At 56.8% G+C, this 58842-nt stretch overlaps 4 protein-coding genes across 7 annotated transcripts; all 4 read left to right on the top strand.

Annotated features, from left to right (window-relative positions):
- Positions 1-1475: 1475 nt before the first annotated feature.
- On the top strand, positions 1476-7346 carry Entpd2 (ectonucleoside triphosphate diphosphohydrolase 2). The gene is made up of 9 exons (XM_006981033.4): positions 1476-1894; positions 3281-3398; positions 3905-4055; positions 4189-4348; positions 4434-4661; positions 5153-5407; positions 5501-5620; positions 6611-6745; positions 6816-7346. Exons 1-9 carry the CDS (start codon positions 1778-1780, stop codon positions 7017-7019), a joined length of 1488 nt encoding a protein of 495 aa, XP_006981095.1. The 5' UTR covers positions 1476-1777; the 3' UTR covers positions 7020-7346.
- A 1819-nt stretch (positions 7347-9165) lies between these two features.
- Npdc1 (neural proliferation, differentiation and control 1) lies at positions 9166-14960 on the top strand. Of its 2 annotated transcripts, none has more exons than XM_006981032.4 (9): positions 9166-9427; positions 11999-12145; positions 13177-13317; positions 13435-13605; positions 13736-13802; positions 13882-13969; positions 14055-14134; positions 14362-14458; positions 14562-14960. In XM_006981032.4, the coding sequence occupies exons 1-9, from the start codon at positions 9316-9318 to the stop codon at positions 14652-14654; spliced, it is 996 nt and encodes a 331-aa protein (XP_006981094.1). In that variant the 5' UTR covers positions 9166-9315; the 3' UTR covers positions 14655-14960. The 2 variants fall into 2 exon arrangements, with proteins under 2 accessions (XP_006981094.1, XP_006981093.1); XM_006981031.4 differs by having other exon boundaries at positions 13432-13605.
- Positions 14961-30383: 15423 nt separating this feature from the next.
- Positions 30384-32676, top strand: Fut7 (fucosyltransferase 7). Its single transcript, XM_042274704.2, has 2 exons — positions 30384-31094; positions 31201-32676. Exons 1-2 carry the CDS (start codon positions 31082-31084, stop codon positions 32214-32216), a joined length of 1029 nt encoding a protein of 342 aa, XP_042130638.2. The 5' UTR covers positions 30384-31081; the 3' UTR covers positions 32217-32676.
- Positions 32677-36187: 3511 nt separating this feature from the next.
- On the top strand, positions 36188-56501 carry Abca2 (ATP binding cassette subfamily A member 2). Of its 3 annotated transcripts, none has more exons than XM_076569247.1 (48): positions 36188-36349; positions 39596-39689; positions 40705-40816; positions 40907-41070; positions 41319-41446; positions 41597-41707; positions 41965-42183; positions 42536-42903; positions 43154-43313; positions 44042-44170; positions 44267-44434; positions 44511-44607; positions 44954-45127; positions 45201-45303; positions 45377-45491; positions 45611-45801; positions 45929-46079; positions 46156-46360; positions 46497-46661; positions 46763-46943; positions 47036-47248; positions 48520-48716; positions 48805-48987; positions 49207-49391; positions 49499-49619; positions 49859-50095; positions 50175-50381; positions 50651-50753; positions 50838-51157; positions 51233-51446; positions 51532-51637; positions 51731-51842; positions 51931-51991; positions 52080-52254; positions 52335-52450; positions 52526-52673; positions 52744-52867; positions 53012-53144; positions 53234-53351; positions 53478-53656; positions 53852-53993; positions 54118-54252; positions 54414-54517; positions 54591-54683; positions 54764-54866; positions 54957-55094; positions 55173-55373; positions 55778-56501. In XM_076569247.1, exons 1-48 carry the CDS (start codon positions 36284-36286, stop codon positions 55811-55813), a joined length of 7305 nt encoding a protein of 2434 aa, XP_076425362.1. In that variant the 5' UTR covers positions 36188-36283; the 3' UTR covers positions 55814-56501. The 3 variants fall into 3 exon arrangements, with proteins under 3 accessions (XP_076425362.1, XP_076425360.1, XP_076425361.1); XM_076569245.1 differs by having other exon boundaries at positions 36191-36349; positions 49859-50038; XM_076569246.1 differs by lacking the exons at positions 36188-36349; positions 39596-39689 and adding an exon at positions 40033-40072.
- Positions 56502-58842: the final 2341 nt, after the last annotated feature.

Raw genomic sequence — 58842 nt, 5'->3', positions numbered from 1 at the left:
TGGAAGAGGCAGGGGCAGCCAAGGTCTCATCAGGTCCAGCGGGAAGCCCCAAGCAGAGGTCCGGGAGGGAGGGAGGGAGGGAGGCTCCAGTTCTAAGCCTCCACATTCCTCCACTTGAGCCTGCGCCAAGCCACACACAGCACATCTGGGGCCTACCCCGCCCAAGGCATGCAGCCATTGCCCCTTCTTCAGCTCCGGCCCGTTTCAGCCTTTGTCCTGACTGTTTCCAACCCCGGGCCTCCCATCCTTCTTGGCTAATCTGGGTACTCGGCCAAGAGTGTCTCCCCAAAGCAGCCCCAGAGGCTTTGCCTCATCTCTGTCTCATCTTTTCAGGTCCTCACTTGCCCATCGGGGTGCCCTGTTTGGCTTGGAAGAGGGGGTGCTGGCAGGCGGGCAGCTCCCCATAACCATAGCCTTTCATGCGCTGTGCCCTCCTTTCCTGGCCTCGGGTGCCTCTGTCTCTGGTCTTTCAGGGGTGGAAAAAAGAACTTGGGGGGAACATGGGATGAGGAGAGCTAGCAGAAAACTGGAGCCTGGTGCCCTTTGCTGACCACACCCAGAGATTCCTTTCTGGAGCCCCACAAGCTGGACTTGGAAGAGATTGAGCCACCTCCCGGGTTCCTCCCCTCTGGGGTCCTGAGCTGGAAGAAAGGCGCCTTTGCTGGGCCTGAAACACCAGACCCTCAGCCAGGGCAGCGATCCCAGCCCTATTGTCTACGCCGGTTCAGCAGCCAAGGCATCGCCCAGATGCCTGCAGCAAAGGCCACTCTTGAGCTCCAGCAGCCCGGCTTCCTGGTGGTCTCACCACATGGCTCCCTGCTGCCCCATGGATGGGATTCTTTGTGTTGCTGGAATTCCCATCTTGTAAGGGCATGAAGTGGCATGGCCTCTGGCCAGGAAGCCCTGAGTACTGGGTCAATGGGAGGGATAGGGTTAGGTCAGAGTCAGCAGAGAGCCTTCCCAGCCCCCAGCCAGTGTCCAGGAACTTCTTGCTGCCCGGCACCAGCACCCAAGCTTGCTTTGGGACACTCTTTTCCTGTAGGACGTCACCTGTGTGCACTGTAGCCTCCTCAGTTTAGGCTTCTGTGCCTCTCTCCCGGGCAAAGAGGGATGGCCAGGGCCCCGAGATAAAACTCAGAAACAGGCTCCCTCTGCCCTCAGTTCCCCTTCTGGGCTTGTGTGATGGCAGGTCATGCCTGCCCTTTTCAGGTCAGAGCCACTTGGTGCTCATTAGCCCCGGGAGTCGTCCCTGCCCCTCGTGCCTGCTCCACAAGCAGATGCTGAGCCCCTAGGACCTTCTGAGCCTCCAGCCAAGACCCAGTAGTTGAAACTTAGTTCTCTCGGCTTGCTTTTCCCAGGCCAGGGACAAATTTGGCTCCGAGGGCGCAGCACTCTCCAAGCGAGGCTGCCTAGCAACCAGTCCAGCCAATCCCCAACACCAGGTATCCTTCTCTCACGACTCCCCAGGACCCCCCAGGACCGAGCTGGCCACACTCTTTGCCCGGGAAGGAGGACCGTGGCTGAGAGCTGTGGGGAGATTCAGCCAAGAGCCTGAGAGAGAAGGGGTGGTGCGGCTGAGTCACCCGCACCTCTTCAGTCACCTGCGCGCCTTCGGAAGGGGCAGGGCCGACTTTGGGCTGGTCCCGCGGTGGGTGGGCCTTCATGTGGGCGGGCCTCCTGCAGCCCCGCCCCGGCACCTAACCCTGGGCCCCGGGCCACCCAGGCCTCCCCGCTGCTCGCTGTCCCGGGTCCCTGCCGTGTTCTCCGGCGCGCTCCCATGGCCGGAAAGTTGCTGTCTCTGCTGCCACCCCTGCTGCTGGCTGCGGTGGGTCTCGCCGGCCTCCTGCTGCTGTGCGTTCCTACCCAAGACGTCCGGGAGCCGCCCGCCCTCAAGGTGCACGCGCCCATCGCGGCGCTCGTCTGGGAAGCAGCTGGCTGGGGACTAGGGGGGCGGGGACGGGGGAGACGGGGACAGGGAGCTGTCGGGGAATCCAGGAGCGCGCCGGCGGAACGCCTAGGGCTCCCGCGTCAGCGCGGGACCAACCCGCGCTGTACCTCCAGCCGGGTCCTAGGTTCCGCGCTTGATTTTTACTGAGTCCGCGGGGTGACAGCGACGCTTCCGGAGCTCCACGGCACTGGAGGCCAAGTTCGTGGGAATTCCTCTGTTGCGGCTTCGCGATGAAGCTGCCAATTCCCCGGAGGAGCTGTCTTCCCGCTCCCTTCATGTGGTTCTCATCTCCCCTAGCTGTGGCAAGAACCCCCGCCCCTAGTCCAGCGCGATTTCCGGGCAACACCCAGAGCGCGCCGTTATAGAAGAGCATTGGTTCTAGATTCAGCTCCAGATAGGGGAGAGCACACACTAGGGGCCTCCAACCCCTCTCAGACCAAGGTCTGAACACTGACACTTGAAGGAAGCTCGCTGGTCTAAAGGGGTCTCCGTCACCAAGCCTCAGGCTAGAAGCTGGCAACTAACCTTTTGTTGATCTTGTGCTGAGTTTGTGTGGAGAGTGGACATCCCAGCCCCAGGGACCCAGGATGGAAGGGGAAGAGCTCTGTAGCTATGCGGGATGGGCTTTGGGGTGTGGGAGTTGGATCATTGTATCTGGCTGGCTCTGGAGGAGTTCCCTGGTGTGCGGGAGGACTGGAGCAGCCCTTTCCCAGGCTAGAACTGGCACTTGCCCCAGGCTGGTGTCCAGCCAGGCTCCCTCAGCTGGAGTCCGGCCCCCTGGAGCAGGCTACCCTGCAAAGAAAGCCCATCCAGCGCCCCGCTCAGCTCTGCAAAACCAGACTCTCCCTGGCGTTTAGGCTCAGGGAGGAGTGTGGATTGGAGACCTACACTCAGCTTCAGCCACATTCTTTCCCAGCAGCCCTTACTTCACATTCTCAGGTCAGGCTAAGGTCTCTGCAGATACAGGTAGAGCGGAGAAAGAAGGAAGAGTAGCTCTTGGGTGTGGCCCCCCTGAACTGAGGACCTTGTGTCCCCAAGGCAAAGTTCCCGATGTGCTCTTGGGACCCTCTGTCCCTGGCCCCTCGGTTGTCCTCGCGAGGAAGTCTACTTTCTGGTGCTCGGCAGTGCCATCCTCAGGCAGTTGGGGGGGGGGGTCACCCCAGGAACTCCTGGTCAGCCTCCTTCTGTTCAGGCTCTATCACTGTGGATGCCCTTGACTGTCTCTGGGCTTCAACGTGTACCTTGATCCACAACTGGTGGGAGTGAGAACTGGAATGCTAAAGGGAGTCCCTACGTCCGTCCCTCGGGCTGACTTAGCACTCCCACCTGCAGTATGGCATCGTTCTGGATGCTGGCTCTTCGCACACATCCATGTTTGTCTACAAGTGGCCGGCGGACAAAGAGAACGACACAGGCATTGTGGGTCAGCACAGCTCTTGTGATGTTCACGGTGAGCACGGTCTTGGGTTATTGTTCAGTCTTAGCTTCACAGGCCCAAACAGTCATTCTCTTCTGCTTGCTGCTAGGTGGGGCTTACTCAATGCAGGAGTTCAAAGAGAGGCTGGGTTCTCTGGACCTGGGAGGGGCTGTGGGTGCCTTATGTTCTGGAATAGAAGTCCTGGGGAGCAGGTGGAATCATTGGGGTTTAATGGCCCAAGACAGGTCTCTACACTATAGACAGGCAGGTGGGGCTCCGAGGATCTAAGCGTGTATCCAGGCAGGTTCTTTGGAGGCTAGGCTAGGCTGACAATGCCTGAGTCTTTCTCCTGGCACCTGTGCCCACACCCACCAGGCAGACGGCAGCTTCAGAGACTCTGGGTGGCACCTGGACCCTTTGTCTCTGAATTGGCTATCTCTGGGATTAAGCTGGGAGGGTATGTCTAAGCAGCCTCATCAGCCTATGTCCCACCTGGAAACCATCTACCAAGCCTGGGTCCAACTCCTTGCTCTCTCTAGGTGGGGGCATCTCCAGCTACGCAAAGGACCCTTCTAGGGCGGGCCAGAGTCTGGTCGAGTGTCTTGAACAGGCACTTCGGGATGTGCCCAAAGACAGACATGCCAGCACACCGCTCTACCTGGGAGCCACAGCAGGCATGCGCCTACTCAAGTGAGTACCTATACCCTGACTTGGCCCAGCGGCCTTCACAGCCCTTCACACCCCCTCCGTGGGCAAGCTCTCAGGAATGCCTGGCAGAGGGCATCTGGGGATGAGTTCCATCAGAGTCCTCCCCATTCCACAGCCTGACCAGCCCAGAGGCCACAGCCAGGGTGCTTGAGGCCGTGACAGAGACGCTCACACAGTACCCCTTTGACTTCCGTGGTGCTCGAATCCTCTCGGGACAGGATGAAGGGGTGTTTGGCTGGGTGACTGCCAATTACCTGCTGGAGAACTTCATCAAGGTGGGCCCTGCAGCTGGCCCAAAGAGCCCGGGGTCCTGCGGGCCTTGCCTGCCCACTGCCTTAACCCAATTTCTGCTCTTCACAGTACGGCTGGGTGGGCCGGTGGGTCCGGCCGCGGAAGGGAACTCTGGGGGCCATGGACCTTGGGGGTGCCTCAACACAGATCACCTTTGAGACAACCAGCCCATCTGAAGATCCAGACAGTGAGGTCCATCTGCGGCTCTATGGCCAGCACTACCGTGTCTACACCCACAGCTTCCTCTGCTATGGCCGAGACCAGGTTCTTCAGAGGCTGCTGGCCAGTGCCCTCCAGGTGCCTCTCCAATCCCAACCACCACACCGCGCCGGTGCCTCCTTGAGGAAGGGAGGAAGAAGGGACCAAAGGCCACAGGGCAGAGCCGGGGAAGCACTAATACTGACCTCAGGGACCGTAAGAGAGGCCTCCTTTCACGTGGATGCACACATGGCTGTGAGGCCCACAGTGGGTCAGACCTCCATGGTGATGTCCCCGTTCAGCCTCAACCACCAGGTCCCCTGACCAGTGCTTCTCCAGCGGGGTGTGCCTCAGCTTGAAGACAGGTGGGGAGGAATTCAATGGGATAAAGGGTCAGGAATAGGGGTCTAGTGTAAGGAGAGCCAAAGGCCATCTCAGCAGGTCATGGTTAGCCATGATGGTTCAGGAACACAAAAGGGGCGTTTCCCCAGTTGGATCTGTGGACAGTTCATCATGCTGCTTCTCTGGGGCGGGGTGGAGGGCAGCGACTCCAGTAGAGAATTCTCTCCGTACTCTGGTTAACTCCCCAGACCCACCACTTCCACCCCTGCTGGCCAAGGGGCTACTCCACGCAAGTGCTGCTCCGGGAAGTCTACCAGTCACCATGCACTGTGGGCCAGCGTCCTCCGACCTTCAATGGCAGTACCCTTGTCAGAGTCGCGGGGACCAGCAGCCCTGCCCTCTGCCGTGACCTGGTCTCTGGGCTCTTCAACTTCTCCTCCTGCCCCTTTTCCCAGTGCTCCTTCAACGGGGTCTTCCAGCCCCCTGTGACTGGGAACTTCATAGTGAGTCTGGGTAGAGGGCTGGGGGGGGGGCGGCAAAGGCATTAAGCATCTGGCGTCTTGTCGGAGTATGACTGCACAATCCGTCTCCCACAGGCCTTTTCTGCTTTCTACTACACGGTGGACTTCCTGAGGACGGTGATGGAGCTGCCTGTGGGAACCCTGCAGCAGCTGGAGGCAGCCACGGAGATCGTCTGCAACCAGACCTGGGCTGAGGTGAGGCCTGTCCCCCATATTCTCCATGGCTGGGTGGGAGACTGGGCCATTCATTTATTTGCTCTACATATAGAGAGACCCAGTCATTTCAGACTGCTGGCTGTCATAGGTAGACTCAAGAAATGTCCAGAGGGGGATCTTGGGACTGGGTAAGGTAGAAATTCAGTGGTCTCCTTGGGGTCTGATCTTTTTTTTTAATTAATGAATTAGTTCATAATTTTTATATGCATTGGTGTTTGACCTGTATGACTTTGTGAGGGTGTCAGATCCACTGGTTCCAGACAGTTGTGAGCTGCCATGTGGGTGCTGGGAATTGAACCTGGGTCCTCTGGAAGAGCAGCCAGTGCTCTTAACCTCTGAGCCATCTCTCCCGCCCTGGGCTGGAGAGCAAGTGGGATTGCCAAGTCTCTGTGGCGACAGGGAGCTCAAAGCAGGCAGGGACGGAAAGGCAGGTGTCGAGGACAGAGTGTGCCAAAGGATGTCTCACCAGTGGGAAAAGACTACTCAGGAGAGACTCAGCAGGGCTTGGGCTTGAAGATGCCACCAGATTTCTGGTTCTGGCCGCGGGCTAAACACTAGTTCCAGGTAAGGAAGAATAGAGAGCTCTGGATAGCTGGAGTGTGAGGTGGCCACCAAATCTGGAGAAATGGGGCCTCCTAGTCTTAGGCACACTTCAAGGTCTCAGAAAAGTGGGGTCCGGTAGTCAGAGAGCAGCATTCGAGGCCGGCCCTCTGTTCCTTTGGTTATGAAGCAAGAGTGCCACTCTCCTGCTCCCAGTGGCTGCGTCCTCTCCATCTGGCTGTTGGAAGGAAGGACACAAGGCCTTCCAGCAGTCATGTGGTTTATCCCAGAGGAGTGTCTGCCTGGGAAGGGCGTCTTGGACTAGGTCTTTCTGTGTATTTCCGGCCTGAGCTGTAGGGAGGGCGCCTTACCCCGCGGGCCGTAGTTCCTCGTGGTTCTTCATCTAACGATGTCTTCCTTTCTTCTTAGCTCCAGGCTCGAGTGCCAGGGCAGCAGGCCCGCCTGGCTGACTACTGCGCCGGAGCCATGTTCATACAACAGCTGCTAAGCCGCGGCTACCGCTTTGATGAGCGCTCCTTCAGCGGAGTGGTCTTCCAAAAGAAGGTGGGTGATGGGTGGGGCCGGAGGATTCGGGGCGGGGCCTCTGGGAAGCTGACGCCACGCCCCCTCTCAGGCCGCAGACACGGCTGTCGGCTGGGCGCTGGGCTACATGCTGAATTTGACCAACCTGATTCCGGCTGACCTTCCGAGACTACGTAAGGGGACTCACTTCAGCTCCTGGGTCGCTCTCCTCCTGCTCTTCGCCGTCCTGCTCTTGGCGGCGCTGGTCCTGGTCCTGCGTCAGGTGCGCTCCGCCAAGTCCCCCGGCGCCCTCTAGGGGTGCACTGGGAGGTGCTCGCAACCCCCAGGACACCTCTGACAGAGTCAGCCTGGGGATCGACATCTACAGTCACCTTGGTAGGCCCCTGCAGGCCTCTCCAGATCTCAAGTATTTCTCCCCCCTCTCTCTCCCTGGGGTGTCAGGTCTCAGCCTGTGACTCAGGGTGAGGTCCGTGCAGAGAGGGACCTTTGTTCTGATCTTCAGGGCCCTGGAACTTCCTGGGCATAGCCTGGGCCTTTAGAAAGGCAGCCACCAGAGCCTACGGGCTAGGAGTCAGTTCAATGCCTACTTGTACAAATTTTGTAATAAAAGATTTTTCCTAAAGCAGTGAAGTGTTCGTAGGGTGGGGCACCCTTCTGATGCTGGTCCTCCTTCCAGCTGTGTTGGTCATTCAGAGCTAGCCTGGTTCCAAGATACTGACTTTTCCTGCTTCCTTCCTTCCTGGACCAGACCTGAGGCTACGAAGGCACACTTCTACACTGGTCTGGGCTGTCCTGAGTCTGAGTCCTCTTTGGCTGACAAAACCCTAACAAACCTCAGGTCCCCCTTGGTGACATAGGTAGGGGTTGAGGATGTACCCCGAGGTTGCTGACCCCCCCACCCCACCCACTGCAGAGGCTCCGGAAGTGTCAAGAGCCCTGCATTCCACACCTAAGTTTCTGTGTTCTCTAAGTAGAGAAGAATGGCCTGGGTATGCTACTTCTCCCTGCCTCCTTTAGGGAAATGAGTTCAGACACAAGTTCTGTTCCGTCAGGGTTTTGAGGGCTGGTTTGGGGGTGCACAGGCACACACAGCGTCATTCTTTGATACATTTTGTAAACCTACAACAGCAAGTCTCCGCTTTGACACTGTGAGCCCGAGGGACTGAGAGAAGTACAGGGCTGGCGAACTCAATCTTCTTGTCTTTCTGTTTTACGTTTTTGTTGTTTTGTTTTTTGAGACAGGATTTCTCTGTGCAGCTTTGGCTGTCCTGGAGCTTGATCTGTAGACCAGCCTGACCTCGAACTCACAGAGATCCGCCTGCCTCTGCCTTCTGAGTGCTGGGACTAAAGGCGTGCGCCACCACTGCCTGCCAAGATTTTTTTTTTCTGTTTTATATTTGGGGGGGGGCTTGAGACAAGGTTTCTCTGTGTAAAAGCTCTGACTATCCTGGAACTTGCTTTGTAGACCAGGCTGGCCTCGAACTCACAGAGATCTGCCTGCCTCTGCTTCCCAAGTGCTGGGATTAAAGGTGTGCGCCACCACCGCCCAGTATCTGTTTTACATTTTTAAGACAGGGTCTCACTGTGTATCCCTGGCTGTCCTGGAACTTGATATGTAGACCAAGCTGGTCTTGAACTCACAGATAACCTCCTACTTCTGCCTCTCGAGTGGTGGGATTAAAGGAGTCCACCACCACAGTTAGCTTCAACCTTGCTTTCTTGACTGAGTCAGTGGGAGGTCTCTGGATGGGATGGGGTGTGTTCTCAGGGGACTGGAAGTGAAAAATGAATACAAGGCACCGTGGATGCTCCATGTTGTGTGACTCAAGGGAACTGAAAACCATCACCTGGGACAGTGACCACCTTGGACAGCTCCCAGACGCCTGTCAGCAGCAACGTCAATTTACTTTTGCCCCCTTGTGGACTCACTCGGAAACTGGCGTCAGGAGAGATCTACTTGTGAGCCTGCTGTGTTTGCTTTATACTTCGCGGCTTAGAAAGCCCGGAGGCGTCTCTGAGTACACCTGTGCGTCTATGTGCACCTGTTTATCCTTTGATACGCTTTGCAAGCCTGCAACAGCTAGCCTGGTCTACATAACAAGTTCCAGGACAGCCAGTGTTTGCTCCTGGTGTTCGCCTAGTCTAAGGCCCTCCGCTCCAATAGGGTCTACGGTCTGGCAGTCGGACCACTAAGAGGAAGGCATGTATCTTGGGACGCCCACTCCTAGTCAATCCTAAACCAGATTTCTGGGTAACGAGAAGGTATCCTGCTGCAGAGGCTGGAGGGCCCGAGGTACTTAGTCGCCTGTAGAATGGGGACCCTCAACAGGTCGCAGAGGGAGGGGGCTCAGTCTGGAGATGTCCCGCCCCCGCAGGTGGAGCGCGCAGGCGCACTCCCTACACGCTCCTCTGGCCGCTGATCCTCCATCGCATCCCGGATCCTTTGCCGCAGCGTCAGCGCCGCCTCCTCCTCTTTTCCTCTTCCTCCTCCGCCCCCTCTCGCTTCCCGGCTTCTCCAGTCACGGTTCCCGGAGCCGGTACTGAGCCCGGGGGCGCGGGGTGCCATGCTGCCCGGGTGGCGGCGCTGAAGCATGGCGACGCCGATCCCTCCGCCTTCCTCGCGGCACCTGCGGCTGCTGCGGCTGCTGCTCTCCGGCCTCATCCTCGGAGCGGCCCTGAACAGTGCCACCGCCCGCCGCCCGGGTGAGCTATCGCTCTGGGCGCAGGCTGCGGGGCGCTCCGGGGCCGGGATCGCCGGGCGGGGAATCCTAACCCCCGGCGCCACCCTCGTCCTCCCTGCCACCGCCCTGGCCTCACCCGGGCCCGCAGGCCAGGCAGGTCCGGTCCGCTGGCCATGGATTGGGTAAACAGGTCAGGCCCGTTGAAGGCCAGGTTGGATGAGTCTTCTCTCAGGTTACTGGAGGCGAACGTAGATTTCATGAGCTTCTGGTCTTTGTTTCTGGGTCCCTGAGCCAATTCGGCGTGTGTCTCCGGATGTCTTTCTGGGCGTCTGCAGCCATCTGGTTCCCGGTGGCCCTCAGAGGGGATCCGGTGTCTTTGTTTCTGTGTCTCTGCCGTTTCCAGTCGGCAAGGTTGTTCCCGGTGACTGTGGGCCTTTGCTGCTGTCAGCCTTGTCTTGGGGTGGGTTCCCATGGCAGAGTCTAAGAGTTCCAGGCCCATTAGGGTCTTGTTCCAACTTAGTGGGGTCAGGCTGCCTCCATCCCCTGCCCTGGAGGGCACAGTGCCACCCAGTCTTCTGGACTGAGGTCTGTATGTTGACCCTTCAGAAGAGTGTGAGCCCAGCCTGGGAAAACATTCTTGCCAGATGGGTCCTGAAGCCACAGGATCCAAATCGTATCTCCCTGAAGGGAGTGAGGTGGGAGAGGGTGCCCGTATATATGCTCGCTGAGTTCTGGAGCTCTGAAGGGGAGGTGCTTTGAGCCCAGCTTACAGATGAGGAAACCGAGGCACTGAGAGGTGACTGGTTTGTGGCACAAATGGGACTCCAACGAGATTGTTCTGCGTGTGGGGCCTTAAGAGCTGGGCAGGCCTCCTCCCCGGCAAACAACCCTGAAGGTTGGCGTGACTGGAAGAGACTCTGGGGGAGGGTGGAGGGCCAGACCAGGCCTTGCCAGAGGTAGTACAGGCCACCTGCTGAAGAGCCTGCCTCCCGGGTGGAGCCCCCTCAGGAGTGGGACTACAGGGCCGGTGCTGGCCTCTGCACGTTGGCCACGGTAGCTGAATACAGAGACCTGGCTTGACCCGTCCGTCCCTAAGCATCTCCTTACCACACCTGGAGGGCCAGTAGCCCAGCATGGGTAGAATACCAGTTACTCTCCAGTTACCGTTGTTCCTGGGACCTCCTCGTCACACCCAGGCTGGAGAGGGTCTTTCTATCCAAGATTAAACAATAGGCCGGTGGGCTAGGGAGGTCCACACCAGCCTTGTGCCACACACCTCTAGTATAGATCTGACTAGGTTATCAGCACCAGGGGCAGGGACTAACTGGCTCCCTGGAGCCTAGCTGGTGGGTGGAGTCCATGTAAGCCTTCTGGCACAGGTTTAATGTTTAACTATTCCAAGCCCCAAGCCCAGATCGCTGTCACTGGAGTCTGGTGATCCAGCCTATGCAGGATAGAAGGGCCTGGCCTGGCCTTCAGTGTCCCACCTGCCCTCGGGGCTGCTGGAACTTCTTTCCAGTAGATGTAGAGTGTCAGATTACAAAAGGAAACTAAGTCAAAGGCTGCAGAATGTCCTCCACATCCCAGGGGGCCCGACTGGCATTGCCTGCCGTGTGCCGTGTGCCGTGTGCCGTGGTGGTGGGGCTGAGGGGAGGAAGGACCCAATTGGCCAGAGACACTCACCAGGCAAGGTTGATGTCCTGCTGGGTAGTCCCTTGGCTCTGCTGGCTTCCTGGGCCAGGGACCAGGGTCCCAGGTTGGAAATATTCCTTAGCTTTGAAGCAACTGAACTTATACACCCCACAGGAGAAACTGAGGCATGAGGGTCACTGTTCTGTCTACCTCCATCAGCATGGTACTAATTGGCATGTGTAAGCAGAACACCATGCTCTGGGCCCCAAATGAAGAAGACAAAAAATGGGACTGGGAACTATGACCTAGACTGGCATCCCCAGTGCTGACCAGCCCAGGCCTCTCAATGCCCTCATTGTATCTAGCTAGCTCCATCTAGCTGGTCTCCCAAATCCCAGTGGCTTTTCTCTGCTCTCAAGACAAAGGCTAGACAGGGAGAGTCTTCTGTCTTCTGGACTGAGCATTTGTTCTGTGGCCTGCTAGACTACACTCTAGGGTTGTAGGATTATGTGATGGTGTCCAGAGAGAACACCCAGTGTTTAGGAGAAATGGCTACCCAGCATCCTTTGCTGCTCCTGAGCCAAAGAGAGAATAGAGCTCTGTCCTCAGTAGCAATCTGGATGAAAGGTCCTGGCTCACTCTGAGCCACACAAAGGTCAAAAGCCAGCCTTGGAGGACTATACAGTCCTTTTCTGGAGGCTGACTGGACAGTTAGGGTCAGTTCTTCTTTAAGGGTAAGGCTTAGGCCTGGTAGCAGGACTGAGAGGAATGGATGGGGCAGGGTAGTTCTCCAAAGACTTGGGACTGTTGGCTTCCTGATTCTGAGACTTGGCAGCCGGAAGGCAGGGCCTGCCCAGAACAATGGCCGGAGACAGGCCTGGCCAGCTCTGTGGAAGGAGGGGTTCCTAAGCAGGGCTGCTGTTGCCGGCTGAGATGGGCCATGCCCCTGCTTCTTCCTCAGATGCTCCCACCTGTCCTGGAAGCCTGGACTGTGCCCTGAAGAGGCGGGCCAGATGCCCACCGGGCGCTCATGCCTGTGGACCATGCCTTCAGTCCTTCCAGGAAGACCAGCAAGGGCTGTGTGTACCCAGGATGCACCAGTCTTCTGGTACGCCAGAGTGTAGATTCAGGGGAAATGGGTGGGTGAGAACCCTTCCCTCCCTTCCTGCCTTGCCCTGCGGGCCCATCCTCCTGATCTTTGTGGAGCACTCAGGTCCAAGACCAGCCTGGAACTCCTGTCACTCTAGGAGCGACAAAGCCCTTTTAACCTTTCAAGATGGTGCTGGCCCAGTGTTGGAACTAGGCTGAGGCCTATGGCAGTTGAGTCCTCCTAGGGTAAAGGATGACCTCAGGAAGAGGAGGGGTCAGAGCGTTAGGGCTTGGAACATAAGTCCGCCAAAAGCTGTTCCAGGTGTCTCCGTCGGCACTCTCCAGGCCACCTGCTCCTTCCTTGGCTCACTTACGCTGTACACTCCACACAGCATGTTTGGAAGTGCCAGGCCCGTGACAGTGACAGCTGTCCTTCAGTCTGTCTGGATGTCCCTTCAGGTGATGGGGGCTTGACCCGAGAGGTGCTGGGGGTGTGGCCAGCCAGGATTCCTGGGAAGACGTGGTAAAGAGGGGCCCTGAGAAAAGGCCAGAGGACTGCTGGAGATTGGGGTCCCACGTGGGAGGTACAGAGTGAGAATCAATGGGGGCCTGGCCCCCTGCCCACCCCCACAGGCTCCCTTTCTGATGGCGGGCACTGGGAGAAGCCTAGACATTTGGGTATACGTTGGCTTCTCTCCGGTCCTTCAGGATTTCCTTTCTCCTCTTGGGCAGAGAAGGTGCCTGGGGGTGGTCAAGGAAGGAAAGGGATTGTCTCAGTGCTCTGCCTAGCTCTTTGGGCACACTGGCTAGGATAAGGGATTCCATTCCTTTCGCCTCTTATGGGCCTCTGCACATCTCTCTAGCCCTTTTCTCCACCTCCCACCCCCCATCCCCTGGTACCTAAAGAAGCTCCCTCAGCTGTCGCCATGGTAACCCAGGATGGTGAAACTTGGGATGGGTCCCTCCATCCATCTCAGGAGACTGCCTGCTGCAGGTGTTGTCTAAGGGGTCTGGGGGCCTCGCTCTATGATGGCCCCTCACACTCCTCAGGGGAGGACCTGCCCCAGCCCAGACTGGAAGAGGAGATCGATTCTCTGGCCCAGGAACTAGCGCTGAAGGAAAAGGAGGCTGGGCACTCAAGGCTTACAGCGCAGCCCTGGCCTGAGGCTGCACAGAAGTTCCTGGAGCCTGGTGAGGACCCCCCACCCCTCATGCCCACCCTCTCTCTGCCCCTTGCTCACGTCCCTGACCCTGCTTCTTTGAGTAAAGGTCAAGGCCCGCTGACTTTATGTGCCTGCCTCTCAGCAGCTACTCTGGGATTCTCACAGTGGGGTCAAGGACTGGAGCCCGGCCTCCCCTCCACTCATGGAACCTCCCAGCCCACGCCCCACGCCTCCCTGGGCTCCCCTGTATCTTCTGGGCCCGTGCACATGTCCCCGCTGGAGCCCCAGGGCGGACATGGAAATGGCCTCACCCTTGGTAGGTCCAGGTTGACAGTAAGGGACAGGCATGTGGCGGGTCGAAGGAGGAGGCACAAAGGGTATGGGACGGGAGGCAGGCTAAGGACCCTCCTCAGACGGCTCCTCACAATGCCCCCTCCCTCCCACAGTGCTGATCCTGGCTTTCTGCTTGGCCAGCACAGCCGCCCTGGCTGTGGCAGCCCTCTGCTGGTGTAGGTGAGTCGCTGGCCCCAGCTGGCGGGTGGGGTCTGACCTTCAGCTCCATAACAACCCTCTCGACCCCAAACCCTTCCAGGCTCCAGCGGGAGATTCGCCTGACTCAGAAGGCCGACTATGCTGCCACATCCAAGGCGCCCACTTCACCTTCAACACCACGAATCTCGGTGCGTAGCTCCTGCCCCCACCAGGCTGGCTCTTTTTATTCCGGGCGCCCCGGCGTTTGCCTGACATTTCCGCCCCCTTCCACAGCCCGGGGATCAGCGGCTGGCGCACAGCGCTGAGATGTATCACTACCAGCACCAGAGACAGCAGATGCTGTGCCTGGAGCGGTGAGCGTCCCTAGCCTGAAAAAAGCAGCCACTTTCCCCCTGCGCCTTCGCCCCACCCCCACCTCACCTGGTAGCCCTTTCCCACCTGCACCCAACCTCTTACCTCTAGCCCCGCCCCTCACCCCTACCCCAGCCCACGCCCAGGGCAACAGCAGATTGAGCACCTACCTCCGGGCCCCTGGGCCCTGGAGAGTGCGCAGGGGACCCAGCTATCTCACCCCCACTAGGCATAAGGAACCTCCGAAGGAACTGGAGTCAGCCTCCTCCGATGAGGAGAATGAAGACGGCGACTTCACGGTGTATGAGTGCCCAGGCCTGGCACCGGTGAGTGCTCTAGGGGTGTGGACGGGCTTACCGGCCCTAGGGCGTCTCCTCACCTGGCTGTCCCAGGCCTTGCTGCCAGGAGCTTGACCCAGTGTCTTCACAGACAGGGGAGATGGAGGTGCGCAACCCGCTGTTTGACCAGTCCTCGCTGGCGGCACCAGTGCCCGGTCCCCATTCCTCACCTCCGCTGCAGTGACTCCTAGGGTGATGCCCACTTGCCTGCAGCCCTCGGCCCGCCGATGAGAGAAGCAAGTCCTGGTGTTCCCCACGGAAAAGAGCAGCATTGTGACCCTCTGCATGCTTCTGGCAGGAGGGAGGCACCAGCCCCTGGGCTTCCTTGCCAGGGAGATTCTCCACCTTATGCGGGAGACCTAGCATCTGCTTGCACATTCTCTGCCTGGTCTGAACCCTCAAACTGGAGGGACTAGTCCAGGACCCCTAGAGCCAGGCATGGGTAGAGAGTTCTGGAGACAAAAGCCAATTAAAGTCTTTTTCAAACCTGTGAGTGGCTTCTGGCCTACCTCCCTGGGAGACGGGGTGGATGGACATGGAGTGTGGCTTCTGGCTTCACTGATGGTGTGATTGGTCCACAGTCACCCACCTCCCTGGGAGCCGTGGGGGATGGAGTGAGGGCCTGGGACCTCCTCTTGCACCTCCAGAGAGAGGTGGTACCTCTATAAGGGACTTGGACTGGAGGAGAATCAAACGCAGGATATCCCTCATCCTCCACAGTGGGGACTCACCCCTGCCACTCACTCTGCTGCCCTAGAGTTTAGGAATAGGAAGGGCAAGAGGATCCCAAAGGTGGTGAGATTCTGAAGACCCATTCTGGGGGATAAAAAGGGTTGGGAGAGGGAGTAGTTGGCATACGCCTCGCTGTGAGTACCCAACGCCATTTCTGCTTGTTATCTACCTAGGACAGAAAGTTAAGGGAATAGCCATATAGGCCTGTGGGATTCTTACAGGGGACAGACTCCTGGACCCCTATAATGAGTTGGTAGGGGAGGGAGACAGGCCAGGCAGAGAGACCTGAGGAACACAATGTACCTACAGCCAGGTACATGAGGCAGGGATTTAAGTAACGGGAGTTATGTTGCTTAGAGCCTTACCTGCCCAAAGCATGTGTAGAGCTGGGATTTGACTGGCACTGTCTTCTATATGGTTTGGAAAATGATCTGTGACTATTACAGCTGCCATACTTTTAGTCCTGAATGTGTGTGTGTGTGTGTGTGTGTGTGTGTGTGTGTGTGTGTGTTTTGTGTGGCTTTGTTTGTTTGTTTGAGGCAGGGTTTCTCTGTGTAATAGCATAACCCTTGGCTGTCCTAGAACTCACTTTGTAGACCAGGCTGGCCTCGAGCTTTCAGAGATGTGCTTGCCTCTGCCTCCTGACTGCTGGGATTAATGGCATGCCCAGCTAAGTGAATGTGTTGAGAGGAGCCTCCTGACTCCTTAGTTTTTTCTCTGAGAGCTGTGCCGTCTGCAGGGATGGGTCAGGATCCTGCTGAGCACACGACTTCCTTTGTCCCTCTCCACTGACTTTCCTTCCTGTAGGATGTGCACTGGCTTCAGTCTATTCTCTGGAGACTCTATGGCCTCTCCAATCAAGAAGATAGGTGAGCTGGGCATGGCGGCCATGCACTTGGGAGGCAGAGGCAGGCAGATCTCTGTGAGCTTGAGATCAACCTGGTCTGAGTAGCAAGCTCCAGGCCAGCCAAGGCTACACAGTCAGACCGTCTCCAAAAATAAACAAACAAACTTAAACAAACAAGTAAATAAAACTAAAAAATAAATAAATAAAAGAAAGAAAGAGAAAGACAGACAGACAGACAGAAAGAAAGAAAGAAAGAAAGAAAGAAAGAAAGAAAGAAAGAAAGAAAGAAAGAAAGAACCCATTAGAAGTGGTCCCAGTGTCCCCTTGTGTCTTAGTTAGGGTTTCTGTTGCTGTGAAGAGACACCATGAACACAGCAACTTTTTGTTTGTTTGTTTGCTTTAAGATTTATTTATTTTATGTACACGAGTGCTTTGTTGACTTTATGACAGAAGAGGGCATCAGATCCCACAATAGATAGTTGTGAGCCACCATGTGGTTGCTGGGAATTGAACTCAGGACCACTGGAAGAGAAGCTAGTGCTCTTAACCACTGAGCCATCTCTCCAGCCCCGACCACAGCAACTCTTCTAAAGGAAAACAGTTAATTGGGGTGACTTACAGTTCAGAGGCTTAGTCCATTATTGTCATGGTGGGAAGCAAGGCGGCATGCAGGCAGACATGGTGCTGGAAAAGGAGCTGAGAGTCCTATATCTGGATCCACAGGCAGCAGGAAGTGGTCTGTCTTACTGGGTGTGGCTTGAGTGTATATGAAACCTCAAAGCCCACCTCCACAGTGACACACTTCCTCCAACAAGGCCACACCTCCTAATAGTGCCACTCCCTATGGTCTTACTGGGGGCCAATTACATTCAAACCACCACACCTGGGTCCTAGCTGACCATGGAGGGCAAGGGCCCAAATCTTGGTTGTCCTTTTTGAGCTTCTTATCCTCATTGGTGTAAGCCTCCAAATTTTGGTAAACACCCCAAAAGACTGCTTTACTAGCTTTGTAATTTATTTTATTTTATTTTTTGGTTTTTTGAGACAGAATGTCTCTATACTGCCCTGGCTGACCTGGAACTCGCTCTGTAGACCAAGCTGGCCTGAAATTCAGAGATCTGCCTGCCTCTGCCTCCAAGTACTGGGATTAAAGATGTGCAGCATCCTACACTTGCCTTTTTTTGTTTTGTTTAGCTTTGTAATTTTAGGTTCTGGGTAACATTTAGATAAAGCTTAGAAAACAAAATTTTAAGTAAGTCTTGATTCTTGCCATGACTCAGTTTCCCCAAGCAGTTATTCCCAACTCCAGTAGTTATCTTGATTAGACTAGACATATATTCTTTTTTTTCTAAAAATTTTTTTCTAAAAGTTACTGTAAATGTTACTATGATATCTAGAGATTTTAATAACCTTTAATCACTAAACATTCATCGTTTTAAAATCCTACCCACAGATCTTGTATTCAACTCACTCAGTCCTTCTGTAATTTAGTGTTAAGGCTTTGGATTTATATTTTGTCCTTATCTTTTATCTTTCAGGACAAAATCTCATTTTATTATATAAAATCCATCCTTATATGAAATATTATTTTCTTTCCTACCAAAAATTATATCCTTCTCAACACCTCCCTTATCTCCTGACTATCTCATATTTTATTTCTTTTTTTTTTTTTTTTTTTTGGTTTTTCGAGACAGGGTTTCTCTGTGTAGCTTTGCGCCTTTCCTGGGACTCACTTGGTAGCCCAGGCTGGCCTCGAACTCACAGAGATCCGCCTGCCTCTGCCTCCTGAGTGCTGGGATTAAAGGCGTGCGCCACCACCGCCCGGCACATATTTTATTTCTATAAGCAAGAGTTCAATCCAAATGGCATACATGGCCTAGGATTGTAAATGAAAATTGCCTGTCCATACATATCATTAAACTCTTAAGTTTTTCCCCTGTTGTAAGTCTCAAGCCAACCTTTATATTGCTTTTTTTTTTCTCACTTGCATCTTATAGAGTTTGAGAATAGAGAAAGTTTTACATTCCATCAAGAGCCTGAGGAATTCTCGGAGACCTTTGTTGTGTGGCACTCACCAGAGAAGACTTCTTGGACATGGGTTTAAAGCCAATAGAAAGTCTTTATTAGCTGGTCAGAGACTACACTGGGTGTTTGGGATCCCAGTGGAGCACTGAGCAGTTCTCAGGATGAACTTTTAAGCACAAAAAACATATCCTGGCTTGACATATTTCAGTTAACAAGGACAGTTATCCAGAACTACAGAAGCTAAAAATCAAGGTTAGTACATTTAGGGACTTCCCCAGAACTATGGATTTTGATGGCATAGGCCTTTGTTTTAGTTTTGGTAGGTGGTACTGTCTTCATGCTGAGTTTTATGGCCTGAATGGTACTCCTATCATGGTGTCATTTGTGCTAAGGTCTGGGGCCTTGTTACATTCCCCACTGGCCTTAGTGGATGAGTCAAATCTTGGACTCATCTTGTTCTAAAGAAGTGTAGTTGGTCCTAAGGACCATTAATTTTACTGAACTGATACATAATTGGCCATATGGTTTAGGATGCAGGGGCCTGCCGAGGCCCAGTCAGTGCTGATAGCGGAGTGTTAGCCAGGGGGACCAAGAGGACAGAAGCTGACATCAATTACCTGATGATGTATGTCTTTGTCTCTTTGAGTTTTTTTTTGTTTGGTTTTTAGTTTTTTGTTTTTGAGACAGGGTTTCTCTGTGTAGCCCTGGCTGCCCTAGACTTGTTCTGTAGACCAGACTGACCTCAGACTCTCAGAAATCCGCCAGCCTCTGCCTCCCAAGTGCTGGGATTAAAGGCGTTCACCACCACCGTCCAGACAAGTTTTGTTTTGTTTTAAATCATGGCAAGATTTTTTTTTAATTACTCTTGATCAACTAGCATAGAAACAATAGGGTTTTTTTGGGGGGGGGGTTGTTTTGTTTTTGCAAAGCCATACAGAGTTTTCTTTATCTCATGAGAAGTAAGTCTTAGCCTCTCCAATTTTGTAGGATCACTCCTGCAAGAGAATCTAAACTGTTGTTTTAATGCATCTGGCCCTGATCAGCCTGTCTGCTTAGTTTGGAAAGCATCAGAAGAGGCACATTTAGTCAAATGAGTCAGAGACCAAGTGGTCTCAGGGGCCCAGTAATGTTGTTGTTATCCATATGAAGTAATCCGTAAGACAGAATAAGGGGCGGTACCTTGTAAGTCCTCTAGTGTTCATTTGGGCTGACAGTGAGTTTTGTCAATGGGCTGACAGTCCGGTTAGTTCCTATGCTATGTATTATGGGGGCTGGGTGTCTAAGCATAACCAGCAGTCCTGGCTAGGATTGATTAATTCTATCCCCAGGGTCCCTTTCTGTGACATAGAGTTTGATTCCCCACATTTTTCCTCTTTTCCAAAGGTCAGAATCTTTTTTTTAAGGAACTTTCCAGGAAGCCTTAGTTTTATACCCCAAGTTTTGCAGTAGAAAAGTCTCTTGTTTCCGCCTACACGGGGCCCAGCTGTAGGGCATACATAGAATTATAAACTGTATCCCCTCTCAGAAGATAAACTCCTGTGTCTTTCCCTTCTCCAGTACACTCCGATATTTAAAGCGGACGTCAGTGAGCAAAGGTCAGAATGAATATTGCCGGTTGCTGGTCTGCAGTCACACTAGCTAATGCCTTCCCTGTATCTGTTTTTCTTAGTTCTCAGGTCCAGGCCTGAGGGCAGTGGGGACTGGACCACAACCCTGTCTTCATATGGAACACAGTTCTGAGGAGGGGGTAGAGGGGCAGGGGGGGGCAAGGCCTGGGGGCCCGTGAAACCCTAATTTCAATGAGTGCATAGTCTGGAGACAGTCCATTTGGCAGCATCCGTGGCCTTCATTTTTTTGACCTGTGTGTGGTGGATTGATGGTGTAATGCCAGCTCCCTTCACAGCCGTAGGGATGGAGATAATCGCAGTGTAGAGTCCATTTAAAGTTGGTTTCAGTGCCCGTTGGGCTACCTGCTTGACCCAGACAGTGTCACTGGACTGGAACATGGAAAGCTGGTGGTGGACTCGGAGGTCAGCTGGGTCTCTAGGGTAGTCCAGTGACTAGCTTTTACGGAGCTGGAGGGCCAGTAGGGACTTGAGGAAGGAATGCTGGGAGAGTTCTGCCAACTGCTGCTCTCTGAGTCTGGAAAGGAGTTGGGGAGCTCTTCTAAACAGAATCTCATGGGAGTAAATCCCTCCCGATATGGGATGGAGTGGGCCAAAGCAGAGGAAGGAGGCTTACCTGTTCATCCCAGGACTCTGAGAGTTTTGTTAAAGTTTGTTTGTCTGTTTAACATCCTGTTTATTCTTTTTTCCTGGCCAGAACTCTGAGGTCTGTATGTACAATGAAGTTTTAAATGTATATCTAAAGCTTTAGCTATTAATTGAATTTTTGGTCATGAAAGCCAGGCTATTGTCTGACCCCATTGCTAGAGGGAGACCAAATCAGTGGACCAGTTCCTGGAAGAACTTTTTTTTTTTTTGTTTTTGAAACAGGGTTTCTCTGTGTAGTTTTGGTGCCTGTCCTGGCTCTCACTCTGTAGACCAGGCCGGCCTCGAACTCACAGAGATCCACCTGGCTCTGCCTCCTGAGTGCTGGGATTAAAGGGGTGCGCCACCATTGCCCAGCACTGGAAGAGCTTTTTAAGATACTGTTGAGCAGTTTTATCAGGGTAGTGTGGGGCGTTTACCCACCAACCCCACAGCTCCCCAGAGTTTTCTTGAGTGCGAGCAGCAGGAAATATTAGAAGGATTTATTGCGGAGATAAACAGAAAATAAAGGATAGCCTTGAGAGGGCCTGGAACCTATTCCAAAAGGCCCTGACTGTCTCTGGCCCAGGGTTTTTATAGAGACGCCAAGGGGTGGAGCAAAAGACCTCCTCCCCCAGCACAGCCAAGTGCAGACCATCTCAGACACCTGCACTCAGGCCCGTGGTCCTGATCATCCTCTATTCAGACCTGCTGGGTAAAGCCACGAGGAACCCCAGAACGGGCTCCCACAGGGTAGGGAACACTTTCACTCACCCTAGAAAGGTATTTATAAAAACTAGCAAGTACTTTTATCCTCCCTCAGCAGGCTGGGTCTTGGGTCAGTTTTCCCAGAGTTCACTGGGGGTATTGGTCTCTCAGTTGAACCCTTGGGCAAGGCTCTCTGTTTTGGATTCACTTGAGCCCAAACCTGGCATCCAGCTGAGACATCCTAAGTTAGGCTGTCTAGTTTAGGTATAGCATACCTTGGTCTGGCTGGGCAGTGGTGGCACATACCTTTAATCCCAGCACTCAGGAGGCAGAGGCAGGCAGATCTCTGAGTTCGAGGCCAGCCTGATCTACAGAGTGAGTTCCAGGACAGCCATGGATACACAGAGAAACCCGGTCTCAAAAACCAACCAACCAACCAACCAACCAACCAACCAAATAAGCAAACAAACAAAATACCTTGGTCTGAGTAACTCAGAAAGTTTTGTGGGCCCCAGATGAATAGCATGGTGAAGGTTGGTTACCAGAGTCCTGGCAATTGTGACCTCTACCAACCTGTGGGATTGAGCCGTCCATTTCTTCTTTACCATGAAGTCTCAGGCACCACCGGGCCATGTCAGGCATCAGAATATCAATCGGCCCCACTGGTTGGTTGTCAGCAGCCAGATTAGCAGCCCAACAATGGAGGACAGCAATGTGGAGGGGCAGCCAAATAGCCTCTCTCAGAACCAAGATTTTTTTTTAATGTCCTTTTTCCCAGCAGCGAGAAGCCTCCTTTCTCTTCAGATAATACCGTGGACATGCCCCATAGTAAAAGTATACCGACTAACTGCCCACAAATATAGTGGTGGACTTTCCTTTTCCCCATCAGAGAGCCTGGGTCAGACCGATCAGTTTTACTCTCTGGGCCGAGGTACCAAGCTTGGGCCCAGTTCGTTTTGGCTAAAGTAACTCTTGCAGCTCCCATGTGCCTGGTTTCATCTTTCCTCTCCTGACGGTTGTGGATGAGCACCTGCGTCATCAGGAATTAGGGTAGCCAAATTGATGGTGGTGGCTTTCTCAAGCCAGACTGAAGAGTGGGCCGGGAATACGGCCTGGTACTGGGTCACACAGTCATTAGCCAGCCAGCGTTCTGGTGCTCCTCAGAGGAGGACCTCAACCCCACGGTGGGGTGCTGTGAGCAGAAGATCTTGACCCAGAGTTAACTTGTTTGTTTTCATCAAACTAGCGGTATCCAAAGGGCAGCGGTGGAGCTTGCCTTTAATCCTAGCACTGGGTGGGGGTGGGGGTGGGGCAGAGCCAGGCTGATCTCTGTGAGTTCAAGGCCAGCCTGGGCTACAGAGTGAGTTCCAGGAAAGGCACAAAGCTACCCTGTCTCAAAAAACCAAAAAAAAAAAAAAAAAAAAGCATGTTATTCATAACAAGTAGATGGTCACTGCTGTACATTTCGGGGGGAGGGGGGGTCACTGAGTCAGGGTTACTGAGAAATTATCTTCCAGGGACTGAAGTCAGAGACAAAGAGCTAGTGGGTACCAAGATGGATGCCCAGTTTTTTGTTTTGTTTATCAAGACAGGGTTTCAGTTCAGATTAGGAGTGTAGGGCCCCCCCTGATGCCTTGCTCCTTCCACTCTGCTGTCCAGAGGCAGCGATTTCCAGCTGCACCTAGGAACTCTTGAACCTGCCTCTGAATCTTTGGAGTTGGGATCTGAAGGACCTACTTATATCTTTAAAAATTTTAAACTTATAATTTTTTTTGTAATATTGGGGCCAACTGGGTGTCAAAGGAAATCTTTTCAGCAGCTGTCTTTCATCTCTCTAAAAAGTGCCTAGTGAAGGGTTGAGAATTTAGCTCAGTGGTAGAACGCTTGCCTAGCAAGTGCGAGGCCCTGGGTTCGGTCCTCAGCTTGGGGGGAGGTACCTAGTGAAAACTGTTTAGAATCTCTTTGGTCAGTGTGGCTTTGCCTGGCAGCGATCTCTCTGCCCAGCCAATGGCAGTTTTGTTACTTTATAATTGTTTTAGAGACTGGTGGGCTTTGAATTTTCCAATTATATGGATCATTGGCTTAAAAAGTGACATAAATTGCCGGGCGGTGGTGGTGGTGGTGGCGGCGGCGGCGGCGGCGGCGGCGGCGGCGAACGCCTTTAATCCCAGCACTCGGGAGGCAGATCCAGGCGGATCTCTGTGATTTCGAGGCCAGCCTGGGCTACAGAGTGAGTTCCAGGAAAGGCGCAAAGCTACACAGAGAAACTCTGTCTCATGGAGGGGAAAAGTGACATAAATCATGAAAGAGAAAGGAATGAAACTTCCCCTTCCCCAGGGCTGCTTAGAGTAGGCAGGAGCAGAGGTACCACTCACCTGGGGAAAATACTCCCCCGTCCCTGTGTGTATCCTCTTAGATGGCAGTCCGCCCTCCATGAGCAGCCTGGCCCTTCCTCACCTCCAGAGGGACCAGCCCTGACAGCCAGCAGGAGTAAGTGCTTCTGCTCCTGGAGTGGGGCAGGTGGAGGGGTTTTCTTTGCTTGTTTTTGTTTTTGTTTTGTTTCTCTGGGGAACCTGGCAGAGCCGAAAGGATTCAGGTTCCCAACAGGAGAGGGCACAGGTCTTAAACTAGGTGAGAGGAGGGTCTGACACCAGAGAGCACCGGTGGTCAATACAGGGAAGCACACCGACAGAAACACCTAACTGTGAACTTGGATGGACCATGTCTTTGTTTTAATTTTAGCGGGTGGTGCTGTCTACATGTTGAGTTTTCCTGCCTGAATGGAACTTCCAACGGAAGTCAGTTGTGCCAAGGTCTGGGGGCCTACTAAGGTCTTGAGTAACGAACTTTCTTTGTAAGCAAAGGAAGGCAGGGAGAGAGAGGCTACAGAGGACTCTCGATCCTTTAACGCTGTGATTGCAGTTTTAGACACGGATGACGTTTATTCCTCTGCTTCTAGCAGGGATGCATGTAGGGTGGAGTGCTCTGGGAGCACCAGCTCCTCTTCGGCTCCGGTCCCCTTGCTCTTTTTATAGCAGTCACTCCTTAAAAACAGAAATGGCATCCTGATGACTATGATGATTATGTTCTATACAATTGGGATCGTGATGTGTCATAAGCATACTCTCTGTTTTGAATGGGTGAGTTTATTACGTATACAACAAGCCACGTAAAAGAATAAATATCAAGTAGCAGGGAGATAGACAGATTACAAGACATCATCAAATTGAGTGCTCAAAACACCCAGCACACACACCAGGTGGTTTGATCCTGGCACTCAGGAGGCAGAGGCAGGTGGATCTCTGAGTTGGAGGCCAGTCTGGTCTACAGAGCGAGTTCCAGGACAGCCAAGGCTACACAGAGAAACCCTGTCTCGAAAAACCAAACCAAACCAAGCCAAGCATCCGGTGCAGATTACTGGGGAAGCCCTGTTGAGGCACTCAGTTGGAGTTTGTGACAAAGTCCTGAGCAGAGCAGATTGAATCCAAATAAAACAACATTAAATACAAGCAGAAAGAGACCTCAAGTCTTGGCTCATAAGCATCCAGCAGACACCAACTAGGGAAGTTGTGACAGTCAGCTGGAGTTCCCAATTGAGCTGTCTCCCATGACTGACCTCTCATGGCCAAACTTCCTGCTTCTTCCTTCTGTAGGTGCTTTAATATCACAGGATAAACCACAGCCCTTCTGTTGTGAACGCTATTTTTATTTTTTTATTTTTCGAGACAGGGTTTCTCTGGGTAGCTTTGCACCTTTCCTGGAACTCGCTTTGTAGACCAGGCTGTCCTCAAACTCACAGAGATCCACCTGGCTCTGCCTCTCGAGTGCTGGGATTAAAGGCGTGCGCCACCACCGCCCAGCTTTACTTTTTTTTTTTTTTCTGTTCTCTTCCCTTCTTGTCACAGAGTCAGGGGAGGGGGCAGACCACCCCTAGACAAGTGTTCTCAAAGGACACTTTAAGACAAATATTCCTGGGTCTGAAATGAGGCAATGGCAACCCCACTTCCAGAGCCAACTTCTCAGGTGAACTCAAACAACACATGGCAATTTACCAATACACTTACCAGTATATTACACACTTGGAATAAAGTAAGTGTGTGTGTGTGTGTGTGTGTGTGTGTGTGTGTGTGTGTGTGTGTGTGAGAGAGAGAGAGAGAGAGAGAGAGAGAGAGAGAGAAAGAGAGAGAGAGAGAGAGAGAGAGAGAGAGAGAGAGAGAGAGAGAGAGAGAGAGAGCGAGCAGTCAGAGGTGCTGAAATCAGGCCATCAGTAGATGGACCTGAAGAACAGGGATGTTAGTCAAACATGACAGGACAAAGGTTGTATTGAAAACCCGTAAGAATGTGTGGGGTGGAGAGGGTGCAGGCTCTAGACAACCCTGCAACAGGGGACAAAGCTGCTTAGGCACAGGCCGGTCCCTGAGGAGTTGGGGGGAGACTAGTTAGAAATGGGGTCAATGGGGGCTGGCGACATGGCTCAGTGGTTAAAAGCACTGGTTGCTCTTCCAGAGGACCCAAGTTCATTTCCCAGCTCCCACATGGCAGCTCACAACTGTCTGTAACTCCAGTTCCAGGGGATCCAACACACAGACACACATGCAGGCAAAACACCAATGCACATAGGAAGAAATAAGTAAAAGAAAAAAGAAATAGGATCAACACTGCGTGAAGCCACTGGTTTATCCAGAGCAGTGTATTCTGGGAGCCAGAGTCCCCCACAGCAGACCCCCCTCTCACTCATTGTGACCCTGGGCTGGCCTTTGTCCTAAGCTTGTTTCCCTCTGGGCTGTGGTGTGGGAGAGGATGGAGGGGCAGCTGAGCACTGGGCATAGCTCTGGGCGTTCACTGTCACTCATCTGCCTGCCTGCAGGGGAGATGACCACAGAGGACTGGGGTGTACAGAGATGTGGCCTCACCCGGGGTAAAGGACCACCTGAGGCTCAGCACATTAGTCTCACTGGGGGCGCCGTAGCCAGAGCTGGGGGCTGGCTTCCCAGAGTTCCAGACTCAGTCCAGAGGGGGTGGTCCACAACATTTGCGGTGATGTCCTTGCTGGTCCGTGCTAGAGACCCACCGTCCTGACATTTGGATATCCTCAGTGCATGCCCCCCTTTGCTGCCCACTCTTCAGAGCGGCTGGGTAACTCTGGGGTCTACAGGGCTTGGCGAGTCAACTCTTGGGCAAGGAACATAGCTTGGCCATTCCCAGAGCCACATTCCCCTACTTCCCTGGGCCAGTGGACCTGCTCTCCTTTCTGTGCCCCAGGACCCCTGCTGAGCTGTGTGCTTTGTTTGGCTCCAACAAGAAGCCAGACTCACAGCAGAGGCCTGAGCCCGCCTGAGCCTTCTGCAGTCCTGGCCCCTAGGATCCCAGCTCCTCTCCCTGCTTCTCAGGAGAGGAGGCCCAGGGGGATGCCTCTGCTCCAGCTGCTTTGTCTTCTTAGCGGAACCTCCAGATGCCACTCAGCACAGATGCCAAAGGGTGATAATCTCTACCTCAGCACAAACCTGGGTGGCCCCCATCCATTTGGACAAAGCTGCCAAACCACAGTGACCGAAGCCTCAGTGGGGGTGGTACTTCCAGGTCAAAGCTGGACCGGCTACCCGCTACAGGAGACCGTGCGTGCGTGGAACAGAAGGTGTAGCCAGTGATCCTAGGAAACAGAGTCTCCTGGCTTCGGGGACTGAGAGCTGGCTCCTTTCATAGACTGTTTACCATGCAAGCTGAGGACCTGGGCTTCACAGCATCCATATAAGGCAAGATGGCCTAAGTGGGCCAAGGCCCCTGCTGCCAGGCCTGATGATTTGAGTTCGACACCCACATGACGGAAAGAGAGAAGAGATTCCTGCAAGTTGTCCTCTGACCTCCATACATGCATACTCGCACCCACATACACACGCACTCAAATAAGCAATATGTAATTGAAAAGATTTTAGCTGACAAGATAGGTGAGCAGGTAGATGCGCTTGCTACCAAGCCTGATGAACAGAATTCAGTCCCCGGAACCCACACGAGGGAAGGAGAGCGCTGACTCCAGCACATTGTCATCTGACAAGTGCTCCGTGGCACAGATGCACGTGTACACACACACACACACACACCAAATAAATAAATGCAATTTTAAAAGATTTTTATTTCTAGGGCTGGAGAGATGGCTCAGAGGTTAAGAGCACTGGCTGCACTTCCCAAGGTCCTGAGTTCAATTCCCAGCAACCACATGGTGGCTCACAACCATCCATAAGGAGATCTGGTGCCCTCTTCTGGCCTGCAGGTGCATATGCAGACAGAACACTGTATACCTAATAAATAAATAAATCTTAAAAAAAAAAAGATTTTTATTTCTAGATGAAAATGTATGTCTACGTACGTGTGTCTCTGTGTGGCTATATGCATGTGGGTGTCCACAGAGGTGAGAGAGGGGTCAGATCCCTCAGAGCTGGAGTTACAGGCAGTTGTAAGCCACGCACAATAGATGCTAGGAACTGAACTCAAAAAAAGAACTGAACTCAGGTTCTCTGCAGGAGAAGTATGTGCTCTTGACCTCTGAGCCATCGTTCCATCTCCAAATGTCATTAATTTAAAAAATGTGTTGATGGGTGCTTTGCACGCACATAGGTCTGCCCACCACGTATGTGCAGTGCCCTTGGAGGTTAGAAGAGCGTGTTGTATCCCCTGGGACTGTATTACAGCTGGTTGTGAGCTACCATGTGAGTGCTGGGAATCAACCCTGTGTCCTTTGGAAGAGCAGCTGGTGTTCTTAACCATGGAGCCATCTCTCTAACCCCCACACCAATGTAATTAAAAAAAAAGTGTGGTAGGAGTGTAGGTGTGTGTCTGTCGCCCCAAAGCCCAGAAATCCCAGGGGCTTGCTGGCTAGGCATCCAGCCAACTGGTGAGCTCCATATTCAGTGAAATACCCTGTCTCAAAAAAATAAGGTGGTACATATCCTCCGTGCATGCACGCACACACACACACACACACACACACACACACACACACACAAATAGGTCCTCCCAGCTTCATCCCCTAGGAGGTGATGTCCTTCAGCCTGGGAAGCTAGGAAGTGACCCCTGATTCTAGGCGCCCCAGCTTCAGCCTCCCAACAGCTATGCAGCCCAGAGGAGAGTGTCCTAGTGCAAAACAGAAAAGGATATGCAAAACTTGGGGTGCGGTACGTGGGTCCCTAGAGAAACAGCTCTTGGCAGATCTGTAGCTCACCCAACTGTTGCACCTGGACAAGAACAAGGACATGCCCATTCCCCAGAGGCCTAATGGGAAAGAATGGGAGAGGAGCGGCCGAGAGACCGCAATTCTCCCACGCCCTTCAGGGCTGTCCGCCTGCTGCCCAGCTGGCTCCTGATACCATTTCATGTTACTTCTCAGCAGCACGCTCCCTAGACGTCCCCTTTACTCCCTGCAAGCCTACAAGACCCCATCTCTATGCTTTCCCAAAGGCAAGCCCTGAATCCAAGTCCTCAGAACGCTGTTGCATGTGTCAGCTCCTTCCCTCCTTAGTACAATCAGGTGACGACTTCAGAGAATGGCCACCAGGGGGAGCTCGAGGCACACATCTGGCCCGTCTTGGAGGTTGGGTGAGGATCAGGCAGGTGGGCAGGCACTTTTAGAGGTGGCAAGTCTCACCCTCCTGTGGGCCCCAAGCCTGTGTGTGCAGGGGTGCAGCTGTCTGCGCCCTGGCGGGAGGAGCGTCCATGGAGTCTCTTAGGCTGGGTAGACTGTGTGATCCTGATCCCGTGCGCTCCAAACTGCAGGGCGGGGGTTGGGTGCCCTTGCTTCCCAGACAGCCCAGTGAGTTGGGAGGTCGGGAGGATGAAGTGGTATGTTGAGGCCCCTGGCTTTCCCTTTGACTCACGCTGTCTCAGCCCTCCCCTCCGCCTTTTCCTCTTTCATTCTGAGCCATTTCTGGGCCAAACTTCTGAATCTATTTCCCAGTTAGCATGTTCTCATGATCAGGGGCCCCAGCAGCTGCCAACCGGGGTTGGCACGGGGGAGTTAGACAGTACTAAGGCAGATGTGGGGGAGGTTCCTTCAAGTCCACCCAGGAAGGGAACCAGCTGCAGGTGTGGGTGAGGCCGGGGCCAGGGCCCCAGCCAGCCTGGCAGCACAAACAGGAAGGACAGCAGGGCTCTGGCAGCCCGAAGCCTGTGGCCCCAAGCTGGCAGGATGGCCCCCTTCTTGCAGGTCCCCCACTGCCTTCTGAGTTCCTGCCACAGGGAGAAGAGGTGGGGTGGGGTGAAGTGAGGTCTGAAGCCAGGGTGTGGCTCTCTTGGGGGTCACCGTGCTTGGGGAGAGATGGAGAGAGATGCCAGGGGCGGAGTCAAAAGGGCAGATATCACTGTGGTCATCCCACCAGGCACCGAGGGATGAGAAGGGCAAGGGCGCAGCTGCCCACTCCGTGGCCACCTTCAGTCGTATCTCAAGGCAGCTAGATGGCTTCTGATCTCACCCCTTCTTCCCCTTTAGGCATTGCGCAAACTCTCCACCACAATCTGGAGGTTATACCCTGCACTGGGGGGATGGGGCGCCTCCGAGGTGCCAAACAGTCACCTTCGCCCGCACTGGCCTCTGCCCCCACCATGGTAACTGTCAGTCACTTGGTTCCTGTCTCAACAGCAGCATGTCATGTGGGACCATGGCTAGGGGAGGCCAGGAGTCCTGGAAGCCCAGCAGTGAGACAGGGCAGGGCTGGGTGAAGTGTAAGAGGTGGTCCCTAAAAGGGACCCTGCGGCAGCAGATCTGGAAGTTTCTCTCAGAACTCCTGGAGGTCGGGGACATGGACAAGGCAAGCTTGCTGTTCTCCATATGGGACCCCACAGTGTCCTGGGCAGCAGAGTGGTGGATCTGGTAGGGATGGAGGAAGCTGAAATACCCTGGCTAAAAGCCTTGTATAGGTTAAAGCTCTGGGTGACCCTGCCAGGCTACCCCCCCCCCCCCCCCGGGCCTGTACTGGGTCATTGCATCTCCAGATTGGGGGTCGGGGGTGAGAGGGAGAGGAATCTTATCTCCAAGATACAGGTTAGGCCACCAGGGCCAGCTGGAGGGAAGCCAGCCAAGCCAAGACCTGAGGCTGGGACGAGCCTTCCTGCTCTGGAGTGGATGCCAGCCCCTGCCCACCAGTCTGCCTGTCCACGTCAGGGACACACAGACTCCTTCCCTTTCCAGACTGGAAAGCCCCCTCCTGGGGCAGCAGCAGCAAGAAAGGAAGTGACCTGCAGCTCTTCCTAGTCCACCCAGGACCTTGGGCTGAGCTTACAGCTCCAGGTTTGTGTGCCCACAGGTCCCTAGGCCGGGAGAGATGTGCATCCTTAGGCCTTCCTGAAGTCCAGCGCAGGCAGCTCTGAGTCTGCCCTGGAGGGCATGTGCTAAGTGAGGTCTCATCAGACTGTGATGGGGCCTTTTCTGAGGATTGTGATTCTGTGAACAAGGCAGTGCCTGGAGGTGGCAGCGGTGGGGCGCCGCGGTCTCTGAGAACAGCAGTTTGTGATGCCCGAGGGTCCGCAGGAACAGGACCAGCTCTGGGGAGTTGGGGGAAGTGGGTGTCACTACAGGGAGGGGCCTCTGTGGCCTCCTGGGGAAGTGCAGTTGCTGTCTTCGGGTGTCCTGGGGTTGTGTGGTGGGACCATGGATGGGGGTGCTCCTCTGGAGAGGGGGCCACTTCTGCTTACATATTCACGAAGGGGCTATCCTTCTCCCGAGGGCAAGCAGGCGTCCTGTCCCTCCTCTGTAGGCCTAGCTGGTCATCTCCAGGGACCAGCAGGGTTGGGCAGGGGGCCCTGGCTTGGTCTTCTTCCTGTCTCAATTCCCTCTTCCAGCAGAGGACAGGATTAGATAGTGGTTGATGCCAAAAAACTGAAGGGATAGGGCGGGGCAGAAGTGGGAAGGGCCCTGGCTTCCCTCACCTTGGGTAGATGAAAGCAAAGCATCAGGACCTGAGTTGAGTGAGATGCAGCTGTGATTTCAGGGTGCCTCTATTGGGGAGGCAGCTGTGATTTGAAAACCTCGTTTCCTTGGGTGACTGACTTCAGAAGCTCTGGATGAATTGTGCTGGTGAGTGCCTGGCCCTTGGGGCGTCCCAGGTGGGGGATGATGGGGATTTACCTGTGTCCCTGAGGGTGACAAGGGCCTCTCCTTTTTTTTTAAAATCCTGCTTCAGGGTGCAACCCAACCCGGAGGCTGCGGGCCTGGGGGGGCCTGGCTGGAGGTGCAGCACTCATGGCCCTCTGGCTCCTTTGGCAGCTGGAATCAGCTCCTGGGGGTGCCCCAGCGCCTCAGCCCACGGTCACCATCCTTATCTGGCACTGGCCTTTCACCGACCGGCCCCCAGAGCTGCCCCGTGATACCTGCTCTCGCTACGGCGTGGCTAGCTGCCTCCTGAGTGCTAACCGGAGCCTGCTGGCCAGCGCAGACGCTGTTGTTTTCCACCACCGTGAGCTGCAGACCTTGCAGTCTCGCCTGCCCCTGAAACAGAGGCCGCGTGGACAGCCTTGGGTCTGGGCTTCCATGGAATCTCCCAGCAACACCCGTGGTCTCCATCACTTCCGAGGCATCTTCAACTGGGTGCTGAGCTATCGGCGTGACTCAGATATCTTTGTACCCTACGGTCGATTGGAGCCCTACTCTGGGCCTACACCCCCACTGCCGGCCAAAAGCAAGATGGCTGCCTGGGTGGTCAGCAATTTCCAGGAGCGGCAGCAGCGTGCAAAGCTGTACCGGCAGCTGGCCCCTCACCTGCGGGTGGATGTGTTTGGACGTGCCACTGGACGGCCGCTGTGCGCTAACTGTCTGCTGCCCACTGTGGCCCGGTACCGCTTCTACCTGTCCTTTGAGAATTCGCAGCATCGAGACTACATCACCGAGAAGTTTTGGCGCAATGCGCTGGCAGCCGGTGCTGTGCCTGTGGTGCTGGGACCTCCCCGGGCCACCTACGAGGCTTTTGTGCCACCAGATGCCTTTGTACACGTGGATGACTTCAGCTCAGCCCGCGAGCTGGCTGTCTTCCTGGTCAGCATGAATGAGAGTCGCTATCAGCGCTTCTTTGCTTGGCGAGACCGGCTCCGTGTGCGGCTCCTGGGTGACTGGAGGGAACGCTTCTGCACCATCTGTGCCCGCTACCCTTACCTGCCCCGCAGCCAGGTCTATGAAGACCTTGAAAGCTGGTTCCAGGCTTGAACTGCTGCTGCTGGGAGAGGCTGTGTGGGTGGAAGGCTGATGTTGAAACCAAAGCCCTAGGCATCCAGCCTCTTGGGTCACTCTGGGACTAACCTGAGACGGGTCGGTGAACAGGAAGCCGGGATTTGGGTAGAGCAGGATTGGCCGGAGAAGCCATCTGGATGACGAAGCTGGTGGACTTCAGAGTCGGGGTCCCCGGAAAGAGATAACAGAATGGAGGGAATTAATGAGCATATCGTACAAGCTAATCAATCAGGAAAGACGCTTGAGGGTCCCCAACTTTCCTTGAACACGCCTATGGCTCAGACGAATCAGGGAGGCAGTATTTCTGGAGCTGGGAACATCCCAGGCTGTGATTTGTGGGTACAAAACCTTAGGCCCCTGACCCTCCACAATCAAGGTGCTAGCCTTGGGGACCCAGGTGCATATTCTAGAACTCTGGGTGCAGACCATATGCTGGGGCTGGGGGGGGATGGGGGAAGGACAGTGTGGCTGGGGAAGGGCAGTGTGGCTGATTCTGGGCTTTGGGCACTACAGTCCCCTCAGGGAAAGAGGTGCCACTAATAAAGACACTGACACTAGCCGGGCAGTGGTGGCGCACGCCTTTAATCCCAGCACTCGGGAGGCAGAGCCAGGCGGATCTCTGTGAGTTCGAGGCCAGCCTGGACTACCAAGTGAGTTCCAGGAAAAGGCGCAAAGCTACACAGAGAAACCCTGTCTCCAAAAACAAAAACAAAAACAAACAAACAAAAAAAAAGACACTGACACTAATCTCCTGGGTGAGGTCTTCCAGGCAGCAAAGGCCACCAGCCAGCCCCCCTCTACCAGCCAGCCCCCCCTCCACGGGCTAGCCCCCCCACCAACCAGCCCCCCCACCAGCCAGCCCCCCTCTACCAGCCAGCCCCCCTCCACCAGCCAGCCCCCCTCCACCGGCCAGCCCCTCACCAGCCAGCCCCCCCCACCGGCCAGCCCCCCTCCACCGGCCAGCCCCCCCCACCGGCCAGCCCCCCCTACCGGCCAGCCCCCCCCACCGGCCAGCCCCCCTCCACCGGCCAGCCCCCCCCACCAGCCAGCCCCCCCCACCAGCCAGCCTCCCCCCACCAGCCAGCCCTCCTCCACCGGCCAGCCCCCCCCACCAGCCAGCCCCCCTCCACTCATTCCCTCAGTCAGCCACTGGGTTTCTAGTTTTTGCCCCACAGCCTTGCTTAAGTGCTTATCAGGAATCTTTAACACCCCACCCACCAAACCCAAGTCTCCAAAGCCCATGGCGGGTACAGATCTGAGAACTGAGGTCAAACTTAGCTGGGGCTGGAGGTGCCATCTGTCATAGGTCTCAGGTTGGAGGAGTGTCTTGTATGACAGGGCCTGATTTACGGAGGAGGTAGCCATGAGGGGATTCGGTGAAGACTCCACTGAGGAGCCCCTTGTTTTCCGGCTGGGAGGAGATGTGGGGGTGAACCTGTGAGTACCTGACAGGTTGAACTCCTGGGATGGGTCGGGACTCGGGTTTATCCGTGCCTTGGAGGTGTGGTGGCCCTGAAGGCAGGAAGCCCCCCTCCCTCCGTGGTTTGTGGGAAAGACCTGCCCATGGCTTCCTGCCCTGACCCAGCCCCCTGGGCTAACTGGAGAGAAGGAAGTGTCCTGGGGCTGGGGGCTGGGTGGAGCTTTGGGTCCTCTCCCGTCAGCCCTGGGGAGACCTCTCCTCAAAGAAGGAGCCGAGAAGTGGTGGGAAGCTTTGGCCCTCGAAGGTTTCCATTTACTTTAAAAGCAACCTGAGTGTCCCAGGCCGGACCCCACACAGTCGTCACCGTCCACTTCACAGGTGGGAAACCCAAGCTGGTAAACAGCCATCCCACGTCACCCTCAGGACGTCTCCGGTTTGCTGGCGCTAGCGGCCCTCTGCTGCCCCCTGCTGGCCTTATGGAGAAATGGGTCCCGCAACATTATCAATAGACCCACGCTGAGACACCAGGCTCCATGGGCAAAAAGAAGCCAGGCTTACGGATATGGGGCATGGAGGTAACAAGTAAACCGTATACAGAATAGACAGCCTGTCTCCCCTATCACCCCTGCCAGCAAGGAGGAACTCCTGAGGTCCCTCTGTGCCTCCTCACTGTTCAGAGCTGCAGTCTGGGAAGGGCAGTGGGGCCTGACCTGGCAGCCGCCACGGATGCCCATCCTAGGCGCTTCCCACTTGTGCTGTCTCAGCACCGTTTTGAATATAAACCTAACTTTCTTAGGCCAGAATTAGGGCACGCTCATCCTCAGCAGTTTCCCAACCCTCCACGTGGCACATCTATTTGTGTCTGGTAAGCACTCCTGGCTAAACAGTGTGCTGAGCATCTCACCCACGTGCAAGGCGCCGAGAGGCTGTGTGACCACCTCTCAGCGCCCCTGCAGCTTCAGCTTCCTTGTTCTAAGTGCAACTAAAACTCTGAGAGAAACCTGTTTGGAGGACACCCCGGGCCCCCCAAAAGCTTGGTCCATACCTGTCCCCACCTGCACGCTGTGTGTGTGTGTGTGTGTGTGTGTGTGTGTGTGTGTGTGTGTGTGTTACTCCCAGGCTCCACAAAGCAACATTCGATCTTCACTTCCACGGTGTCTCTCCTAACCATTGAAGGTGCCCAACATTTTCCTGTTGGTTTGTTTGTGTTTTAGACAGGGTCTCATGTAGCTCAGGCTAGCCCTGAATTCACTAGATAGCCAAGGATATCCTTGAATTCCTGATTCTCCTGCCTCTGCCTTTTACATGGTAGGGGTTGCATGCGTGTGGTTACTCTCTATTATTTATTTTACTAAGACAAGGTCTCTATAGCTCTGGCTGGCCTGGAACTCCCTATGTAGACTAGGCTGAACTCGAACTCACAGAAATCTGCCTATCTCTGCCTTCCAAGTGCTGGGATTAAAGGTGAGGGCTTCCATGCTTTGCTATTGCCCTTCTAGCAAAGGTCACTTCATCAGCGAGTGCCTTGTCTCTAAGGGACAAAGAGAGCTTTCACGAGGGTAGTCTAGCAGGGAAGTCCCCCTCACCCTCTTATCAGGGATCCTCTGTTTTTGGTTTGTTTGTTTTTGTTTCTTGAGACAGGGTTTCTCAGTGTAGCCCTGGCTGTCCTGGAACTCACTCTGTAGACCAGGGTGTCCTGGAACTCACAGAGATCCACCTGCCTCTGCTTCTGTGCCACCACCACCCAGTGCACTAGACTCCTTTTAAAAATATCTAAGTTGCCGGTCGGTGGTGGTGCACGCCTTTAATCCCAGCACTCAGGAGGCAGAGCCAGACGGATCTCTGTGAGTTCGAGGCCAGGCTGGGCTACCAAGTGAGTTCCAGGAAAGGTGCAAAGCTACACAGAGAAACCCTGTCTCGAAAAACCAAAACAAACAAACAAACAAAAAAATCTATGTTAAGTTTTGCTGTTGGGCTGCATGCTGCATCTTGGAGCCTTGAGGTCATTGCCCACCCTACACAGATGGGATTCTGCTAATGGAGCAATGTCCCTCTTCTAAATGAGTGACTGATCCTGCTTCCCCATTTGTACGTGGGAGGAGGGCCAACCTAGTGGTGACCTGATGGGGACCAAGCTTCCTTCAGTGTTCCCAGAGGGACAGTGGAACACCGTGGGTACTCCTCTGCACAAATCTCCCAATTGGGGGCGCATATTTGGAGTCCCCTGGGAGAAGTATAGGGTGCCCAAGTTCTCCCCAGGCCTCGGAAAGGTGTGCACCTAGATCCTAGTTCAGGTGCGGACCTTGGGAGCACTGCATTCCCGCCGGGTGGGCCGGTCGAGCAGAGAGGCCTAGCGCTATGCGCAGGTGCAGCGGGTGCCCGGGCGCCCCCTGGCGGACACCCGAGCGCCGAGACGCCTTGAAGCGGGGGCGGCGGGCGCGGACGCGAGCGCGAGTCTCGGTAGCTGCGGCCGCCGGGGCGGAGCCTGCGAGGAGCAGGTCCTGGACTCTCGAGCGCCCCGCCCCCGCGCGGGCGATGCCGAGCGGCGCGGCGGGCAGCGGGGCCCGGCGGGGCGTGCAGAGGAGCGGGCCGCGGCGCTGAGGCGGCGGAGCGCGGCCCGGCCATGGGCTTCCTGCACCAGCTGCAGCTGCTGCTCTGGAAGAATGTGACGCTGAAGCGCCGGAGCCCGGTGAGCGACCCGCGCCCGTCCTCCGGGGCCCCCCCGCAGGCCGCGCGCCCGATGCGCCGGTGCGCTCCCGGCGTGCACGTGCAGGGCCAGGCGCGCGCAGACCCCGGGAGGGCGCCACCGGGGGACCCTGTCCCCGGGCCGCTGCTTCCGCGGGCTTCCCGGCCTCGGGCAGCGGGATCGGCTGTGCCCTCGTCCGCTGACACTCGCAACGCTCGCTCGGCTGAGTCACGGGCCGGCGCCCTTCGCAGCGCGCTCTGGCAGGCTGGGGTGGGGGCAGGTGGTCCCTGGACTTCAGCTCCGGCGAGGCCCGGGTGCCAGGGACAGAGCGCTGGCTGGGGCGCAGCTTTCAGCTTAGGGGCTCCGAGCCCTGGGCCCACCGCCTCTGGAGCCCCCATAGAGACCTGTCTCTGCCTTCCCTTTACGGCTTCTCTGCCCTTGGGCAGGCACCTTAGGCTGAGGATGGTACCAAGCAGCCCTCGCCGCCGCCCTCTTCCTCTTCCTCCTCCGCCTCCTCCTCCTTCCTCCTCCTCCTCCCCCTTCTCCTCCTCCCTCCATCATCTTCTCCTCCTCCCTTCTCCTTTCCTAGCCCTTCCTGGCATGTCCACAGACCCTCACTCCTGCTTTCTCACCCCTGGGAATGTCCTTGTTGTGCTAGCTCAACCCGTCAAATCCCAGCACCCGTTTGTCCTTTAGGGCCAGTTTCCCCGGAGGCAGCTTCTCTGATTTCTCCTGCCTCGGGCCTCTCTGGGGGCTGGGGCCTGCTGAGCAGAGCTCGGCTTCTCAGTACCTGTCTAGGGCAGCCAGAACGTGAGAGTGTTGAGGTAGGAGTCTCGGGTGGGGAGCAGGAAGCCATTGGTCTTGTTGGTTTTTATTCTGGTCCCTGGAAGGGCAAGGGCACCCAGAGAGTCCTGGGCCAGCAAGAGTATCTGGGGGCTCTTGGGATTTTGCAGGGTGGAGACCAGAGAGTGTGGGGGCCTAAAGAAGGGACTTTAACCAGCTCATACTCAGGGACCCCTTGGGTAACAGTACTCCTATATTCCTCTTTTAGTACTTCAGGTGCATAACTCTGGGCTATAGGCAGAATGGGTAGCAGTCATCACCATGGCCTGGCAGGATTCCTGTGGGCACCTGGCCCTGGCTGATGCCAGGACTGAGTACGTTCCCTGTCCTGGTTGTCTGGGGCTGGCTGGTGTGGGGTCTGAAGGAGCAGGCCAGTTACTCTAGCCTTTGAGTCACCAGAGGAAGGGCCATGGAGTGAAGATGTAGGCATGCCTTGGTGCTAGTCCCAGGAGCAGAGGCTAAAAACATAGTTCCTGCCTGCATCTGACGGGAGCCTCACGCCAGGCTTGGAGAAGAGTCCAGTGGTTGGACAGTCAGGCGGAGATGCTCACTGCCTCTTTCCTAGGGCCAGCCCGTGGCTGCTAGGCTGGGTTGGTCTGTAGGACCTTCCCGGGTCCCCATTCCCAGAGACCAGTTAGACCGCAGTGGAGATCCTTAGCCTCTGGCTGTGGTGAGGTACCCAGGGTGGCTTTCTCCCTCCAGGATGGCGGTCTTTGCAGCGGTCAGGGCTGCACCCGGGCAAAGCTTATGGTCTGGAGGGGACTCCAGGACCTCCACCCTTCATGATCTCTTCTCCCGAATACTGTCCCTCAATTGCCCCGCTGTTGAGCAGTACAAAGGACGCGGGTCTACCCTGGCGGCCATAGGAGGCTCACCAGCCTTGAGTAGTTGTGGTGGAAGGGCCCCAACGTCACACTAGGGTGTCACCAGCTCTTCTCACTCCCGCACCCCAGCAAGCACTAGGCTTCAGGGAGGGCAGCCCAGGCCCAGGGTTGGCATGGAGACTGGGGCGGTGTGTGAGCACTGGACTCGTCTTGAGGGACAGAGTCCTTAGGTCACTCGCTGTCATCCAGGTAGAACACCTAGGTATTGCCGGACTTGTGCCGCCTGCCTGTAACCAGATGCCCCTGTGGTGCCTGCCACCTGCCAGCCAGGACTCTCCCTCCCAGCAGCTCATGCGCAGCCGTTGCTATAGTGATGGAAGAGACGGCCTGGCCTGTGCTGCAGTTACTCTGGCGGAGGTGCCCAGGGCAGGGCGGAGGTGCCCAGGGTAGGGCCTGGCGTGGGTGGGGCTGTCTCTTCAACTGTGGCCCCTGTCACCAACCACTCTGTGTGTGTGAGACCCATTTGTCCTGCGGCCCTGGGTGCCCATATCACTTCCTCAGCTGGCCCTGGACTCGATCCTCCTGGAGAGGAGGTGGAGGCTGGCACAGGCTGAGGCGGGTGTGGGGTGTGGACACACAGCGGGGTGTTGTGGATCACAGAGAGCTATTGTCAGAGCACAGTAGGCACAGCCAGGGACAGGCTGGGCATGGCCCCACACCACTCCTGGGGGGGGGGGGGAGCTTCAGAGTCCGCCTCAGATGGTGAGGAGGGTGAAAGAGACCTGATATTACAGAGCCATGGAGGAGGGCTGCCTCTGGTGGTGATGGGGGGGCCTCTCTTTCCTATGGTGTCAAAGGCGGGAGCTTCCTGACATCCTCCCTGAGCTGAGGTGGGGCAGGAGTTGAGGAAGCCCTTTGTTTTCCAGGAGGCCCTGGGAGGTGAGCCTGGGCCCCAGGGCTTTGGCACTTCTGGCCTACCTTGTAGCCTCGCCATGAGAGGTTAGAGCAGGAAAAGAGGCTTTTGCCTCAGGGACCGTGCTTGCCGGAGGCTCAGGGCCCTGGTCACAGTCTGGGCCTTACTCACACTGGGCCTCATCTCTCTGATTCCAACACCAAGTTTATAGGGGCGCTGCAGGAGAGGAGAGGTGCAGGCGGAAGCTCAGGGCGGTCAGAGACCACATTTGGCCAAGAGTCCTCCAAGCTCCCACCCAGCAGACTCAACAGGCTTCCAGGGAGAAGAGGAGTTGGGTGAAGGGATGGGTGAGAGCTGACCACAAACCGGCTAATTTGTTCCTGGGGGCCTTGGACCTCTTCAGAGGGTAGGAGGTCCATGGTTTGACAGGCACAATCTAAGCTGGAGGACAAGAGAATCGAGGTGGTGGCACCACACAGTGTTCAACATCTTGGTGTGCTGGGAGGGACGAGAGCCTTGGCTGGACCTGAGAAACCTGTGTTGACCTTCATGGCCGCCGGGTGCACATGGCTGGGCTGGTCCTTCGAGGAGGCCAGCACATGTTCGTCATGTCCAGTCCTGGGCAGGCAGTGGGTGGGCAGACGGCCTCATGTGGTCCACCCTTTCCAGTGGGTCCTGGCTTTTGAGATCTTCATCCCGCTTGTCCTCTTCTTCATCCTGTTGGGCCTGCGGCAGAAGAAGCCCACCATCTCCGTGAAGGAAGGTGAGGTGCAGGCGTAGCCTGGGCACGTGGGTGGGCAGGGAGGGATGAGAGTCCTGTGTGCACTGTGTCAGCCCCAGTGTGTCCCCATTCCCAAGGCTCCCTGAGGCCATGACCCAAGTGCCTGCTCCCCATGTGGTCCTGGCCACGTGTCTCGGTCAGGCCGTGGAGGTCAGGGCTGGCCACTGTGGCCGTGAATGACGACGGTGCCTGTTTCTGGAGGGTCCAGGCATTCACTAGTTTCCTCTGTTCTGTTTTGACCTGCCCCCCACCCTGCATGGTCTCTTGTCCTCCTCGGCCCGGCCTGCATGCAGTCTGTAAGTGAGCAGCCACCTCCTCCTTGCTGGCTCAGGTGGCAGCCATGGATGCCCTGGCAGGTCCCCCGGGTGCGGCTTAGCACCCCTACTGCTTGCATTAACAGCCTCCCAGCAGCTGGGTCCTGCAGAAGCCCCTGCCCGGGAGCAGGAAAGGCTGGCTTATCACTCAGGGTGGTGGGCTGAGATGCGGGTGGAGGTGGGCATCGAAGGGCCAGGCCACCCGGGCCATAGCTGGTACCCTGGTCAAGCCATCAGAGTATCTGCTTGGCAGTGTACCCGTGAGGTCGCCTGGCCATGCTTTCTAAGGGTGGGGTTCCTGGGTTGAGCCTGGGCTAGCCTGAGGTGAGGCTGGGATGGCCTGCAACTTTCCCTTCAGACTCCTTTGGGCTATGGCACTCACTCTGCTAACCAGTTGGCCTGAGAGGTCAGAGGTCACTGCCAAGGGGTGCCTCATGTGCTACCCTGGTCTCTGTGGGAAGCAGGGGCGGGGGACTGTTGGGGCATTTGGGTACTGCACGAGCTAAGGGGTGATGTGCTGGGAGTTCCAGGGGAAGGGATGGCAGGTGGCCCTCTGACCTCTGACCTCTGACCTCCAGAGTCATTTGCCTTAGCTCAGCTGGGGGCCAGGTGCTCTGTGCTCTTCCCGACCATCTTCAAACATCTCTCTTGGTCCCCATCTCCCCCATCCTCGCTCCCACCAGCTTTCTACACCGCGGCCCCCCTGACGTCTGCCGGCATCCTGCCCGTCATGCAGTCACTCTGCCCCGATGGCCAGCGGGATGAGTTTGGCTTCCTGCAGTATGCCAACTCCACGTAAGTGCCCCCCTCCACCCCGTGCCCGGGGAGCCAGCCACCCCTACCCTTCACGCCGTGGCCGACGGCTGGTGTCTTGTGGTGTCGCAGGGTCACCCAGCTTCTAGAACGCCTCAACCGAGTCGTGGAGGAGGGCAATTTGTTTGACCCGGTGCGACCCAGCCTGGGCTCAGAGCTCGAGGCCCTGCGTCAGCATCTGGAGGCGCTCAGCTCAGGCCCGGGCACCTGGGAGAGCCACTCAGCCAGACCTGCAGGTGTGCCCTGTGTGGGGACGGCTTGGGGGGAGGGCCTAGCACTGCCGTCACTGGAAGCCCGCTTGTCTCCTCACTCTGGGTCACAGCCTGCCTCTGGCCCCGGGTCCTTGTGTCTGCACCACATTGTCCCTTACCTGCGTGCCTGAGGCAGGCCCAGTGCGGTGCTGGCAGCTCTGCTCAGAGCCTATCTGGGACACCTGAGCCCCAGCTAGAGCCGGCCCCTCAGTCCCATCCTCCTGCCCGTCCAGTGTCTTCCTTCTCTCTGGACTCGGTGGCCAGGGACCAGAGGGAGCTTTGGCGTTTCCTGATGCAGAACCTGTCGCTGCCCAACAGCACAGCCCAGGCCCTCCTGGCTGCCCGTGTGGACCCTTCCGAGGTGAGGGGGGGGGCGTGTCTCGGTAGTGGTCACCCCCTTCTGCTCTCCCCATCGCCCCTGGTTACAGCCGTGAGGGCGGGGCCGCAGGTGTGTCTGCGCTCCTCTCAGGACTCTGGAGCTCCTGCTGAGCCAGACTCCCTCACAATGCAGGTCTATCACTTGCTTTGGGGTCCTTTGCCTGCCCTGGATGGGAAGTTGGGTTTCCTCAGGAAGCAGGAGCCATGGAGCCGCCTGGGTAGCGATCCTCTGTTACGAATGGAGGTGAGAGATCTGTCCCAGGGAGATGGGTGGAAGAAAAGGTTCTCCCTTAGTTACGCATACATTCTGGGGATCTGTGGTGTGCGCGGGGAAGCAGAGGCAGGCTGGTGATTTGGGTGCTCCCACAGCACTGTGGCACCCGGGCACAGAGCCAACACAGTGGACGGTCAGGGCGAAATCTTGTGCTACCTTAAGTAGGCCGTTGGCTATTTCTCGGTGGGGGTGCAGGCTTTACCAGTGCCCCTGTTCCTCGCCCCCAGGAGCTGCTGCTGGCCCCTGCCCTCCTGGAGCAGCTCACCTGTGCGCCAGGCTCTGGGGAGCTGGGCCGGATTCTTACCATGCCTGAGGGGCATCAGGTAGACCTGCAGGGCTACCGGGATGCCGTCTGCAGTGGGCAGGCGACAGCTCGTGCCCAACGCTTCAATGACCTGGCCACTGAGCTCCGGAACCAGCTGGACATGGCCAAGATTGCCCAGCAGGTGAGGTCCTGCCCGTCAGTTGGCCAGCAATGCTGACCAGCCTGGAAGAGGTGCTAGGGCTACGTGGAGCCTGAACGTGGGAGGCTCCTGCACCCTGGCCTTGCGTGGTATGGTTGGAATTGAGCAATACCCCTTACCCCATTCTAGGCTTGGTTCCTTCCCACCTCTCACCCCAAGCTCTAGCTCTAGCCCTGGCCAGGACTGTGGCACCTCCCTCCTCTTCCCAAGCACTGCCCTCTGCTGACACCCTTCCTGTTCCATTCCTGAACTTAGCCACCTCCCCGAGTCACCTCCAACCAAGTTCAGCCTGTCTCCCAGCCTCCATTTTCCACATGCCTGGTCTTCCCCTCAGCTGGGCTTGGATGTCCCCAACGGCTCAGACCCCCAGCAGCAGACACCGTCCCCACGGAGTCTGCGGGCACTCTTAGAGGACCTGCTGGATGCCCAGAAAGTTCTGCAGGATGTGGACGTCCTCTCAGCTCTTGCGCTGCTGCTGCCCCAAGGCGCCTGTGCTGGCCGGGCCCCCGCATCTCAAGCTAGCAGCCTGAGTGGAGTGGCCAACAGCACGGGACCAGGGGCGAGCACAGGTTCCAACACCACCGTGGAGGAGGGAACCCAGCCACCTGTGACTCCAGCCTCTCCGGACACTCTGCAAGGCCAGTGCTCAGCCTTTGTGCAGCTCTGGGCTGGCTTGCAGCCCATCTTGTGTGGTAACAACCGGTAGGTCGGCAACCAAGGCATGGAGGGAACGGGAGATTCATGGGGCAGTAGGGAGTCGACCCCATTGCCTGGCCCTGTGCATAGACTCTGTTCTGGAAGCTATCTGCCCCTACATTTAAGCCCACCCCATGCGTAACCTGACACCCCACCTTAGCCTGTCCCCCAGCTTCTGTTGAGCCATCCCAGGTGTCCTGTCCCACCGGTGGGTCCTGACATCTCTGCCCTGTTCCTGGTGCTCTGTCTCTGCCAGCACCATCGAGCCTGAGGCGCTTCGGCGGGGCAACATGAGCTCCCTGGGCTTCACGAGCAAAGAGCAACGGAACCTGGGCCTTCTTGTGCACCTCATGACCAGCAACCCCAAAATCCTGTATGCGCCAGCAGGTTCTGAAGCTGACCGTGTTATCCTCAAGGTGTGTGGGTCGGGCACGTTTGGGTCACGTCTCCCCGGCAGGAATACAAGCCTAGCAAGAGCCCAAGTGAGGGCTCTGTTGGCCCGGGACTCTATGTAGGAGCGGTAAGAGCTCGAGTTGACTTTATGAAACCCGGGTAGTGTGCCTGGCACGGGGAGTCTCAGGGCTGGAGGTGAGTGGCCCTCGGCAGCTTTTCTGTTGAGAACGCCTAACAGTTCCTGCAGGGATGCATTGGAAAGGCTGACTGGTCTGGCTACAGCGCCCCCACCCCTCACCACATTGATTGGGACAGGGTGGTATGTTCAGAGACGCCCCCACACACCAGTAGCATCAAATGAACAGGGTGCAAGGACCACTGAAGTCTGGGAAGAGAGTTTGTTGGAAGAGTGTAAGCCAGGAGTGGAAATGGGCATGGCAAGGCCTTGACCTTGGAGGGTTGTTTTTTGGGGGGAGAAATGAAGATCAGACTTAAGTGCTCAAGGGGCATGTGGAAGGAAGGAGCCAGAAAAGCATGCATGGCTGCCGAGGTGGGATTCAAAAGCATGCATTGTTGCTGTGGGTCATGGCAAAATGAATTTCATGTGGCTACTGTAGAAAGGCGAGGCAGAAACCTCCAGGTAGAAGTTTGGCCTGAGTAGGGGTACTAGTTGGGCTACACTCCCTTGGGCGTGTGAGAGAGTAGAGGACTCTTCCTGGAGCCCCATGCCTCAAGCTTTCATTCTCTGCAGGCCAACGAGACCTTTGCCTTTGTGGGCAATGTGACACACTACGCCCAGGTCTGGCTTAACATCTCCTCGGAGATCCGAAGCTTCCTGGAGCAAGGCAGGCTGCAGCAGCATCTACACTGGCTGCAGCAGGTGCTGTGGGTATAAGGTGGGTGGGCACCTGTGGTGGGCTCTTCTGCTCAGAGCCGAAAGGTACGAGCCGTACCCTGAACTCCACTCTCCACCCAGTACGTGGCTGATCTGCGTCTGCACCCTGAAGCGATGAACTTGTCCCTGGAGGAGCTGCCGCCTGCCCTGCGCCAGGACAACTTTTCCCTGCCCAATGGCACAGCCCTCCTGCAGCAGCTGGACACAATTGACAATGCAGCCTGTGGCTGGATCCAGTTCATGTCCAAGGTGGGGGGGGGGGAAGAGGACCCCTCTTCCCTCATGCATTTTGAGAGCGAGCTCCAATGATGGCCCCTTTTTCCAGGTGAGTGTAGACATCTTCAAGGGTTTTCCTGATGAGGAGAGCATTGTCAATTACACACTCAACCAGGCCTACCAGGATAACGTCACAGTGTTTGCCAGTGAGTTCCTCCCCCTCCTGCGAAGGTCCTGTGTCTCCTCCAGACCTGCTTTCTCACCAGCTCAGGCCTGCCCTACCCCTACCATGCCCCCCGTTACCTTCCTGCCCCTTAGCCCGGACCTCTCCACCAGTTCCACGTCTTCCCACATCTCCCCCTCGCCTGCCTCACTTTGGTCCCACACTCCACATGCTGGCCCTGCCACATCCCCCCTGTTACTCCTCAGCCCTGCTCCACCTCTTTCTAAGACACCTCATCTGTCCCGTTGTCACTCCTGGAGTGCCCCCTTCACAGTGTGTCCCCCCTCCATGCCCTCTGGCCACACACTCCACCAGCTTCCTGTTCCCAGGTGTGATCTTCCAGACGCGGAAGGACGGCTCCCTCCCTCCACATGTCCATTACAAGATTCGCCAGAACTCAAGCTTCACTGAGAAAACCAACGAGATTCGGCGTGCTTATTGGCGCCCAGGGCCCAACACGGGTGGCCGCTTCTACTTCCTCTATGGCTTCGTCTGGATCCAGGGTGAGGGGCTGAGCCCAGGTGGGATGTGAGGGGGCCCCCCCCGGCCTTGCCCTGACACAACTTCTACCCCCAGACATGATGGAGCGTGCCATCATCAACACATTTGTGGGGCACGACGTGGTGGAGCCTGGCAACTATGTGCAAATGTTCCCGTACCCCTGCTACACGCGTGATGAGTGAGTGCCCGCCTACGGGGGTTTGGGGGGGGGTCTCGGGTCCAAGCCCCTGCTAACACGTGTTCCCCTTCAGCTTCCTGTTTGTCATCGAGCACATGATGCCACTGTGCATGGTCATCTCTTGGGTCTACTCTGTGGCCATGACTATTCAGCACATCGTGGCAGAGAAAGAGCATCGGCTTAAGGAGGTGGGTCTGGGGGTCTGCAGGCACCCCCCCCCTTCCGGCAGGCCGTGGGGAGGGCAGCACGGTCCTTTCTTCTCTGGTCCCTGCCCCCGAGGGACATGGTCCGCTGCCCCACCCCACAGGTGATGAAGACGATGGGCCTGAACAACGCTGTGCACTGGGTGGCCTGGTTCATCACAGGCTTCGTGCAGCTGTCCATCTCGGTGACAGCTTTGACCGCCATCCTCAAGTACGGCCAGGTACTCATGCACAGCCACGTGCTCATTATCTGGCTCTTCCTCGCTGTCTATGCCGTGGCCACGATCATGTTCTGGTGAGTACCGCAGGGAGCTGGGAAACCCCCTGGGACTTGGAGCTCCTTTGGGCCCAGTAGGGGCGGCCCAGGTGGCCAAGAGCCAAGCGTCACGGGGCTGACAGCTCTGTGGCCTCTCCCACTCCAGCTTCCTGGTGTCTGTGCTGTACTCGAAGGCTAAGTTGGCCTCAGCCTGTGGTGGCATCATCTACTTCTTGAGCTACGTTCCCTACATGTATGTGGCAATCCGTGAGGAAGTGGCCCATGATAAGATCACTGCCTTCGAGAAGTGCATTGCGGTGAGGATCGTGGCCAGGCAGGGCCAGGGTGGGGTGTCCAAACCCTGCCCACCTACTGACACCCCTCTTTCTTCAGTCCCTGATGTCCACCACAGCCTTTGGCCTGGGCTCCAAGTACTTTGCGCTGTATGAGGTGGCAGGCGTGGGTATCCAGTGGCACACATTCAGCCAGTCCCCAGTGGAAGGGGATGACTTCAACCTGCTCCTTGCTGTCACCATGCTTATGGTGGACACGGTGGTCTATGGTGTGCTCACTTGGTACATTGAGGCAGTACACCCAGGTACAAGCCCATCGATGGAGGGACCAGGGGTGGGACAAGGTCACTGGGATTCCACCTTCCTCTTGGTGGCGTTTGGCTCTTGTGGTGGATTGTCACCTCCAGGCCCTCGTCAGCCTCTCCCCTCCTGGACCCCCAGGCATGTATGGGCTGCCCCGGCCCTGGTACTTCCCACTGCAGAAGTCCTATTGGCTGGGCAGTGGGCGGACAGAGGCCTGGGAGTGGAGCTGGCCATGGGCACACACACCACGCCTCAGCGTCATGGAGGAAGACCAGGCCTGTGCCATGGAGAGCCGCCACTTTGGTGAGGCCAGGGTCAGATGTTGAATGGGGTGGGTGCTGGGTTTTGGGGGCCCAGGGTGGCCTTGGTGCTGCCCCCGTCCTGCTGACCCAGCCTTGGTACAGAGGAGACACGCGGTATGGAGGAGGAGCCCACCCACCTGCCCTTGGTCGTCTGTGTGGACAAGCTCACCAAGGTCTATAAGAATGACAAGAAGCTGGCCTTGAACAAACTGAGCCTCAATCTCTATGAGAACCAGGTGGTCTCTTTCCTAGGCCACAATGGGGCCGGCAAGACCACTACCATGTGAGTGTCGAGGGACAGGGGAGCTCAGCGAACTAGAAGACAGGGTTCCCTCAGGGTGTGGTGGGTTGTGACCCCACTTGCCCCCACTCCAGGTCTATCCTGACCGGACTGTTCCCACCCACGTCGGGCTCAGCCACTATCTATGGGCACGACATCCGCACGGAGATGGACGAGATCCGCAAGAACCTGGGCATGTGCCCGCAGCACAACGTCCTCTTTGACCGGCTCACTGTGGAGGAACACCTCTGGTTCTACTCACGGCTCAAGAGCATGGCACAAGAGGAGATCCGCAAAGAGATGGACAAGTGCGTGCTGCGCGGGGGCGGGCGCCGTGTGGGGGCGGGTGCCGTGTGGGGGCGGGTGCCGTGCGGGGCGGACGGCACAGTGTGCACGGGATGGGGGCGTGTCAGCAGAGGCAGGTGCTGTGGACGCTCGGATGCGGAAGTCAGGGGAGGGGTGAGGTGGGATAAGAGGTCTTCATGTTCCTGCCTACCATCCTCTGGTCCGTCACCCTCCCGTCCATTACCCTCTCTGCTGGTCATTCTGCTCCTGTCCATCCCCTCCCATAAATCCATTACTCTCCCGTCCATCTGTCACCCTTCCATAAATCCGTCACTCTCCCGTCCATCTGTCACCCTCCCATCTGTCCATCCCCTCCCGTCCATTACCCTCTCTGCTGGTCATTCTGCTCCTGTCCATCACCCTCCTGTCCATCCCCTCCCATAAATCCATCCCCTCCCCATCCATCACCTTCCCATCTGTCCATCACCCTCCCATCTGTCCATCACCCTCCTGTCCATCACCCTCCCATCTGTCCATCACCCTCCTGTCCATCACCCTCCCTCTGTCCATCACCCTCCATCTGTCCATCACCCTCCCATCTGTCCATCACCCTCCCTCTGTCCATCACCCTCCATCTGTCCATCACCCTCCCTCTGTCCATCACCCTCCATCTGTCCATCACCCTCCCATCTGTCCATCACCCTCCCTCTGTCCATCACCCTCCCTCTGTCCATCACCCTCCATCTGTCCATCACCCTCCCATCTATCCATCACCCTCCTGTCCATCACCCTCCCATCTGTCCATCACCCTCCTGTCCATCACCCTCCCATCTGTCCATCACCCTCCTGTCCATCACCCTCCCTCTGTCCATTACCCTCCATCTGTCCATCACCCTCCCATCTGTCCATCACCCTCCTGTCCATCACCCTCCCTCTGTCCATCACCCTCCATCTGTCCATCACCCTCCCATCTGTCCATCACCCTTCTGTCCATCACCCTCCCATCTATCCATCACCCTCCTGCCCATCACCCTCCCATCTGTCCATCACCTCCCCATCCATCACCCTCCCATCTGTCCATCACCTCCCCATCCATCACCCTCCCATCTGTCCATCACCTCTCCATCCATCACCCTCCCTCTGTCCATCACCCTCCTGTCCATCACTCTCCCATCTGTCCATCACCCTCCCATCTGTCCATCACCCTCCCTCTGTCCATCACCCTCCCATCTGTCCATCACCCTCCCATCTGTCCATCACCCTCCTGTCCATCGTGCTCCTGTTGGACCCACAGGATGATTGAGGACCTGGAGCTCTCCAATAAGCGGCACTCGCTGGTGCAGACACTGTCTGGAGGCATGAAGCGCAAGCTCTCGGTGGCCATTGCCTTCGTGGGCGGCTCTAGAGCCATTATCTTGGATGAGCCCACGGCTGGCGTGGACCCCTACGCTCGGCGCGCCATCTGGGACCTCATTCTGAAGTACAAGCCAGGTGAGAGGATGCCAGGCTGGCCGTAGTCTGTGTGGGTCTCTGCCTGCCCCTGGATGCCCCCCTTACCGTGGATCTGGACCTACCCCAGGCCGTACTATCCTCCTGTCCACCCACCACATGGATGAGGCCGACCTGCTGGGGGATCGGATTGCCATCATCTCCCACGGGAAGCTCAAGTGCTGCGGCTCTCCCCTCTTTCTCAAGGGTGCCTATGGTGATGGGTACCGCCTCACGTTGGTCAAGCGGCCTGCAGAGCCTGGCACCTCCCAAGGTCTGTACCGAGACTACTTGAACCGGCCCCTGGTCCTCCCTGCCCCACGACTCCCTACCGAGGAGAGGTGCATCCTTATCCTCACTGCATCAGGACCAGATACCCGGTGGACTTGGACACCGCTAAGCCCCGTCTTGACTTGCTGGCTAGGTTCCCGAGGCTCCTCCTTCCTCAGCCCCCACCCCCAGTGAATCGCCTTCTACGCCTCTTCCTCCCCAGAGCCAGGGCTGGTATCCAGCCCCCCAGGTCGTGCTCAGCTGAGCAGCTGCTCGGAGCCCCAGGTGTCCCAGTTCATCCGCAAGCACGTGGCCTCGTCCCTGCTGGTCTCCGACACCAGCACCGAGCTCTCCTACATCCTACCCAGTGAGGCCGTCAAGAAGGGGGCCTTCGAGCGCCTCTTCCAGGTGTGAGGGCTGAGTATGGTGGCTGGGGACACCATGTGCCCCTAGAAAAGACGAGCAACGCCCCTGCCTGCATTCCGTGGCACTGGCCTCACCCAGCTTCTTTACAGCAATTGGAACACAGCCTGGATGCATTGCATCTGAGCAGTTTTGGCCTGATGGACACAACCCTGGAGGAGGTGTTCCTCAAGGTGTCTGAGGAGGACCAGTCACTGGAGAACAGCGAGGCTGGTAAGAGTTCCCAAGCTGGTGATCAGCCTGGTCAACCCACCAAGGGCCCCCGGGGACATGGCTCTGACTCGGGAAGTGGGATTCCCCAGGATCAGTATAGACTCCTGGTGGACGATATGGTAGCCACAGGTATATTAACCAAAAGCTGGGATCCAGTCAGGGCCTGGGGTACTAGGTTGCCCTGGGGTACCGTGGCTCCAAGCCCTCCCTCCCTCCCTCCCTGCCTCTGTTCTTTGCAGATGTGAAGGAGTCCCGGAAGGATGTGCTGCCTGGGGCAGACGGCCTGACATCTGTGGAGGGCCAAGCTGGCAACCTGGCTCGGTGCTCGGAACTGGCCCAGTCACAGGCATCACTGCTGTCTGCGTCCTCTGTGGGCTCTGCCCGCGGTGACGAGGGCACTGGCTACGCCGATGTCTACGGTGACTACCGTCCCCTCTTTGACAACTTGCAGGACCCAGACAATGTCAGCTTACAAGGTGGCAGCTGCTGGGGAGGTCGGGGAGGGTCCAGAAGGGAGGCACGGTCCTGGCTGCTCACCCCCGCCTCTCCGCACAGAGGCAGAAATGGAGGCCCTGGCTCGGGTAGGCCAGGGTAGCCGCAAGCTGGAGGGCTGGTGGCTGAAGATGCGGCAGTTCCACGGGCTCCTGGTGAAGCGCTTCCACTGTGCTCGTCGGAACTCCAAAGCTCTTTGCTCTCAGATTCTGCTGCCTGCCTTCTTTGTCTGTGTGGCCATGACCGTGGCGTTGTCTGTTCCTGAGATAGGTATGGCTACCTGGCCTCATGTGCTTGGGGCAAGGCTACCCTCTGGCCCTTGGGTTCCTGGCTTCACGTCCTTCCCGGCCTCCTGGAGAACCCTTCTCCATCCCTCTCCTCATCCCCTGAACCTTATTCAGGGGCTCACGAGAGGGTTCTGCCTCCTGGGGAGTCATACCCCCAAAGCTGGGCCCTGTCTATACTGGGAAAAGGGAATCAAGATCTGGGGGCTGCGTCAGGTAGTTGGAGCCTGCTCAGGTCTCATGCTCACCCCCCAGGTGACCTGCCTCCCCTGGTCCTGTCACCGTCTCAGTACCACAACTATACCCAGCCCCGTGGCAACTTCATCCCCTACGCTAATGAGGAACGCCGGGAGTACCGGTGAGGCCGTGGGCTGGGGCGGTAGCGCGCAGGGGAGGACAAGCGTTGAGACTTACATCCCCTAACTCACTGCCGTGCCCTTAGATTGCGGCTGTCCCCTGATGCCAGCCCCCAGCAGTTGGTGAGCACATTCCGGCTGCCCTCTGGCGTGGGTGCCACTTGTGTGCTCAAGTCTCCCGCCAACGGCTCCCTGGGGCCCATGCTGAACCTTAGCAGCGGAGAGTCCCGCCTGCTGGCCGCGCGGTTCTTCGACAGCATGTGCCTGGAGTCCTTCACACAGGGATTGCCGCTGTCCAACTTCGTGCCGCCCCCACCCTCGCCTGCCCCCTCGGACTCCCCGGTGTCCCCGGATGAGGACGCGCTGCAAGCCTGGAACGCCTCCCTGCCACCTACGGCTGGACCAGGTACCGCCTCGCCGAAGGCGTCTGGGGGGCGTGCCCACGAGTAACCCATCTCACTGTGCTGTGCTGTGCCCACAGAGACGTGGACGTCGGCACCGTCTCTGCCACGCCTAGTGCGCGAGCCTGTCCGCTGTACCTGCTCTGCACAGGGCACAGGCTTCTCTTGCCCCAGCAGTGTGGGTGGGCATCCGCCCCAGATGAGGGTAGTCACCGGGGACATCCTGACCGACATCACCGGCCACAACGTCTCTGAGTACCTGCTCTTCACATCTGACCGATTCCGGCTACACCGGTGAGTCGGGCCTGCGGTGGCCGTGAACACGGGGTGGCTGGTGATGGCTGCCTAGCCTCATCGTCTCCCCCGACGTCCCGTACAGATATGGAGCCATCACCTTTGGTAACGTCCAGAAGTCCATCCCAGCCTCCTTCGGTGCCCGGGCGCCGCCTATGGTGCGGAAGATCGCAGTACGAAGGGTGGCCCAGGTAAAGTGCCGCCCCGGTTCCCCGGCCCCCGGCCCTGTGCGCAGAGACTCTCGCAGCCTCGCGAGCCTCTCTGAGTCCCACGTGCTTCTCCAGGTGCTCTACAATAACAAGGGCTACCACAGCATGCCCACCTACCTCAACAGCCTCAACAATGCCATCCTGCGGGCAAACCTGCCCAAGAGCAAGGGTAACCCGGCAGCCTACGGTGAGGAGAGGCAGGGCTGAGGGGCGGGGAGGGGGCGCAGCTGAGCCGGAAGGGTGCAAGGGTCTCATGCTGCCCTCCTCGTGTGCAGGCATCACTGTCACCAACCACCCCATGAACAAGACCAGTGCCAGCCTCTCCCTGGACTACCTGTAAGTGCGGCCGACTGTGCTGGGGGAGGGGCAGGACCCCCTGTGGCCCTGAGCACCCCCCTGGAATTGAGTGCTCGTCCTCTTCTAGACTGCAGGGCACAGACGTGGTCATCGCCATCTTCATCATTGTGGCCATGTCCTTCGTCCCGGCCAGTTTCGTGGTCTTCCTCGTGGCAGAGAAATCCACCAAGGCCAAGCACCTGCAGTTCGTCAGCGGGTGCAACCCTGTCATCTACTGGCTAGCCAACTACGTGTGGGACATGGTGTGCCCCCGCATGGTCCCTTCCCATCCCCGTCTCCTGGCCTCGTGCCCAGTCCTCACCGGCTCCCTCTGCCTTTGCAGCTCAATTACCTGGTCCCCGCGACCTGCTGCGTCATCATCCTGTTCGTGTTTGACCTGCCGGCCTACACGTCGCCCACCAACTTCCCAGCGGTGCTCTCCTTGTTCCTGCTGTACGGGTAAGCTGGCGAAGGCCGTGGAGTGGGTCGGGGTCTGCCCGGGGGTCCCCTGTGACCACGGCTCTTTGCCCACAGGTGGTCCATCACGCCCATCATGTACCCAGCCTCCTTCTGGTTTGAGGTCCCCAGCTCAGCCTACGTGTTCCTCATCGTCATCAATCTCTTCATCGGCATCACGGCCACCGTGGCCACCTTCCTTCTGCAGCTTTTTGAGCATGACAAGGTGAGTGTCGGGAGCCTGGGCGGCGGGGCACGGCGTGGGGCGGCCGTGCTGAGCTGTGCCTGGCCCCCAGGATCTGAAGGTTGTCAACAGTTACCTGAAAAGCTGCTTCCTCATCTTCCCCAACTACAACCTGGGCCACGGGCTCATGGAGATGGCCTACAATGAGTACATCAACGAATACTACGCCAAGATTGGTGAGTCTGGCGAACACCGGGCGGACCGTGGAGGCCTGCAGGGGGCCGCAGGGTGGCCTGCCTAGTCCTGGGCTCAGTGAGTTCCAGTGCTGGGGTGACTGGGACTCCTTGAGGGTCTCAGGCCCTGAACCAGCTCTCCCACAGGCCAGTTTGACAAGATGAAGTCCCCATTTGAGTGGGACATTGTCACACGTGGGCTGGTGGCCATGACCGTGGAGGGCTTTGTGGGATTCTTCCTCACCATCATGTGCCAGTATAACTTCCTGCGGCAGCCACAGTGAGTGGAGAGTGTTGGGCGATGGCGGGGACCCTGGGTAGGGGTGGGTGGCTTGGCTCGGCCGGGCCCTGCCAACTTTCCTGCCCTAGACGCCTGCCTGTGTCTACTAAACCTGTGGAGGACGACGTGGACGTGGCCAGTGAGCGGCAGAGAGTGCTCCGTGGGGATGCTGACAACGACATGGTCAAGATCGAGAACCTGACCAAGGTGGGCTCTGGGCTGTGGGAAAGGAGGTAGGGGATGGGGTGGGGAGAGGTTTCCAGCAGTGGCGGGGTGAGGGGCAGGCTAGGCCGGAGCCCCGTCCCTCGCTGAGTGGGAAGGCTCTCCGGCCAGGTGTACAAGTCTCGGAAGATTGGCCGGATCCTGGCTGTGGACCGCCTTTGCCTGGGCGTGCGCCCTGGAGAGTGCTTTGGGCTCCTTGGCGTCAACGGAGCGGGGAAGACCAGCACCTTCAAGATGCTGACCGGTGACGAGAGCACTACCGGAGGCGAGGCCTTTGTCAACGGACACAGGTGGGATTGCCGGGGCCCTCGGACGCGCTTGCAGGGAGGCTCGGATGTGAGTGTGTCCGTGTGGAACCGCCTCCGGGCACACAGCCGCAGGGGTGAGGGGTCGAGCGGGCGACCCTGCCCCTCGGGGCCAAAGGCGTGGGTGTCCCCAGGGTGGCGGAGGGCAGGTGCGGGGTATTGACTGCCCTCTGTCTCCAGTGTGCTCAAGGACCTGCTTCAGGTACAGCAGAGCCTGGGCTACTGCCCGCAGTTCGATGCTCTGTTCGATGAGCTCACGGCTCGGGAACACCTGCAGCTGTACACGCGGCTGCGTGGCATCCCCTGGAAGGACGAAGCGCAGGTGAGGTCGGAGGGGAAGCAGCCGGTGGGCGCACCGGTGCGGTGCGTGCGTGGCGGTGGGCTTGTGCCGCCGGTCGGTGTCTAGGAAGGGGGAGCCCCGTTATCTCTCCTATTGGCCCCGCTAGGTGGTGAAGTGGGCCCTGGAGAAGCTGGAACTGACCAAGTACGCGGACAAGCCCGCTGGGACCTACAGCGGGGGCAACAAACGGAAGCTCTCCACAGCCATTGCGCTCATTGGGTACCCTGCCTTCATCTTTCTGGTAAGTCCTGCGGGCATGGGAGACAGCTACCCATTCTGGCCTCTCTGTGAGTTTGAGGGGAGGGTGCCCCGCTTCCCTCTGCTTCCTGATGAGCCAGGGGATAGACGGGTAGAACCGGTTTGGGTGGGCTATGTCTCTGGATGAACTGACCCCTGCCCTAGGATGAGCCCACCACTGGCATGGACCCTAAGGCCAGGCGCTTCCTGTGGAACCTCATTCTGGACCTCATCAAGACAGGACGCTCAGTGGTGCTGACGTCACACAGGTGTGCCTCTCCCCGACCCCTCCATGGGCCTCTGGCCGTCCCTCTGGTGCCAGCCTGTGCTGTCTGCCCACAGCATGGAGGAGTGTGAGGCTCTGTGCACGCGGCTGGCCATCATGGTGAACGGACGACTGCGCTGCCTGGGCAGCATCCAGCACCTCAAGAACAGGTGAGTCAAACGGGACTGCAGAAGACAGGGTGAGCTCCGTCAGGCCCACGGGGCTCCCGGCCACCCCTGTGTCCCACCAGGTTTGGGGATGGCTACATGATCACGGTCAGGACCAAAAGCAGCCAGAATGTGAAGGATGTGGTGCGGTTCTTCAACCGGAACTTCCCAGAGGCCATGCTCAAGGTGGGTGTGGTCGGATGGAGTGAGGGTGAGGGCGTGCCGTGCCCTGCCCTGGCGGCCGCTGACCTCCACGCTCCCCTGACCTCCTCCCAGGAACGGCATCACACGAAGGTGCAGTACCAGCTCAAGTCCGAGCACATCTCTCTGGCTCAGGTGTTCAGCAAGATGGAGCAGGTGGTGGGCGTGCTGGGCATCGAGGACTACTCAGTCAGCCAGACCACCCTGGACAACGTGAGTGTGCTGCACGCACGGCCTGGGCTGCGTCTTCCGGGATCCGCCCGAGTCGCTTAGCCCACCACCTGTCCACAGGTGTTTGTGAACTTTGCCAAGAAGCAGAGTGACAATGTGGAGCAGCAGGAGACTGAACCCTCGACCTTGCCGTCCCCGCTTGGGCTGCTCAACCTGCTGCGGCCCCGCCCCGCCCCCACGGAGCTCCGGGCACTGGTGGCCGATGAGCCTGAGGACCTGGACACGGAGGATGAGGGCCTCATCAGCTTTGAGGAAGAGCGGGTGAGTGGTCAGCATATTCTCCCAGCCACACTCCCACCCAGAGGCTTGGGCACCTACGTGAGGGAACTCGCTGTAGACACACCTGCTTTCTAGAGTCATAGGACAGGGAGGGACTCACGCATGCTCAGGACCCGCGTGGATACGGGGAAACTGGGGTGGGCAGAAACCAAAGGCAGAGCCCAGAACACGCTGGCAGCTTCGAAGACCCCAGATCAGAGGCGGGGATTCCCGGAAACCAGAGCCTAGGGAGGGTTACAGGCTGTGACTACCACACTGGGCAGGAGGGCCAGACGCCCGAGAATGCTTAGTGGGGGGAGAGTACTCGGGAGCTCCAGGAGCCAGCCCGTGGGAAGGCCCAGTGCGAACGTCCTCAGCTCCCACCGGGTCTGTCTGCTCTTCTCCAGGCCCAGCTCTCCTTCAACACGGACACGCTCTGCTGACCATCAGGAACAAGTCAGGGATGCAACTGTGGGGGGCAGAGGTCAGGCGGTGGCCATAACCCTGTCACACATGCCAGGCCCTGGAAAGGCAGGTTCAGGACCAAAGGGCTCCCGCCCTCCTCCCAACTACCACCATCCTCGCCTCATCCTGCGGTCACTCTGGCCGCCCTCCCCCAATCGTGCCAAAGGCTGGCCTGGCCCTGGGCTGCACATACCCTCACCCTGCTTTGCCTTAAAGCCTTGGGTCTTGGCCCAGCCCCTTACCCTACCCAGCACCATCACCTTCCCAGGGTGACATGGGCTGCCCCAAGCCTCCTGTGACCCCTTCTCTGCAGCGGCCCCGAGTCTGCCCAGGCCAGCGTCTTGCACAGATGTCTTGTCGTGGACATCCCTGACTGCAGGGGGGGCTGGGCAGCTTGCCTACTTCCTTTGCATTAAGAGCCTCCCTCACTCTGCAGTTGTGAAGAAGTTAGGCTACCCATGGGAAGCCATGAATGTGGTTGCCTCGGCCCTGGTGGAATTGCAGGAATGGGGAAGCTGGGCTTGCTGGCCAGGTGAGGGGCCACTGCTCCCTCCCTGTCCCCTCAAGCTGCCTTTGCTCTCCCATCCAGCTTGGCCCTTCCCGCCACCCACCAGGGAGCGGGACCTTGTATATAGCGCACAGATGTTTGTTTTCAATAAATAAGCAAAAAAAAAAAGCCGGTGGGAGCCTGTGCATGTGACAGGGAGTTGGGGTGCAGGCAGGCCCATTGGGCCAGGGTGTAGTCTGACTGTACCAGCTGTGAAGGGAGGGGCCTGTTCCAAATAGGGAGATCTATCATTATTCCTCTCCCTGCCCACGCAGCCCAGACCCCTGCTCTGTGGGCGGGTCCTAAGTGGGCTTCTGGAAGGGGTTGTGCAGTATTGTTCATCCAGCTCTGGTGCTTTCCCTCAGCATCTTAGCACCCCCCCCCCAACAAGGCCTACTGCCCACAGTGAGCCCATTTGTTCTGGGCTGCCTCTACTTCCCGAAAAGTGGAGGGGGTTCTGGGAGAAGATCTCCAGGAGTCTGGGTGCATAAGAAGAATTTCCCCAAGGCGGTGGGCCTGTGCTAGCGGGTGTCTGGTGAGGTGAAGTCCATACCTCACATTGGGCCTGCCGGGTGGTAAGGTGGGTCCATGCACAGAAAGTCCCTAAGGCGCAGAGCTTTGGAAAACAAGATCCAGGAGGAGCAGGGCCCAGGAGAAATGGGGCTTGGGAACTCGGAGGTTAGCTAGTGGTGGGGCTCTGTGTATGCCACACAGGAGTCGGGGCAACAGTTGAAGGGTCTCAGACTCACACTTCTTCTGTCTTGTTCAGGTTCCCACCTGAGACTTCAGGTGCTTAGAGATTAGGGAGAGAGAAGCCCCTGAGGAGGATAGAGGGCTGGCTGGCACCGTGGGAGGGAAAGGAGAGAAGAAGGAAGGGTGGGAGTAGCCGGGTGCCAGGGTGCTGAGTCCTGTGGGCTACGAAAGCTGCTGAGCCCGCTGCGGTCCCAGGGGCTGGGCCAGCGGGTGGAGGGTTCCTGGCCTGAGAGGAAAAGCAGAGGGTGAGCTTGTTAAGACACAGGAATGGGCTGTGTGGGTAAGAACACTTGATAGTCTCCCAGAGGGTCAGATTCAGTTTCCAGCACCCACGTCGGGTTGTTCCTAACTCAGTAATTGCAGTTTCAGGGGATATAGTTGCTGGCTCCACAGATACCCCCACACATGTGGTACATACACAGAAGTAAACATTTATTCCAGGAGTTTGGAGGGATGGCTCAGCAGTTAGAGCCCTCGCTCTTCCACAGGACCCTAGTTCAGTGTGCAGCGTTCATGTCAGGTGGGCCACAACCCTGTAACTCCAGCTCTAGAGAACCCTGTGTTCTCTTAATCCCAGCACTCGGGAGGCAGAGGCAGGCGGATCTCTGTGAGTTTGGGGCCAGCTTGGTCTACAGAGTGAGTTTCAGGACAGCCAGGACTGTTACACAGAGAAACCTTGTCTCAAAAAACCAAAATAATAATAATAATAAATAAATAAAAAGAATATTTTAAGAAGCCTAAAATACTTGGCTCTTGGTATAGGCCTATCATCTCAGCTTTTGGGGTGCTGAAGCAGAATTGCAAGTTCAGGCCCACCTGGTCTACAAAATGAGTCAAGGCTATCCTGAACAACTTACAAAGACCCTGCTTCCAAAAGTAAGCTGGGTATGATGGTGCATACATTTAATCCCAGCACTCATCGGCAGCAGCAGTGGCTCTCTGTGAGTTCAAGGCCAGCCTGGTCTACATAACAAGTTCAGGCCAGCCAGAGCCACATAGTGAGCCCCTATCTCAAAATAAACAAAAGGAAAAGGAGGTTGGGGACACAGCTCAGTGGTAAAGCACCTGCCTAGCATGCTTGAGGTTCTAGGTTCAATCTGCAATACCATCAGAACAACAGCGAATGGCAGGCACCTGAGGGGGGACTCCTGAGGGTTTTCTCTTGCTTCCACACCCACAATAGGATCCTGAATTCCAAAGGAGAATCCAGAGCCTGGGGTCCTGGGGTCCAATGAAGTGCACTAATTCGTGCTCTTAAGACAGGGCATGAATTTGGAGGAATTGCTTTAAGCTTCTGAATTCATGACAATCATCTTATTTTTGAAACTTCCAGAACAGTTGCAAGGAAAGAACAGTGTGCACTCCGTGCCCTCTACACAGCTCGTGATTTAAAACACTCTGTTTTTGTTTTTTTCAAGACAGGATTTCTCTATGTAGCTTTGGCTGTCCTGGGACTTGATCTGTACACCAGGCTGGCCTCGAACTCACAGAGATCCACCTGCCTCTGCCTTCTGAATGCTGAGATTAAAGGGGTGCGCCACCATACCCAGCCTATGGTTTTTGGCGCACTCTGTAAGCACGATTATTGTGCTAACCCATCAGAAAATAAGTAGCAGCCCAGAACTAGCAGCTGCACCCCTCCTCTGAGTGTAAGGACCTCTCTGGGGACAACAAGGACACAATGCTGTCACCTCAGAGTCTGAGGCA

Source organism: Peromyscus maniculatus, chromosome 4, assembly GCF_049852395.1.
Source record: "Peromyscus maniculatus bairdii isolate BWxNUB_F1_BW_parent chromosome 4, HU_Pman_BW_mat_3.1, whole genome shotgun sequence".
Classification (NCBI taxonomy): domain Eukaryota; kingdom Metazoa; phylum Chordata; class Mammalia; order Rodentia; family Cricetidae; genus Peromyscus; species Peromyscus maniculatus.
The sequence above is the reverse complement of the archived record's forward strand: the minus strand, read 5'-3'. Positions and strand labels throughout refer to the sequence as shown.

Coding starts and splice junctions, on each gene's coding strand:
- Entpd2 (XM_006981033.4), top strand. CDS start 1,778: ATGGCCGGAAAGTTGCTGTCTCTGCTGCCACCCCTGCTGCTGGCTGCG. Junction 4,056..4,188: donor GCAGGCATGCGCCTACTCAA/GTGAGTACCTAT, acceptor CCCATTCCACAG/CCTGACCAGCCCAGAGGCCA. Junction 6,746..6,815: donor GAGTGGTCTTCCAAAAGAAG/GTGGGTGATGGG, acceptor GCCCCCTCTCAG/GCCGCAGACACGGCTGTCGG.
- Npdc1 (XM_006981031.4), top strand. CDS start 9,316: ATGGCGACGCCGATCCCTCCGCCTTCCTCGCGGCACCTGCGGCTGCTG. Junction 13,318..13,431: donor ACAGAAGTTCCTGGAGCCTG/GTGAGGACCCCC, acceptor CCTGCCTCTCAG/CAGCTACTCTGGGATTCTCA. Junction 13,970..14,054: donor CTTCAACACCACGAATCTCG/GTGCGTAGCTCC, acceptor CCCCTTCCACAG/CCCGGGGATCAGCGGCTGGC.
- Abca2 (XM_076569247.1), top strand. CDS start 36,284: ATGGGCTTCCTGCACCAGCTGCAGCTGCTGCTCTGGAAGAATGTGACG. Junction 41,708..41,964: donor ATCCTCTGTTACGAATGGAG/GTGAGAGATCTG, acceptor CCTCGCCCCCAG/GAGCTGCTGCTGGCCCCTGC. Junction 48,717..48,804: donor CATTCTGAAGTACAAGCCAG/GTGAGAGGATGC, acceptor GACCTACCCCAG/GCCGTACTATCCTCCTGTCC.